At 38.7% G+C, this 72,089-nt stretch overlaps 2 protein-coding genes across 3 annotated transcripts in view; one reads left to right on the top strand and one right to left on the bottom strand.

Annotated features, from left to right (window-relative positions):
• The first annotated feature begins 41,613 nt into the window (after nt 1-41,613).
• LOC107790466 (casein kinase 1-like protein 1) lies at nt 41,614-59,594 on the top strand. 2 transcript variants are annotated; one of them, XM_075254628.1, is made up of 13 exons: nt 41,614-41,748; nt 41,843-41,883; nt 50,072-50,141; nt 50,235-50,383; nt 50,470-50,565; nt 50,659-50,729; nt 58,189-58,250; nt 58,344-58,407; nt 58,474-58,558; nt 58,636-58,762; nt 58,848-58,924; nt 58,996-59,059; nt 59,230-59,594. In XM_075254628.1, the coding sequence occupies exons 1-13, from the start codon at nt 41,673-41,675 to the stop codon at nt 59,262-59,264; spliced, it is 1,017 nt and encodes a 338-aa protein (XP_075110729.1). In that variant the 5' UTR covers nt 41,614-41,672; the 3' UTR covers nt 59,265-59,594. The 2 variants fall into 2 exon arrangements, with proteins under 2 accessions (XP_075110729.1, XP_016467877.1); XM_016612391.2 differs by lacking the exon at nt 41,843-41,883 and having other exon boundaries at nt 41,616-41,748.
• Nucleotides 59,595-71,312: 11,718 nt separating this feature from the next.
• LOC107790464 (uncharacterized) overlaps nt 71,313-72,089 on the bottom strand; it is a 2,492-nt gene continuing 1,715 nt past the window's right edge. The window contains exon 4 of the mRNA XM_016612390.2: nt 71,313-71,453. Within this exon, the coding sequence (XP_016467876.1) occupies nt 71,418-71,453 (36 nt within the window). The 3' untranslated portion in view covers nt 71,313-71,417. The remainder of the gene's footprint in view (nt 71,454-72,089) is intronic.

The raw sequence follows: 72,089 nt of genomic DNA, 5'->3' as shown, positions 1-72,089 counted from the left end.
TTATAGTAGACCTTTTTGGCTTGGCATGATAAGGATGCAATGTTGAGTTAAATACTTGGGAGGAGATTTTGTCGCTTTCATTGCTTGAGGAAAAGCAAAAGTTTAAGTTTGGGGGTTTGATAAATTGGTATTTTACCAACTTATCTTGTCTTTAAGCCTATATTTTTGCTATGTTTGAGTGATAAAATCACGTGTTTAATGCCATTTACTTCTATATTACAGGTTCTATGTGATTTAGAAGTGATGTTGAACAAACCAAGTGAAAGGAGTCAAAAAGAAGCTGAAAAGGAGAAAATCTGGAAAATTCCCTCAGTTGTCGCAAATGCGACACAAACCTGGGAAATGTGAAGCAAGCAGTGGTGGGAATTGCGAGTAATGCACGGCAATTGCGAAGAATGATTATACAAGTTATGTTCGCAAATGCGAAGAATACTTCGCAAATACGAAAGTCAACAAGGCAGTCAACCTTCACAAATGTGAAGTACTGATCGCAAATGCGAGAATAAATCGTGTAGTCCTAGTTCGCAAATGCGAAAATCATGCTTCAGTTCTGGGCAAGTCTGTAATTTCATATTTTTTGGCCCCAAACCATTTAATACCCGACTTTGCTCATTTGTAAAATATCTTTTAGTTTATTTTCAGTCTTAGGGCCAGAGAGAACAAGGTTGGAAGCTAGGGTTTATACACTTACACTTGGGTTTTGAATATTTGAAGATTGTGGTTAAGAATTTCTTACTTCTTTGTACTCATTTCTTCATTTCCTTGCTTTGTATTGATTATCTAAGTGTGTAATATTGTATCCAACACTTGAATCTTGTTTATGAAAATAATCATATTTAAAGTGTGGATTAAATACCTTGTTGTGCTTATGTATTGAATGATTTTTATTCTTTTATGAAGTGAGTTATTGTTACTTTAATTATTCTTGTTCTTTAATGTTTCCAAAGGGATTAGCTAAACCTATGACTCGCCCAATAACTCCGAATTAATTTTGGGAAAGATTATTTGGGGTTGGGAAAGATTAATTAACAAAAACTTGAAGCTTTAACCCTCATTTTATAGATTCTATGCAACGACCCGACCGGTCGTTTTAAGAATTTACGCCTCGATCCCCTATTAACTTCATTCACCGTGTTTGTTTCTGCTATTGTGAATTGCCCGAAAAGTTTATTTGGATTTTTGAGAGTTTTGGGACACTTAGTCCCTAAATGAGAGTTTAAGTTTTAGAATTTGAAATGTAGTCGGAGTAGTGTGAAGACGGCCTCGAAATGGAATCTCGTTGGTTCAGTTAGCTCCGTTGGGTGATTTCGGGCTTAGGGGTTTGTTCGGACTGTGTTTTGGAGGTCCGTATCTTATTTAAGCTTGAAATCCGAAAGTTGAATTTTTTAAGTTTCCGCTTCGATAGTGAGATTTTGATCTAAGGGTCTGAATGGAATTCCGGAAGTTGGAGTAGCTTCGTAGTGTTGAATGTGATGTGTGTGCAAAATTTTAGGTCATTCGGACGAGGTTTGACAGACTTTTTGATCGAAAGCGTAATTTGAGAGTTTTTTGGAGTTCTTAAGCTTGAATCCGTGGTTAATTTGATGTTTCGATGTTGTTTTAGGTGTTTTGAGGATTGGTATAAGTTTGGATAGTGGAATATGACTTGTTCGTGCTTTTGGTTGAGGTCCCGGGGGGCATCGGGATGATTTTGGATGGTTAACGGGAAGTTTGGAGTTGGGAATTTGCAGTTGAAGCTGCTGAGTTTGCTATCATAATTGTACTTGCGGCTTGGGGACCGCAGATGCGCTTGGAGGACCGCAGGTGCGGTCTAAGGCATTTGAGGATTGACCGCAGATGCAGCCCAGGCACCGCAGAAGTGGCACCGCATCTGCGCAAAGGAGATCACACGTGCAGAAGTTGTTGTTTAATGAATTGTCGCAGATGCAACTTTTATTCCGCAGGTGCGGGACCGCAGGTGCGGTCCTATGGCCATAGAAGCGGATTTGCTAGGCAGAACATATAAAAAGATTTCCTTCGCGAATTTGAGTTATTTTTCATCTCTTTTCAAAAGTGAAGAAGCTTTGGGGAGCATTTTCAAGGGAGATTTTCATAGGGATTCATTGAGGTAAGTTCTTTGTTCCTTAAGCTCGTTATTGTGGTGATTTTTATCATTGTAAGCATGAAATTTGAAGGGAAATTAGTGGTAAATTGAGGGTTAGGGCTTGGTTAATTGGAGAGCTTTGAGTGGTGATTTGAGGGACCATTTGAGGTCCAATTTTGGTGCTTTTGGTATGACTGAACTCGTGAGAGTGTGAGGATTCCGAATTTGTAAATTTTACCCGATTCTGAGATGTGAGTCCGGGGGACATTTTGGTCATTTTTCCTAATGTTGCGTATTAGCTTAGAACTAATTAGTGGAATCAGTTACTTGAAGTTATATTTACATTATGCAATTGATTTGAATATATTTGGTCCATTTGGAGTCGAGTAATCGTGGCAAGAGCATGGTTTCGGGTTGATTTTTAAGCCGGTTCGAGGTAAGTGGCTTGTCAAACCTTGTGGGGGGAACTCCCCCTTAGGATTTGGTATTGTTGATATTGAGATGCCTTGTACGTGAGGTGACGAGTGCGTACTTGTGCTAATTGTTGAAAATCCTGTTTTCATTAAGTAACTATAACTGTGTTTCCTTTCCTACTTAGACTACTTGCAATTTAAGCCTACTGTTAGCTTAGGGAAGCATGTTTAATTGACTTAATTGCTTACTTGCTCAAACTGCCTTATTTGGATTATGTGCAGCATGCTAGGTTAGAAATACCTATTTTATCTTGGAATGAAATTTGAATTGAATTGAGTATTCTTCATGTTGCTGCTGTGTGTTTACTTTGGGACTACGGGACGGTATCCCGGGAGATCCCCCTGCATGTTTACTTTGGAACTACAGATTTGTATTCCGGGAGATCCCCCTGCACTTTTAAATTGGAATTACGGGACTGCACCCGGTAGACTCCCCCAGTACTGGGTATTTACATTTGGGAATACGGATCGGTATCTCGGGAGATCCCCCTTCCTGTTTACTTTGGGACTACGGATTTGTATTCCGGGAGATCCACTGGATATTTATATTTAGGACTACAGGACGGTATCCTGGGAGATCCCCGGTTGTTATCTCTATGTTGAGTTGTATTCTTTCCGTGATTATTTTGTGTCTGTTGTAGTTGTTGTTCTTACTATCCTATGTTGTTTCTTACTGTTTGCACTTAATTATACTATCTTATTCTATATTGTTATACCTTGTTTTTCATCTAACCTCAGTAGGTCCCTGACTTTCCTTGTCACTACCCGACCGAGGTTAGGCTTGGCACTTACTGAGTACCGTTGTGGTGTACTCATGCGCTTTCTGTGCATGTTTTTCATGTGTAGATCCAGGTACTTTGACTTAGCCCTACTACTCTTGAGGCGAGGTGATTCTCCAGAGACTTCGAGGTATATCTGCCGCGTCCGCAGACTGAGGATTCCCTTTCCATTCTCTTTCATAGTATTAGCCGTTCAGTATTTACTTTTGTTTAGACATTCTGGAGTTAGATACTTGTAGTCATTCAAAAGCTTGTGATTTTATGAGATTCCGGGTTTTGGGAAATGTAGTTTCAGTTTGAGATCTTATATTAAAATATCCCGAGTGGCACCTTAAACGCTTATATTTTAGCTTATCTTCAGTTTTATTAGTTTTTTCGCATTTTGTTCTTTTTCCGCAATTGTTAGGCTTACCTAGTCATAGAGACTAGGTGTCGTCACGACAGTTCATGGAGGGCGAACTTGGGTCATGACAAGCTGGTATCAGAGCACTAGGTTCATAGGAGTCATGAATCACAAGCCGATTTATTAGAGTCTCGCGGATCGGTACGGAGATGTCAGTACTTATCTACGAGAGTCTATGTAACTGTTAGGAAAATTCCACTTCATTTGATATCCTTGTCGTGCGAGATTTTTGATATCACAATTCGAAACTTATGTCTTTTATTCTCTCACAGAAGGTGAGGACACGTGCTACCAGAGATGACCAGGCACCCGCACCCCCTACTAGAGCCGTCAGAGGTTGGGGCGGGGGTAGAGGCCGAGGATGTGCATGTGGTGCAGCTAGAACACCCGCGCGAGCTACCACTGAGGTGCCACCAATAGTTCCAGCCGGAGTCCAAGCACCTGATACGCCTACTGCTGCTACTACTCCAGCACTCCATGAGACTTTTGTGCAGTTCATGAGCATGTACACCACTCTAGCTTAGGCAGGGTTGCTTCCCCTTGCTGCAGCTACATCTCAGGCTGGGGGAGGAGCACAGACTCCCGCCGCCCGCACTCCTGAGCAATGAGTGCATATTGATCAGGTCCTAGAGATTATTCATGTACAACCTGCAGTCCCAGATTAGCCCGAGGATAAGGCAGCGGCTTCCGAGGATGAGTAGCGGAGGCTTGAGAGGTTTAAGAAGTACAAGCCTCCTGTATTCAGTGGTCTAGCACCTGATGATGCTCTAGGATTTCTAGATGAGTGCCACTGCATTCTCCATACCATGGGTATATCAGGATCGGGCGGGGGTTCCTTCACTACCTTCCAGCTTCGAGGAGCCGCCTATGAGTGGTGGCGTACTTATGAGTTAGACAATCCAGATGAGGCAACTTCCCTGACTTGGACTCAATTTTCAGATATATTCCTAAGAGAGTATATTCCTCAGAGCCTCAGGTATGCATGGCGCAGAGTTTGAGCATTTGCGCCAGGGTATTATGACTGTCCCAGAGTATGGTGTCTGTTACACTAGCTTGGCTAGACATGCACCGGCCTTGGCTTCTACTGTTCGCGAGAGGGTTCGCTGGTTTATTGAGGGGCTTATTCCCAGCATCAGGTCTAGCATGGCTTGTAAGTTGGAGATGGATATTTCTTATCATCGGGTGATGAGCATTGCTAGGAGAGTGGAGGGTATGCATGCTAGGGATGGAGAGGAGAGGGAGGCCAAGAGGTCTCGAGAGTCGGGCCATTATTCTGGTGCCCGTGCTCCAACTGCAGTTTGTCATGGTAGGGGTTATATGAGTCGCCCCGTTTATTCAGCTCTTCCAGCAGCCACTGGTATTCCAGCTCCTCCTAGGCCTCAGGAGCCTTATTATGCACCTCCAGTATCTAGTGCGCCTCTTGCGCGGGGTGCTTTTAGTGGTCAGTCCAACAAACTTGGACCGAGCCAGTCACATCCACCACGTCCTCCCAAAGCTTGTTTTGAGTGTGATGACACATGCCATATGGTGAGGGATTGCCCCAGACTTAGGAGGGGTGCACCTCCACAGACTTCTTAGCCACAACGTGCCCCGCAGAGTTCTTAGGCTATGGTGACAGCTCCAGTTGCTACCCCACCTGCTCAGCCAACTAGAGGTGGAGGTCGGGGAGGTAGAGGTCGCCTTAGAGGGGGAGGCCAGGCCAGATATTATGCCATTCCTGCCCGTATTGAGACTGTCACCTCTGATTCTATCATCATAGGTATTGTCTTGGTTTATCATAGAGATGCATCGATTTTATTCAATCCAGGTTCCACCTATTATTATGTGTCTTCTTAATTTGCCCCGCATTTGGGTGTATCTCGGGATTCTTTGAGTTCTCTGTTTATGTTTCTACTCTTGTGGGAGATTCTCTTATTGTGGATCGCGTTTATCGGTCATTTTGTGGTTGCTCTTAGTGGTTTGATACTAGAGCCGATTTATTATTGCTCAGCATAGTAGATTTTGATGTTATCTTAGGCATAGACAGGTTTTCGCCCCATTATGCTATTCTTGATTGTCATGCCAAAACCGTGATGTTGGCTATGCCAGATGTACCACGAGTAGAGTGGGAGGGTACCTTAGATCATACTTCCAGTTGAGTTATTTCATTCCTTAAGGCTCAGCGGATGGTTGAGAAGGGGTGTGATGCATATCTAGCTTATATGAGAGATGTCAGTATTGATACTCCTACAGTTGATTCAGTCCCAGTAGTACGGGATTTTCCTGATGTGTTTCTAGATGATCTTCCGGGCATACCGCCCGATAGAGATATTGATTTTGGCATTGATCTGTTGCCTGGAATTCAGCCTATTTCTATTCCTCTATATCGTATGGCTCCTTTGGAGTTGAAAGAGTTGAAGGATCAGTTATAGTAATTGCTTGATAAGGGTTATATTTGGCCCAGTGTATCACCTTGGGGTGCTCCTATCTTGTTTGTGAAGAAAAAAGATTGTTCTATGCGTATGTGCATTGATTTCGCTAGCTGAACAAAGTTACAGTGAAGAACCATTACCATTTGCCTCGTATTGATGACTTGTTTGACCAGCTTCAGGGTGCATGAGTGTTTTCTAAGATTGACTTGCGTTCAGGTTACCATCAGTTGAAGATTCGGGAGCCAGATATCCCGAAGACTACTTTTAGGACTTGGTATGGTCATTACGAGTTCCTTGTTATGTCATTTGGGCTGACCAATGCCCCAACAGTCTTCATGCATTTGATGCATAATGTGTTCCGGCCATATCTTGACTCGTTTGTCATTGTCTTTATTGATGTTATTCTGGTGTATTCCCGGAGTCGGGAGGATCATGAGCAGCACCTGAGGACAGTGCTTCTGACTTTGAGAGAAAAGAAGTTATATGCAAAGTTCTCAAAATATGAGTTTTGGTTGGATTCCGTGGTATTTTTAGGCCACGTGGTATCGAGTGAGGGTATTCAGGTGGATCTGAATAAAGTGGAGGTAGTACAGAGTTGGTCCAGACCATCCTCAGCTATAGAGATCCATAGTTTTCTTGGCTTGGGGGTTATTACCGTCGATTTTTTGGGGGGTTTTCATCTATTGCAGCACCTATGACCAGGCTGATCTAGAAGGGTGCTCCGTTCCAGCGGACAGAAGAGTGTGAGGCGAGCTTTCAGAAGCTCAAATAGCTTTGACTTCAGCCCTAGTTTTGATATTGCCTACAGATTTGGGGTCTTATATTGTCTATTGTGATGCCTCGAGGATTGGCCTTGGAGCAATATTGATGCAGGACTGTAGGGTGATTGCCTACGTGTCTAGATAGTTGAAGGTATATGAGAAGAATTATCCTATCCATGATCTCGAGTTAGCTACTATTGTTCACGCCTTGAAGATCTGGCGTCATTATTTGTATGGTATGCCTTGTGAGATTTATACTGATCACTGGAGTTTCCAGCCTCTGTTCAAGCAGAAGGATCTTAATTTGCGTCAGAGGAGGTGGTTAGAGCTGCTGAAGGACTATGATATCACTATCTTGTATCACCCGGGCAAGGCCAATGTGGTGGTTGATGCTTTGAGTCACCGGGCAGAGAGTTTGGAGAGTTTGGCTTATTTACCAGCAGCGGAGAGGCCCATGGCAACGGATGTTCAGGCCTTAGCCAACCAGTTTGTGAGATTGGATCTTTTGGAGCCTAGTCGGGTTCTAGCTTGCATGGTTTCTCGGTCTTCCTTGTTTGATCATATCCGAGAACGTTAGTTTGATACCTCATTTGCTTGTCCTCAAGGACAAGGTTCTGCACGGTGATGCTAGAGATGTGACTATCAGTGATGACGGGGTATTGAGGATGTAGAGTCGGGTATGTGTACCTAATGTTGATGGGCTTCGAGAGTTGATTCAAGATGAGGCCCACAGTTCGCGGTATTCCATCCATCCAGGTGCCGCAAAGATGTACCAGGATTTGAGGCAGCACTATTGGTGGAGGCGGATGAAGAAAGATATAGTTGGGTTTGTAGCTCGGTGCCTCAATTGTCAGCAGGTGAAGTATGAGCACCAGAGATCGAGTGGGTTGCTTCAGTAGATAGAGATTTTGGAGTGGAAGTAGGAGCGGATCACCATGTACTTCGTAGTTGGACTCCCACGGACTTTGAGAAAGTTCGATGCCATTTGGGTGATTGTGGATCGGCTGACCAACTCCGCATACTTTATCCCTATGTGTACTACCTATTCTTCAGAGCGATTGACGGAGATTTATATCCGGGAGATAGTTCGTCTACATGGTATTCTAGTTTCCATCATTTCAGATAAAGGTACTCAGTTCACATCACGGTTCTGGAGGGCCGTACAGCATGAGTTGGGTACTCGGGTGGAGTTGAGTACAGAATTTCACCCTCAGACGGATGGACAGTCCGAGCGAACTATTCAGATTCTTGAGGATATGCTCCATGCGTGTGTGATTGAGTTTGGAGGGTCTTGGGATTAGTTCTCGCCATTGGTGGAGTTTACCTACAACAATAGCTATCAGTCCAACATTCAGATGGCACCGTACGAGGCTTTATATGGTAGGCGGTGTAGATCCCCGGTGGGTTGGTTTGAGTTGGGTGAGGCTAGATTACTAGGCATAGACGTGGTTCAGAATGCTTTGGAGAAGGTTAAGGTAGTTCAGGATAGACTCCGTATAGCCTAGTCCAGACAGAAGAGTTACGCGGATCGGAAGGTTCGTGATATTTCATATATGGTTAGAGAGCGGGTTCTGCTTCGGGTTTCGCCTATGAAGGGCATTATGAGATTTGGGAAGAAAGAGTCCGAGGTTTATTGGTCCTTTTGAGATATTGCGGCATATTGGGGAGGTTGCTTATGAGCTTACCTTACCTCCCAGCTTGGCAGGAGTTCATCCGGTATTTCATGTTTCGATGCTCCGGAGGTATCACGGTGATCCGTCGCACGTGTTGGATCTCAGTTCAGTCCAGTTGGACAAGGATCTATCTTATATTGAGGAGCTAGTGGCGATAGTGGACATGCAAGTTCTAAAGCTGAGGTCAAAGAACATTGCATCAGTAAAGGTTCAGTTGCGGGGTCAGCCGGTCGAGGAGGCGACCCGGGAGACCGAGCAGGATATGTGCAACCGTTACGCTCATATTATCATCACTTCAGGTATGTCTCTATGCTCGTTCTAGGACGAATAAATGTTTAAGTGTAGGAGGATGTAACTACCCGGCCAGTCATTTTAAGAATTAACGCCCTAATCCTCTATTAACTGCATTCCTCGTGTTTGTTTCTACTATTATGAGTTGCCGGGAAAGTTTATTTGGAGTTTCGGAGAGTTTTGGGACACTTAGTCCCTAAATGAGAGTTTAAAGTTTTAGAATTTGGACCGTAGTCGGAGTAGTGTGAAGACGGCCTCGGAATGGAATCCCATTGGTTTCGTTAGCTCCGTTAAGTGATTTCGGGCTTAGGGGCATGTTTGGATTGTGTTTTGGAGGTACGTAGCTTATTTAGACTTGAAATGCTGAAAGTTGAATTTTTGAAGTTTCCAGTACGATAGTGATATTTTGATCTAAGGGTCGGAATGGAATTCCGGAAGTTGTAGTAGCTTCGTAGTGTTGAATGTGATGTGTGTGCAAAATTTCAGGTCATTCGGACGAGGTTTGGTAGACTTTTTGATCAAAAGCGTAATTTGAGAGTTTTTTGGAGTTCTTAAGCTTGAATCCGTGGCTAATTCGATGTTTCGATGTTGTTTTAGGTATTTTGAGGATTGGTATAAGTGGGATAGTAGCATATAACTTGTTCATGCTTTTGGTTGAGGTCCCAGGGGGGCTCGAGATGATTTCGGATGGTTAACAAGAAGTTTGGGGTTAGGAATTTGTAGCTGAAGCTACTGAGTTTGATGTCATAACCGAACCTACGACTTCGGGACCGCAGGTGCGAGCCCACAGATGCACTTGGAGGACCGTAGTTGCGGTCTTATGCATTTTAGGATTGACCGCAGATGCAACCCAGGCACCGCATCTGTGCAAAGGAGATCGCATGTGCGGAAGTTGTTGTTTTAAGATTTGTTGCAGATGCGACTTTAGTTCCACAGAAGCATGACCGCAGGTGCGGTCACATGGCCGCAGAAGCGGATTTGCTGGGCAGAACATATAAAAAGATTTCCTTCGCGAATTTGAGTTGTTTTTCATCTCTTTTCAAATGGGAAGAAGCTTTGGGGAGTATTTTCAAGTGAGATTTTCAGAGGGATTTATTGAGGTAAGGTCTTTGGTCCTTAAGCTCGTTATTGTGGTGATTTTTATCATTGTAAGCATGAAATTTGAAGGGAAATCAGTGGTAAATTGAGGGTTAGGGCTTGGTTAATTGGAGAGCTTTGAGTGGTGATTTGAGGGACCATTTGAGGTCCGATTTTGGTACTTTTGGTATGACTAAACTCGTGAGAGTGTGAGGATTCCGGATTTGTAAATTTTACCCGATTCTGAGACGTGAGTTCGGGGGACATTTTGGTCATTTTTCCTAAGTTCGCGTATTAGCTTAGAATTAATTAGTGGAATCAGTTACTTGAAGTTATATTTACATGATGCAATTAATTTGAATATATTTGGGCCATTTAAAGTCGAGTACTCGTGGCAAGAACATGGTTTCGGGTTGATATTTGAGCCGGTTTGAGGTAAGTGGCTTGTCTAACCTTGTGTGGGGGAACTCCTCTTAGGATTTGGTATTGTTGATATTGAGATGCCTTGTACGTGAGGTGACGAGTGCGTACTTGTGCTAATTGTTGAAAATCCTGTTTTCATTAAGTAACTATAACTGTGTTTCCTTTCCTACTTAGACTACTTGCAATTTAAGCCTACTGTTAGCTTAGGGAAGCATGTCTAATTGACTTAATTGCTTACTTTCTCAAACTGCCTTATTTGGATTATGTGCAGCATGCTAGGTTAGAAATACCTGTTTTATCTTGGTATGAAATTTGAATTGAATTGAGTATTCTTCGTGTTGCTGCTGTGTGTTTACTTTGGGACTACGGGACGGTATCCCGTGAGATCCCCCTGCCTGTTTACTTTGGGACTATGGATTTGTATTCCAGGAGAGCCCCCTACACTTTTAAATTGGAACTACGGGATTGCACCTGGTAGATTCCCCAGTACTGTCTATTTAAATTTAGGACTACGGATCGGTATCCCTGGAGATCCCCCTTCCTGTTTACTTTGGGACTACGGATTTATATTCCGGGAGATCCACTGGATATTTATATTTGGGACTACAGGATAGTATCCTGGGAGATCCCCGGTTGTTATCTCTATGTTAAGCTGTATTCCTTCTGTGATTATTTTGTTTCTGTTGTAGTTATTGTTGTTCTTACTATCCTATGTTGTTTCTTACTGTTTGCACTTAATTATACTATCTTATTCTATATTGTTATACCTTGTTTTTCATCTAACCTCAGTAGGTCCCTGACTTTCCTTGTCACTACCCGACCGAGGTTAGGCTTGGCACTTACTGAGTACCGTTGTGGTGTACTCATGCTATTTCTGCGCATGTTTTTCATGTGCAGATCCAGGTACTTCGACTCAGCCCTGCTACCCTTGAGGCGAGGCGATTCTCCAGAGACTTTGAGGTATATCTGCCGCGTCCACAGACCGAGGAGTCCCTTTCCCATTCTCTATCATAGTATTAGCCCTTCTGTATTTACTTTTGTTTAGATATTTAGAGTTAGACACTTGTAGTCATTCAAAAACTTGTGATTTTATGATATTCCAGGTTTTGGGAAATGTAGTTTTAGTTTGAGATCTTATATTAGAATATGTCGAGCGGAACCTTAAACGCTTCTATTTTTGCTTATCTTCAGTTTTATTAGTTTTTCCGCATTTTGTTCTTTTTCCACAATTGTTAGGCTTACCTAATCTTAGAGACTAGGTGCCGTCACGACAGTTCACGGAGGGCGAACTTGGATCGTGACAATTTGGTATCAGAGCTCTAAGTTCATAAGAGTCATGAATCACAAGCCGGTTTATTAAAGTCTCGTGGATCGGTACGGAGACATTAGTACTTATCTACGAGAGGCTATGTAACTATTAGGAAAATTCCGCTTCATTTGATTTCCTTGTCGTGCTAGATTTTTGATATCACAATTCTAAACTTTTGTCTTCTATTCTCTCGTAGATGGTGAGGACACATGCTACCAGAGATGATAAAGCACCCACGCCCCCTACTAGAGCCGTCAGAGGTCGGGGCCGGGGTAGAGGCCGAGGACGCGCATGTGGTGCAGCAAGAGCACCCGTACGAGTTGCCACCGAGGTGCCACCAGCAGTTCGAGTCAAAGTCCAGTCACCTGATATGCCTACTGCTACTACAACTCCAGCACTCCAAGAGACTCTTGCGCAGTTCATGAGCTTGTACACCACTCTGGCTTAGGCAGGGTTGTTTCCCCTTGCTGCAACTACATCTCAAGCCGGGGGAGGAGCACATACTCCCACCGCCCGCACTCCTGAGCAGCGAGTGCATGTTGATCAGGTCCCAGAGATTATTCATATACATTCTGCATTCCCAGATTATCCCGAGGACAGGGCAACTACTTCCGAGGATGAGCAGCAGAGGCTTGAGAGGTTCATGAAGTACAAGCCTCCTGTATTCAGTGGTTTAGCATCAGATGATGCTCTGGGATTTCTAGATTGGTGTCATCGCATTCTCGTTACCATGGGTATATCATGATCGAGCGGTGTTTCCTTCACCAACTTCCAACTTCGAGGAGCCGCCTATGAGTGTTGGCGTACTTATGAGTTAGACAGTCCGGATGAGGCAGCTTCCCCGACTTTGCTAATATTCCTGCCTATCCCTTTCTTATGAAAACATCAACAAGGCATTATTTCACATTTAGCTCTCCTTGCTTCATTCATCGGCCTTCGGTTTGCTCAACGTCCTTACTCTACTAGGGACGAGAGTCACACTAAGGTAATATTTATCCTTTCTAGGCTTTCAGTGCCTATCTTCGGAATATTTTTGTTCATGCTAGTATTAACGTTTCATTATAATATTCTAGAGTGCATCACCTGGGTGTCTCACCAAAATATCTATTAGCACATTTGTAATATTCTTCGGAAATGTCAACTAACACAAACAATCCATTCACCATCTTGGTTTACTCTAACCCCAGCCAGATCCTGATGTTCCGTCCTTTTTTTAAACTACACTTGTTAGCCCCCATAGGGCATAACTGAGATGGGTGCGGCCAATTGTACGTACCTCTGTTATTGATGTGGGTAACTCAAAATGCTCATATCTCTCTTCTTAAATTGTAGATAATGTTCATCTCTACTAATTAGGTGCCCCGTACCCTTCTTTCCCTTGCTTTTTTTTGTCGAAACTTGTATCTTCTGATCCTTTCATTGTTTTCTACCATAAGAGTGTGTAGATATTTTTGCCTTAGGGATCCTTATAAAGAAGCTTACGCCTTTCAGTATACATATGATCTACTTGTAAGGCCCCGAATTTTTTTTTTTCAAGTAACTTAAGATTTTGTCGTGCCAAGGTAGGCTAATTATTTTATTTTGTGTGCAAATGAGGATCTAGGATAGAATGGATATCAATTGGATATGTTAATAAGTGTATAAGTCATATTAGGAGTGAATTGGGGTCTAAGGAGAGGCCTAAGTCTAAGCCAAGTTGGAAAATTTCATAATAGACGAAAGTTGTAAATGAGTGCGCACAAGACCTCATTTTGGACGCTCATATCTCCCGTTATACAAGAAGTTGTGTGACTCACAACATATCAAATTAAATCCCTTTGAGTCTAGTTTCCAACGCAACAAACCGTTCATTATTTGGAGGTGTATACAGAAAGTTATGACCATTTTACTGGGCATGTGTCACTAGCGCGCCCAGATGCGCGCCTGCGCTAAAATATGCGCGGCCAAGACAGAACACTGGGCAAACTAGCGCGCCCAGATGCGCGGCCGTGCTAGTATCAGGTCTCTAAATACCCCAAGACCGGGTAAGAAGAGTCCCTAAGTCATTTTTGAGCAAGGGCTTGCTCTAACAAGGGGGAATCCGTCCCATACTTCATTCCTATGATCCAAGGTAAGGTTTTTGGAGTATTTTGAGTTGATTACTACTCCTAAACACTTATATTAACATGGATTGATCTTGAAAATCCATAGATTTCCATTAAAATCCTTGAATTTATCAAGAACACCACAAGTGAGGATTCTCAAGATTCTTACTACAAAAGGTATGTCTATCATCTCTAACTACTCTATGGTGATTATCCATGTAAGATATATACATTAGAACTCATGGGGTGGTGATTGGGAGCCATAGGTGCCTAACCTAGGTTGTGTTGGTATTGTAGAGATTGTGAGATGGGTCATTGAGGTATGATTCTTGGTATAATAGTATTATGTATACATGTATGTGCAAATTAGGATTGTGGGAAGATTGATGAACACAAATAGGTAAAGATTGGGTTGGGGAATGAAGGAAATCTTGTAAAAGAGAATTAAATATCAAGATGCTCAACTAGTGTTTGATAAAATGCTCCAATGAGCTGAAACCATGAATACCTTCCTAATTTGTGTTAATTTTGTTATGTCTCAAGTAGATTGGGATTGCTAAAATTTTCGAAACGTCGTAGTAACTTAAGGAAAGCTTAAACGAGGTATGTATGGCTAACTTTGACCTTTGTAAAGTCACTTTGTTTGGTGCACGAATATCTGGTATGTGATATCTACGTGAATTACTTGTGGAATTATTGTGTTTGGTATGATTTGATTGTTCGTGGTTAAGTCTCCCGATATAATGGTGTACGTAATTGGCAATAAATCATATGTGTGATTGTGAATGTGTTATGAGGTAAGAGTTGAGAAACAAATGATGGAAGAAAATTGTAAATGATTCAATTGGAACAATTGTGGTAATAACATATATGGCTTGTATTGGCAATTATCACGGTGACATAAAATGCATATGAGTTGTTGAACATGATGGAAATAGTATTGATGGTTGTGGAAATTCTTTGAGAAATTGTTGTTATTTTTCTTTGAGAAATTGTTGTTGTTGTTCTTTGTGAACTGTGGTTGTTGTTGTGTTGTTTGTGAATTGTGATTGTACGGTGGGATCGGGTTGCGTGCCGCAACATGAAGAAATAAGGTGTGGGTTGTGGTGATAAGGATGGCCGAGGTAATAAGGTTGGCTGAGGTAATAAGGATGGAAAGTGATCGAAATCACTATTGAAATGAAAATACGAGAAAATTGTGAAATCATTGATATGAAAATGTTGAAGGGGAAATGGAGAGTTTGTAACTTGTTTGGCTTGATTGTTTTCTTTCAGGTGTATTTGATTGGTGATTCCATTACTACTTGTTACTTGTGTTTTGTGCTTGGTTGAGTTTACTCAGGGCAAGTTTGTTCATACATAACAGTACAATTCAAATGTACTGACGTCCCTTTTTGCTGGGGGCGCTACATTCGTGTTATGATTGTAGGTGGATCCATAGCAGGTAATCCGGTCCACCGACCGTAGCTCTCCTTCACTTTTCGCCAGAAGCATTGGTGAGCCCTTTTCCTCTCGGGGCCTTGCGTGGCTCATGTTGCTTTTCTTCTCGGAGTCTTATTATGGTATTTGTGTAAGGTATAGCTGGAGCCTTGTTGCCGGCAAGTATCGTATCATCCTTTTTGTATTCTTAGAGGCTCCGTAGACAGTAAATGTGGGTTGCGAACTTATGTAAATATGTATTTTGTACATGGGGCGATGTAAGTTGTAAATTTCATTAAGTGACTATGTATGCTTTGTAAAAAGGGTGTTTTAATTACAAATGGCTATTTTCCTTGATTAATGGACAATGAAAATGCGGGGTAACACGTGGAATAGGAAGGGCACCCAGGTCCGCTTGGTCGGGGCTACCCGGTCGAGCGCCGATCGCGCTCCTCGGATTTCGGGGCGTGACAAACTTGGTATCAGAGCCTAAGGTTTTAAAGTGTCTTAGGATGTCTCGGAGCCGTGTCTAGTAGAGTCCTTCTTATCGGTGTGTTGTCGACCACATCTATAAGTTGGAGGCTACATGGACATTTAGGAATGTTACCCTTCTTCAACACTCCAGATCGTGCGATATAGCTTGACTATGAGATTGTCTTCTAACACGTGCTTTAAGATTCAAGATAAGTTCAAACGCTCTTTCGTCTATTCGAAGTAATGTTTTCATATGACATGACAAATGGGCAAAGGCCTGAATAATAAGGAGATGGAACATGTATCGTGTTGAACGAATGGTACGAATATATGAGATACGTACATAGTACCAGAAGCATACTTTATTCGAGAAAAGTGTAAAAAAAAGATTACCACCTCCAAAGAGACATTGACTTGATAAATGAGACGCGAGCTAATATAGCACATGTGGATAGTGTGAGAAGTATGTAAATGATCCTAAGGTGTAAAAGAAAAAAATTGGTTGTATAAGCATGTGATATATGTAAGGCATGACCAGGAGAGTAATGACAAACATGTAGGTCTCTCAAGGGAGACAAGAAGTCATGGAATGAGAGTCAATTGAACCCATAATGAGAAGACCCCTGTGCTATGAATGTTATAAGAATCTCATAAGTGTATGAAGATGTGTTACACTCCTAAAGGATATTGATATGAGGAATTGGAATCCTAAAGCCCGTGTAGCTGAATAAGAGTAGAGAATTGTGACTTCAATCTCCCTAATAGTTGAACATATATGCGAGGGATAGAGAAATGAGACATATGTCCATGAAGTTGCTAAATTCAAGACCTGTATCAAAAATCCGGGACATTCACCTCAAGTGGGGGAGGAAGGGCCATAGTGAGCCCACTTAAATATAATGAAACAAGAGTAAGACCATGTAGCTTTGATGTTTGAATATTTTGTTGAAGACATGCGTAGTCTAGAAAAGTGATAATGGATAATGTGATTATCTGAAAGGATATGCTAATGATAGACCACTAGTACCCCCAAAAAGGTGGAAGGTTAAGGAAGGTAAATTCTTCATACATGGCAATGTGAATGATAGGGTCAACGATCCTAGAAACTAAGAGTAGGTTTGTAAAGGGGTTCTATACTTGTTAGAGGTCTAGGGACAATGCATCCCAAGTAAGTACTATAGATCAAAGGTGAAAGTTTTGCGAGTTTTTAGAATGAGTTAATCATGGAATTGCGATTCAACCAAAGTTTCAAGATGTTAAGAAAGGCGAAACGAGTGGGAGAAATAAATGTGATGCTATAATAACCCATGAGAGTATTTGGGCTTGATGGAGGGCCTCTAAAGAATCTTACAAGCAAAGAAGTGTTAAGTGATATGCGGATGAACACACTTTCCCACGTATATCCTAACAAGAGTTAAGAGGTGAGCGGGATGAAATAACTAAGGGAAAAGACCACGTAACATGTGGAAGAATGCATGGCTATTCACTAGCTAGGAAGAATGAGGTGAGAAGAAATGGGGAGAAACCCTATAAATTGAGATGATCACGGGTATCATAAAATATCTTGTATCAGAATGGTGGACTCGCTTAGCGTATAAGTGTTAATGAAAGGTATAAAGGACTAACCGTAATGCAACCGACTTGGGTGACACTGAATATCAACTAAAGGATCTAGAGACAGTTCATGTCTATATACAATGGAAAGTGAGACTACTGGTGGTGAAGTTGTGGTATTATAAGCTCATTAAATCAGGCACAATGATATTACAAGTTCACGGGAGGTAGACAAGTGTGTGGCAAAATAAGGCTATTAATTATGCACTATGAGCAAAATAGAATGGGAATGAATATTCCAGTTAGAAAGAAAAGATGGTACCAACATATATTGTTCGGGTCAGTGGCGCTTTCTGAATTGAATGTGTATGAAGGATGTTGATATGCATTTTGGGTGGTGTTGAACAGTAAAGAGAGATCATGAGAATGTTCACAAGGGAAAGTGGAGTGGTTTCTTAAATTCTATAAGTCATGTAAGGAGGGAAAATGTTGTATAGGAAAGGTCTGAGCACAGTGTTACATTACATTTGATGCAATGTCATGCATGTCGATGATGTGAAGGTGTGTGCGAAGGCTAGAACATATGATTTCTTTGAAATAAAAGGTCATACAAGAAAACTCATCCAGTAATGTCTTTTGTTGAGAATTTGGAAGAGCAAGTTGCAAGTATTCATAGAAGATTGTAACCATATCAAGGAAATTATTGAAGAACTCAAAAATCCTAGGAGGTCATATGTAAGAGAAATGTGATAAAGATGTTTCACTAATGATGCAACATGTAAAGGTGATAGTTATGCCTCTAGGCAACTCAAGAATCATGGAAAGAACAATGCAGCACATGACTTAGAACTTGTGGCGGTAGTTTTTGTGTAAAGATTTGGTGACATTATGTGTATGGGGTCCACGTTGATGTATTTACGGACCACAAGCGCCTCAATATATTTTCAAGCAAAAGGAGTTGAATCTGAGACATAGAGGATGGCTCGAGTTAGTCAAAGACTATGACATTGAGATTCCCTATCACTCGAGAAAGGCCAATGTCATGGCAGATGCTCTTAGCCAAAAATCTATGGGTGGTTTAGCTCACTAGGCGATATGTCAAAGGTAGTTGGCCATGGAGGTTCACTAGTGGCTAGTTTGAAAGTTTGTCTTGTAAAGTCTAATGAAGGTAGGGAAAATGTGCAAAATAGGGCTGAATCGTTGCTTGTGGTGGAGCAGTATGCTCAACTGTATATCAAAGAAATAGACAGGTTGCATGGCACTCTAGCCTAAATCATTTCCGATCGAGAGGCTCAATTCACGACAAACTTTTGGAAGAAATTTCAGCAAGGTTTGGGTACTCAAGTAAATCTTAGTATAGCCTTTTATCCACAAACTGATGTGCGACTATTCAGATGCTCGAAGATATGTTGCGAGCTTGTGTTCTAGGTTTCAAAGGTAGTCGGGATGACCATTTGCCGCTTGTCGAGTTTGCTTACAATAACAACTTTCACGCTAGTGTTCAGATGGCCCCATTTGAGGCATTGTATGGAAGGAGGTGTAGATCTCCGATTGGATGGTTCGAGGTTGGTGAAGAAGAACTGTTAGGGCTAGATCTTGTGCATCAGGCTATGGAAAAAGTTAAAGTCATTCAGGAGAGGATGAAAACTGCTCAGAGTCGTCAGAAATCCTATGCAGACGTGCGTCAAAGAGAATTGGAATTCCAAGTAGATGATTGAGTGTTCTTGAAAGTATCTCCCATGAATGGAGTCATGCAATTTGGAGAGAAAGGGAAATTGAGCCCAAGGTATGTCAGGCCATATCGGATCGCTCAAAGGATAGGACAGGTGGCTTATAGGCTGGAATTGCCCCTTGAGATGTCATTAGTACATCCGGTATTCCATGTGTCTATGTTAAATAAAGTAGTGGGAAATCCATCCGTTATTGTGCCGGTTGAAACTATCGAGGTTAGTGAAGAGATGTTATATGAAGAAATCCCATTTGCCATTCTTGATAGGCAAGTCTGAAAATTTAGGAACAAGGGAATTGCTTCAGTTAAAGTATTGTGGCGAAGTCAACAAGTCGAGGAAGCCACATGGAAATCGGAAAAAGAAATGAAAGAGAAATATCCCCATCTGTTCGAACAAGTCTAATAGGGATCGTGCGAACGGTTGTCTTTAAGCAATTTGAGGTAGTGTTCAGATTTGTGCAAGGCACCCCATTTTCCCCAAATTGACTTATTGTTGTAACTTCTTAATGTGTGCCAAATTAGAAATGTTGATGCTATTAGGGTAATGTGCAACCCTTGAGGTAAATGATTAATTGAAGCGTTTTTGACATGTTAAAGTGATTGAATTGTATGGGGCTCGTTGAAGTAACCCAGTTTTGTGCAGTAAATGACATTGGTTGAACCATGTGCAATTTGCGATGTAAAGAGAATGAGCTAAGTGCAAGTTGTTTAAAGTGTATGAATATGTATAAGTTGTTGAGGTAATGAATTGTATACCAGTTGTAGGGATGACAGAAACTGTGTAATGGTACTTGGAAATATGTTTCGGGGGCTCTCTGACAGGTAGATAGGCCTAATTACAAAGGAAACTCTGGCGAAATTTTCGAAAATTTAGGGAGTTAGCCAAATGCGGGGCTGTTGATATATTTCATGATGCGAACAAGCTGGAGTTATATAAGGATGGATAATGAATGAACCTCGATCCTCATTCGAGGACGAATGATCCTAAGGGGGGGAGAATGTAAGGCCCCGGAATTATTTTTTTCAAGTAACTTAAGATTTCGTCGTGCCAAGGTAGGCTAATTATTTTATTTTGTGTGCAAATGATGATCTAGGATAGAATGGATATCAATTGGATATGTTAATAAGTGTATAAGTCATATTAGGAGTGAATTGGGGTCTAAGGAGAGGCCTAAGTCTAAGCCAAGTTGGAAAATTTCATAATAGACGAAAGTTGTAAATGAGTGCGCACAAGACCTCACTTTGGACGCTCATATCTCCCGTTATACAAGGAGTTGTGTGACTCACAACATATCAAATTAAATCCTTTTGAGTCTAGTTTCCAACGCAACAAACCGTTCATCATTTGGAGGTATATACAGAAAGTTATGACCATTTTAATGGGCATGTGTCACTAGCGCGCCCAGATGCGCGCCCGCGCTAAAATATGCGCGGCCAAGACAGAACACTGGGCAAACTAGCGCGCCCAGATGCGCGGCCGCGCTAGTATCAGGTCTCTAAATACCCCAAGACCAGGTAAGAAGAGTCTCTAAGTCATTTTTGAGCAAGGGCTTGCTCTAACAAGGGGGAATCCGTCCCATACTTCATTCATATGATCCAAGGTAAGGTTTTTGGAGTATTTTGAGTTGATTACTACTCCTAAACACTTATATTAACATGGATTGATCTTGAAATCCATAGATTTTCATTAAAATCCTTGAATTTATCAAGAACACCACAAGTGGGGATTCTCAAGATTCTTACTACAAGAGGTATGTCTATCATCTCTAACTACTCTATGGTGATTATCCATGTAAGATATATACATTAGAACTCATGGGGTGGTGATTGGGAGCCATAGGCGCCTAACCTAGGTTGTGTTGGTATTGTAGAGATTGTGAGATGGGTCATTGAGGTATGATTCTTGGTATAATAGTATTATGTATACATGTATGTGCAAATTAGGATTGTGGGAAGATTGATGAACACAAATAGGTAAATATTGGGTTGGGGAATGAAGGAAATCTTGTAAAAGAGAATTAAATATCAAGATGTTCAACTAGTATTTGATAAAATGCTCCAATGAGCTGAAACCATGAATACCTTCCTAATTTGTGTTAATTTTGTTATGTCTCAAGTAGATTGGGATTGCTAGAATTTTCGAAACGTCGTAGTAACTTAAGGAAAGCTTAAACGAGGTATGTATGGCTAACTTTGACCTTTGTAAAGTCACTTTGTTTGGTGCACGAATATCTGGTATGTGATATCTACGTGAATTACTTGTGGAATTATTGTGTTTGGTATGATTTGATTGTTCGTGGTTAAGTCTCCCGATATAATGGTGTACGTAATTGGCAATAAATCAAATGAGTGATTGTGAATGTGTTATGAGGTAAGAGTTGAGAAACAAATGATGGAAGAAAATTGTAAATGATTCAATTGGAACAATTGTGGTAATAACATATATGGCTTGTATTGGCAATTATCACGGTGACATAAAATGCATATGAGTTGTTGAACATGATGGAAATAGTATTGATGGTTGTGGAAATTCTTTGAGAAATTGTTGTTATTGTTCTTTGAGAAATTGTTGTTGTTGTTCTTTGTGAACTATGGTTGTTGTTGTGTTGTTTGTGAATTGTGATTGTACAGTGGGATCGGGTTGTGCGCCGCAACACGAAGAAATAAGGTGTGGGTTGTGGTGATAAGGGTGGCCGAGGTAATAAGGATGGAAAGTGATCGAAATCACTATTGAAATGAAAATATGAGAAAATTGTGAAATCATTGATATGAAAATGTTGAAGGAGAAATGGAGAGTTTGTAACTTGTTTGGCTTGATTGTTTTCTTTCGGGTGTATTTGATTGGTAATTCCATTACTACTTGTTACTTGTGTTTTGTGTTTGGTTGAGTTTACGCAGGGCAAGTTTGTTCATACATACCAGTACAATTCAAATGTACTGACGTCCCTTTTTGCCGGGGGCGCTACATTCGTGTTATGATTGTAGGTGGATCTATAGCAGGTAATCCGGTCCACCGACCGTAGCTCTCCTTCACTTTCCGCCAGAAGCATTGGTGAGCCCTTTTCCTCTCGGGGCCTTGCGTGGCTCATGCCGCTTTTCTTACCGGAGTATTATTATGGTATTTGTGTAAGGTATAGCTGGAGCCTTGTTGCCGGCAAGTATCGTATCATCCTTTTTGTATTCTTAGAGGCTCCGTAGACAGTAAATGTGGGTTGCGAACTTATGTAAATATGTATTTTGTACATGGGGCGATGTAAGTTATAAACTTCATTAAGTGACTATGTATGTTTTGTAAAAAGGGTGTTTTAATTACAAATGGCTATTTTCCTTGATTAATGGACAATGAAAATGCGAGGTAACACGTGGAATAGGAAGGGCACCCAGGTCCACTTGGCCGGGGCCACGGTCGAGTGCCGGTCGCGCTCCTCAGATTTCGGGGCATGACACTACTGAAGACCTCACATTTATTTATCATAAGCATGATACAAAGTCGAGTTCCTTTGACTCAACACTTCCATAGCAATATCTCTTACCAACCGCCTTTCGGGATGTAGGTATCACCTTATTACAAATGGAATAGGATCTAGGAGTTTGAACTCTTATAAATGAGTTCAACAACACGATCTAGAGTAAGAAGAAAAAGCGATAGTCCTAAATGCCCTGTAGCCTCCTACTTATAAGTGTGGTGAACGACACACCCATAAACAAGACTCTACTAGACACGGCTTGTAGACTCCCTAGGACAGAATTGCTCTGATACCACTTTTGTCACGCCCCGAACTTGGGAGTTGAGACCAGTACTTGGTGCCTTACCTATCCTTGCGTACCAACTTGCGACTAAGGGATTCTGAGCATATAATGTCATAATTTGACCATGGGCCACATTGCAAGATAATTGAGAATACTGACTAAATCTCAATATAAAGCTGGGCCGACAAGGCCGTCATAACTATTACAACTAACAAACCAACAAAATGTACATAAAAGGCATGCAAAACCAACATACTGCATTAACTGACAGGATATGTCTACAAGCCTCTACTGATGGATATACTATGATCGAAACATGGCCCCGACTTACTCATAACATATATACATATATACAAAGATGTACGTAAATCTCTAGACCCAGCAACTCCGAAGGGTATGGAGCTTACCGATCAAGCTAAACTCGGGCAACATCTAATGAGGATGTCTACCCGTCTGTCTGTCTGAACCTACACACATGAAATGCAGCACCCCCGGAAAAGGGAGGAGTGCCTAACACCTTCTCCTCGAGGTAATTTGAGCCCTTTCCCGATCTTTGGTGACACGAAGTGGTTAATCCAGAGTTATTTGCAAAATAGGTGCCCTAACGCTCCTTAATCCGTTAGGTGGCGACTCTCTCTTTTAATACCTCCTTTAAAAGAGTTGTCACATGTCGAGGTCCGTAGTAGGCTCGCTCATCGGCGCTCGTCCATACTAGGCTCTGTATCTCGTCCATGCTGGGCTCGCTCATAGGCGCTCGGCCACATTACCATCTTTGACTTATCATCTGATCAGAGGTTGCCCAATAGGGGCCTGCCCATCGATTATAGCTCGATGGTAATGAAAATACTATAATACTGTATATATAGACTCTCTGCTTTCTTGATTGGAAAAAGGAAATACTCAATTGAATATGAAGTTCCGATAAGGAGAATATTGTAACTTACAAGACTAGGAAAATATACGTAAATTCCAAGATATAAATTTTTCTTTATGCCTCGTTATCAAACTCGTGTAATTTCGAGATCATGCCAAAATGAAGGAAGGGCTTAGCCTTAACATACCTGGAGTAGGGAAAAATCCGTATGATATTTTTGAGAAGGATTGCAGCGTACTTCATTAAAATTGCAAAATCTCACGTTGCTTAAGATGTTTATGAAATCTCGGTTTGAATAATTGAATATCCGCACCTTACAATGTTGCTTCAGATTGCGTTGCTATTCTTTGATGTTGAAAGATAAGTATATGTTCACCTTATTTCCTTGGTCATGATATTACCAAGATATACATCTTCTAATGGTTCAAAGATATGTAACTTTTTTGGATTTAGATATCCTTATGTTGGAAGATAAGTATCCTTTGGTTGCCACCTAATCTAATATGAGTTAAAGTCATCTGTTTGGTTTAGTGGCTTGCTGAAATGTGGGGGTGGGGTGGAAATTTTAATCTTATCCTATAATCAATCAAAAAGGGGGAATTTGTTGGCCAAAGTAAAGGTTAGTTTTGAAGACTGACAAAGGAACTCAGGATGAACCAGGTCCATCACTCAGGTGCACAAAAACGGGCAGATTCGAGCATGTGGGTTGCACGTGAATGAGATAAGCTTAACTTGGTATATTTAATATCTCCTGATCGAAAAGGTTGCATAATTGATAAGGATAAGGAGTCCTTAATCAAAGAGAACACTATCCAAGATAGGGAAGGAGTTAGAAGTTCAAATCAACTAGAACTCTTCCACCAAGGAAGAGTTGCATCAGAACTCTAGTTATTTCTTCATCTACTAACTCTATAAATTGCAGGATGTTCTCACATTACAAGTGTTGCACAAAAACACAGAAGTTAAACGTGAATTGAGAGCAAAATGGCAAGGTTTTTTGCAAGCAGTTCGTGTGTGATTCAAGAGTGTAAACCTGAAGCTACATGAACCGGATTGAAGAACCAACTCCATAAAGAGTTTTATGTGTTTTTCTTTATTTTTAGTTCAATTGTAGTAGGTGTTTTCATATTGTACTTTTTAGCTTTATCTAGAAGCAATTGTAATAGGTACTTTGAGTATTCAAGTTAGAGTTAACTTGAAGTTGTCGCAACAGTTAGAGGCTGGTTGCTACAACGGGATTAGAGGTAATCCTTAGGTTTACAAAGAGTTTTGTAAATGCTGTTTTGGCTCAGTGATTTAGTGAAGTGTTGGGGAAAATCCTACTGAGTAGTAGGTCGTGGTTTTTTCACCTTTTGAGCCAGGTGTTTTCCACGTAAAAATCTTTGTGTTCTTTATTTTATGTACTTATTATTCCGCAAACAGTAGTAGTTAGAACACCTAGAAGAACCAGGTTCTTCTAGAGTGAAAATTGGGTACCACACAAATCACCCCCCTCTTGTGTGGTATTGACATTTAGAACATCAATTGGTATCAGAGCGGGTTATCCTTGAAGAGGCTAACACCTTAGGAACAGATTAAGATGAGTGCACCACCTGGAAACTAGGAAGGGCAATCTACTGATAGGCCTCCACTCTTTAATGGCCACTACTACTCTTGGTGGAAAAACAGGATGAGAGATCACATCATCGGAAAAGACTATCAGCTATGGGACATTGTCACTAATGGTCCCCTGGCTACCATAAAGAAGAATGTTGAAGGAGTAGATGTACCAAAAATAAGAGTTGACTGCAATGCTGAGGACTTGAGGAAATGGGAAAAGAATGTTAAGGCCAAGAAATGGCTTGTGTGTGGACTTGGTCCAGACGAGTACAGTAGAATTCAGAGTTGTACCACTGCTAAGGAAATCTGGGACACTTTGCAAGTGGCTCATGAAGGAACACCTCAAGTGAAGAGGTCCAGAGGAACACTACTGTATTCTCAATATGAGAATTTCATCATGAAGGAAGGAGAAACCATCCAAGAGATATATTCAAGGTTTACCACACTGACAAATGAACTTAAGTCTCTTGGAAGGGTTATTCTTGAAGAAAACAAAGTTGAGAAGATTTTGACGAGGGTTTTGCTAGTCTCTTGGGAAAGCAAAATCACTGCTATTTAGGAATCAAAGAACATTGTCACTCTTAAGTTGGATGAGCTAATTGGAAATCTTACTGCCTATGAACTTAGAAGGCAAACCATGAAGATGGATGCACCCAAGAAGGAAAGGAGTCTGGCATTCAGAATCACTGAAGGTGCTGATCTAGAGGAGGATGAAATGACCATGATCACAAAGGATTTCAAAAAGTACCTAATGAGAGGAAATGGTCCTTCAAGAAGTGGAAGCTACAACAAACTAAGGGTTCCTGAAAAACAAACCAGTGAGGGTTGTTACAAGTGTGGGAAGACTGATCACCACGTAAAAATCTGCCCTCAATGGGAAATTGAATGGAAGAAGGAAAGAGCTTAACGAAGGAACAGGAAGAAGGAACAGGTTCAACCCAAGAATAACAAAGGATCAACAAAGGCTATGGTTGCTACCTGGGAAGAAAGCTCAGATGAGGACTCAGAGGGTGAAGATGGAGATGAAAAAGCACTTATGGCAATTGGAGAATCCGATGAGGAATTTGAGGTAAGTATAATTCATCTCAAAGACAAGATTAAATTTTTGTCTAAAGAAAGGCTATCTGAGTTACTCCTGGATTTCATTAATGAATCTGAGGATCTAAACAATGAAAAGAAACAGTTGTCTATGGACTGTGTGATTTTGAAAGCTAAGTGCAAAAATCTGGAACTTAGGGCTAGTGAAAGTGAAAGTGAAAATTCTGAGTTAAAGAACCAGGTTCATGAACTTGACACCACTGTCCTAGAGCTTAGATCTGAAAATCTAAAATTAAAATTAGGAACTAGTAAAAAGAAAGTTGATCACATACAACTCACTTTAGAAGAAAATGTAGGAAAAATAAAAGATGAGTTGTACAAAAGAGATGAGCAGATAAGAGTCCTTAAGGAGGATCTAAACAAGGTTAAGCACGAGATAGACAGAACCTGTAAATGGAATAGGTCCTCCGATGCACTTTCATGGCTACACGAACACCATAGTAGCAACAAGAGAGGACTTGGCTATGGGACCCCTGCACCTAAGTGGGATCCCAAAAGCAAGTACCTCACACTTTCTCAGAGCAAAATTTGCATACACTGTGGTAAAACTGGTCACTATAAAAGTGAATGTATTGCAAAAGAAAAGGTTAGTCAAAAGAATAAAGAATTTGTTCAAGGAAAAATAGGTTGTCGGGTTGGGCTAAAAAGAATTTGATTTACCCTTTTGCCTATAGAAAAGGACCCAAACTAGTTTGGGTTCCTAAGACTAACCCCTGATTTTCTTTTGCGGGTCCAAGTGAAGGGGAGCAGCCTAATATGGTACATAGATAGTGGCTTCTCAAAGCATATGATAGTAAGCAAGAACCAGTTCCTTTCACTTGAGGACCTCAAAGGAGGTAATGTATCCTTTGGAAATAGGAAGAAAGGTGAGGTCATTGGGGTTGGAAAGGTAGGTAAGACTGATTCTCACTCTATTGAGAATGTCTACTTGATAGATGGCCTAAAGTACAGTCTAATCAGTGTATTACAATTATGTGATAAAGGTAACTTGGTAGCATTCACCTATACCAAAAGTTTTGTGATTAATCTTACCACTAATAAGATTATTTTGCAGGGAAAAGAGTAAACAATACATACATTGTAGATTTGTCCACACTTTCAGAAAATGAACTCACTTGCTTAAGTACGTTGGACAATGATCCCCTCCTTTGGCACAAGAGACTTGGACATGCAAGTCTAAGTCAACTCAACAAATTAGTCTCCAAGAATCTGGTGATAGGGTTGCCTAACATCAAGTTCAAGGAAGACAAATTTTGTGAGGCTTGTGCAAGGGGGAAGCAGGTAAGATCCTCTTTTAAATACAAGAAAGTAGTAAGCACCACCAGAACGATGAAACTGGTCCATATGGATCTCTGTGGTCCAATGAGAACATTAAGCAGATGTGGTAAAAGATATGTGATGTACTTGGACATTGTTTTTAACATCTAAAGATGAAGCACTTGACATGTTTACTTCTTTTGTTAGAAAAACTCAGAAACAACTAGGTAATCAACTTGCATCAATTAGGTCTGATCATGGAACTAAATTTGAAAATGCTAAATTTTTGCGTGCTACATCATAAATAGTTGCATGCCTAGACCTCTTGTTAAGAAGATTCCCTATGAGTCACTTAAAGGGAGAAAGCTAAATATATACCATCTTAGGGCATTTAGATGCAAGTGCTTTATGCACAATAATGGCAAAGACTCCCTAGGTAAGTATGATCCCAGAAGTGATGAGGGAGTATTCTTGGGATATTCTTCACACAGTAAAGCGTATAAGATATACAATAAAAGAACTATGTGTGTAGAAACAAGTGTATATGTTATTTTATTGAAAAACTAACATTCTTTCTAAGAGGCAGGAACAAGATAATGAAGAGATTGGGCTGATAAGAAACTCAAATGGTGAAACCACAGTCCATTCTGAATATGCATCACAGGAAGGAACAAGTGATGGAATAGGTCCTTCCACCCAGGGCAACATGACAGGGGGAACTGACTAGAGAGTAACTAATCCTCAAACCTCGAGGGAACCTGTCCAGGATCGTATTCCTCAGCAACAAAATCAGGAACATCCAAAGAAATTGACACTCATATTGCAACATCCACAAAATTGAACATAGATGAACCTGGTTCATCTGTTGACCAGAAGTTGTATAGGGGAATGATTGGTTATCTTTTGTATCTTACTGCTAGCAGACCTGACATTGTTTTCAGTATAGGTCTTTGTGCTCTATTTCAGGCAAATCCAAAGAAGTCCCACTTGACTGCTGTCAAGAGAATATTGAGACACTTGAAAGGCACCACTGACCTTTGCCTTTAGTATCCAAAAGGTAGTAATTTTAAGCCAGTGGGATATGCTGATGCTGATTATGCAGAGTTCCTTGTGGATAGGAATAGCACCTCAGGTATGGCACACTTCTTTGGTTCATGCCTTGTATTATGGGCTACAAAAAGGCAAAATTCAATGGCATTATCTACTGCTGAAGCTGAGTATGTTGCTGCTGCTTCATGATTGTGCTCAATTGTTGAGGATCAAGCAACAGTTGATGGATTTTGGTATTGAAGTTGGTGCATCCTTATTTTTTGTGATAACCCTAGTGCTATTAGTATGACTAAGAATCCGGTTCATCATAAGAAAACTAAGCACATAGATGTTAGACACTATTTTTTGAGGGACAACTATGAGAAAGGCTTGATCACTGTGGAGTTTTGTGCTACTGACAAGAGAATTGCTGACATCTTCACAAAAGGCTTAAGTAGAGATCACTTTGAGAAGAACATGTTGGAATTAGGGATGACTAAGATCACCTAAAAGGACCAGTTCAAGGTTAAACGAAAAAAATGAAAAAAAAATATATATTTGGTTAGAAAGTCTGTAAATTGTGTATAGTTAGATTAAATCTTGCTCAGTCTCATACTTTCCATAGTATACTCTTGTGCCATGTGTTAAAATGACTTATTAATCTCTAATGATATTTTCTCTATTTTGGCAAATTTAGACTTACACAAGAGAATTATCAGTGAAGAACCTGGTTCATCAAGATAACACAGTATGTTTTCTACACTCTGCATAATTTGGAATAACTATATTTGGATCATGAGCAGAGTCCTACCAAATACCAAAGTTCTTTTGAACTTATCTGTTACAAGTCAACTAGTTACGTTCAAGACTCCTGACCATATTAAACTACCTAGATTCTTTTAAGTCTGCTACTCAGGGGGAATAAAGTGGTTCTTCCGAAATTGAACAAGTATCTTCTGATTCTAAAATTTCTCCTGAGACAATTTCTAAAGTTTGCTGTAAATATGGAGAATAGATTTGTAGGATCTACAATAGGTGTTGAGACTATAGAATCTGGAGAAGTTGGTGGTAAAAATAAAAAAGAAAAAAGAAGATGAGCAAGGGTGCTAGGAGTACTGTGAGGGGAAAGGGGACAAGAGTGGCTGATTCTTCACCCACTCCTGTGAACCAAAGATGCATGTGTAATGGTTATTTGGGGAGATGAACCTGGTTCATCTGTAGAGGAAACCCTCGCAAGACCTGCAGGAGAAAGTGACTGAAAGCTATAATCCAACTTCTTGATAGAGTTATTAATGGCACCAAAACTCATATCATTCCCTATGGCTTCATTCTCACAACTGCGCTTGCACATTTCAGTGTACCTATGAATAAGTGGGAGGTTAGTACAAGCATGGATCATTTTTGGGTTAATACTCTGCTTGCTTGTGATTATGAAGTCAATGTCACTCCTAAAGAACTTAGTTCGTCCAAAAAGGTACCAGTGAATACCAAAGTCAGAGCCTTAGTGCAAGAAAGTTGAGCTAAGGATGCTTAGATTGAAAGGCTGAAGAAGAGGTTGGTTGAGGTGGAGATTGAGAGATATTCTCTCAGAACTGAGCTGGCAAGAGAAAAAGAGAATAATGATGGCATTCTTCAAGATATGCTGAAACTCCTCCAAGTCAAAAACCAAGCACCTAGTTCTTCCCAGCCTTAAGTCTTCCAGCTTAGTGTAGATCAACCAGTGACCCAGTTTGGGATGTTTTGTTTCTCTTGCTCATGTTTTCAGTATTTTTATTTCTTCTTATGCTTTGTGGTAGAATCTTATCAATCATCAATAAAATTCATTATTTTTGCTCTAACTGTTTGTTCATATTTCTTTGATGGTTAAAATTCTTAGCTTGATCTATGATGATTAATCCATGATTGCATTTGAAGTAGCCCCAATGACCATGAGTAAGTATTAAAATCTGGTTATCTCACATTTTTATGCAACTTTTCGATGATACCAAAAGGGGGAAGAGATATTGTGCTTTACACATTATTCTGAAATAAGTGATATTTATAACCTAATGTACCTGGTCCTTAATGATAAGTGATAAAAAGGAAAACTATTTATAACATTATGTTGATGTTGAGCTGAGTTGAAACAGGGCCTAAGCTTATGAAAAGCACAGAGTTTGTCATCATCAAAAAGGGGGAACTTGTTGGCCCAAGTAAAGGTTAGTTTTGAAGACTAACAAAGGAACTCAGGATGAACCAGGTCCATCACTCAGGTGCACAAAAAGGGGTAGATTCGAGCATGTGGGTTGCACGTGAATGAGATAAGCTTAACTTGGTGTATTTAATATCTCCTGATCGAAAATTTGCATAATTGATAAGGAGAAGGAGTCCTTAATCAAAGAGAACACTATCCAAGATAGGAAAGGAGTTAGAAGTTCAAATCAACTAGAACTCTTCCACCAAGGAAGAGTTGCATCAGAACTCTAGTTATTTCTTCATCTACTAACTCTATAAATTGCAAGATGTTCTCACATTACAAGTATTGCAGAAAAATGCAGAAGTTAAACGTGAATTGAGAGCAAAATAGCAAGGTTTTTTGCAAGCAGTTAGTGTGTGATTCAAGAGTGCAAACCTGAAGCTACATGAACCAGATTGAAGAACCAGCTCCATAAAGAGTTTTATGTGTCTTTCTTTATTTCTAGTTCAATTGTAGTAGGTGTTTTCATATTGTACCTTTTATCTTTATCTAGAAGCAATTGTAATAGGTATTTGAGTATTCAAGTTAGAGTTAACTTGAAGTTGTCGCAACAGTTAGAGGTTGGTTGCTACAACGGGATTAGAGGTAATCCTTAGTTTACAAAGAGTTTTGTAAATGCTGTTTTGGATCAGTGATTTAGTGATGTGTTGGGGAAAATCCTACTGAGTAGTAAGTCATGATTTTTTCACCTTTTGAGCCAGGTGTTTTTCACATAAAAATCTATGTGTTCTTTATTTTATGTACTTATTATTCCACAAACAGTAGTAGTTAGAACACCTAGAAGAACCAGGTTCTTCTAGAGCAAAAATTGGGTACCACACAAATCACCCCCTCCCTTTGTGTGGTATTGATGTTTAGAACATCATAGTTGCTATGTATATATTTCGGACGGATCTTCCCTGGGCTGGATTGGCCATACACAATACTGTGTTTTTAATACACTTTATACATCATACTATCATGGTCATATAATACGTTGTATGGTACTAGTCCATAAATATCGGATATTATTCATATGGTACCTTATTTGGTACTAGTCTATAAATATCGGATATTATCGCTCGGGCCGTATTTTATCCCAACATGTCAAACTTGGATGAAAATTCATTTTCTTTGACTTGCTTCCTCTCTCACCTTCACGAATTTACTTATCACTTATTTGAAATAGCATAATGCTTATAATCTCAAAATAATCTCATTCCCGAACTTACGTCGATTAACTTACGATGAAACTTTAACATACGAAAATGGGGTATGTAACAAAACTTTTCCTTTGTTTTATTGCTTGTGTTTACAAAGGTCAGGGTGCCTTAGCACAAAACAACTTAAGTTGTGTAAGTTTGAACAAACCTTGCATTTACACTATTCATTTTTAGGCATTTTGGGTTTGGTGTCACTGAGAACTTTCTCCCGAAATAAGTAACTCAATTTGCCGAGGGTTAGCCTTTATAACCGGTTACGAAAATTTTGAAGGCCTATTTTTATTACGGGCCTCGGACATCTCCGAGCCGCATTAATATGGTCGTGGCCTTTTAATTTCGGTTGTGTCCTAGTGGGCTTGCTTCCCCGAGTTATCCAGGCTTGCCTAAGATAACCGTCCCCGAGTGGAATGGCCATGGCCTTTAAAATTCGAGGGTTGCCTAATAGGTCTTGCATCCCCGATGTTTTAATAGCTCGATCTATTCGAGTTTGTTTCCGGATGGCAGTCCCCGAGTGAGGGAGTGACCATCCGAACTTTGGTTATAATCGGCCCTTGAGCTCGTTTCTTTAAGAAGTTGAAAATACGAAATTGTAAAGTGGAGATTTTTCTAAGACATAAAATAGTTGCAAGGAAAGTACTTCTCTTTATTCTTGTCAAAAATATTTATACATGCGTACATGTTTTATGCCAGGTCTCGAACAATCTATGTGGTCACAGTTTGTTCGACCGTTTGGCCCTTACAACAAATCCTACCTATCGAGGCCCTTCCATTACAAAATAGCTTCCATGCTAAAGCAATTTGATATCCAAGGGTAATCATTCCTAGTATTCGAGGTTGATTGTAAAGAGATCTCAGATAGTGTAAACACAGTCTTCGATATTGATTCGCGGTCAGCATTTGATTCTAAGTTAGCACGATCCATTGTTGCCTCATTAAAAACCTCGCCGGAAAACCCATTTTGGACAAAACCGGTCTAAGAAAAAAAGAGTACAACGCGTGCTTTCAAACCTAAAAACTTCATGTTGTTTCTTGTTGATCACCTGCAAGTGTCTGTCAAAAAATAAAAGAATATGAAAAATGGTCATGCCTTAGAAGTAGTATCATTTTAGGTGAGTTATATTCCAATTGCTCGGTAGTGGTTCCCTATTCAACATTCCGAGTTTATAGGATCCTTTCCCAGTGACCTCGAGGACTTGGTATTGTCCTTCCCAATTCGGACCTAACTTCCCTTTGTTCGGATTTCGGGGGTTGAGGGTGACTTCCCTTAGCACTAAGTCCCCGACATTAAATTATCGAAGATTGGCTCTTCGATTGATCCATTGTTTTTGGGCAGCCAGTCGGACGAGGGCGGTTTCACGCCTTTTATCCAATAATTCTACGCTCGTATTCATGGCCTCGTTATTTAATTCCTTTGCTGCATATCGGAACCTGACACTCGGCTCTCCGACTTCTACCGGTACTAGACCTTCGATACCATAAACCAACGAGAATGGGGTAGCCCCGGTACTAGAGTTTAAGGTTGTGCGGTATGCCCAAAGAACTTCGGGCAAACTTTCCTTCCACTTTCCCTTGGAGTTAGATAGCCTCTTCTTAAGATTTGGATGATGATTTTATTGGTTGATTCGGCTTGCCCGTTTCGGCTAGGATGATAAGGTGTTGATAGGATTCTTTTAATTTTTTGCTCTTCGAGAAATTTGGTTACTTTGTTGCCGATGAACTGTTTCCTGTTGTCATGCACAATTTCGGATGGCATCCCGAATCAACATATGATGTGGTCCTAAATGAAGTCGATGACCTCATTTTCTTTAACTTTCTCGAAGGCCTGTGCTTCAACCCACTTAGAAAAATCATCAGTCATAAATAAGATGAATTGAGCTTTACATGGTGCCCATCAGAGAGGGCCAATAATGTCCATTCCCTACTTCATGAACGACCATGTCAACAATACTGAATAGAGTAGTTTCTCGGGTTGGTGAATCATCGGTGCATGTCTTTGGCATTTGTCACATTTTCGAACGAACTCCTTCGCATCTTTTTCCATGTTTATCCTATAATAGCAGGGTCTGATTACCTTTTGAACCAATGATTCGGCATCAGAATGATTTCCGCAAGTGCCCTCATGAACTTCCCTCAGGACATACTCGGTATCACCCGGTCCTAAACATATCGATAATAGACAATCGAACATTCTCCTGAGCAAGGTTCCATCTTCGGACAAGGTGAATCGTGTTGCCTTTGCCTCGATTGTTTTTTATCTGAGGGAAGCTTTCTGGTCTTCAGATACTCTATGTATTTATTTCTACAGTCCTAGGCCAAGCTAGTACAATTTATCTCAACGTGGCCTTATTCGACAATTGACTTCATGAGTTGCACGACGACCCTACTATTCCGCTCGACCGACGATCCTAAGTTTCTGAGTGCATCAGCCTCATTATTCTGATCTCGAGGTACATATTGCAAAGGCTACTCCTTAAATCGATGCAAAGTTAGTTGTAACATATCTAAGTATCTTTGCATTTGCTCTTCTTTAACATCGAAGGTCCCGTTAACCTGATTCACCACGAGGAGGGAGTCGCATTTTGCTTCAATCACCTCTGCTCCCAAGCCTTTGGCTAGTTCAAGACCTGCAATCATGGCCTCATATTCAGCCTCATTGTTAGTCAATTTCGCAGTTCTAATAGATTGCCTAACCATGTTGCCTATGGGTGGTTTAGCACGATACAAAGTCCGGACCCTTTTACATTCGATGCACCGTCCGTAAAGAGGGTCAAGATGATGTACTCGAGCTTACCAACAACTCTCTTTCGACCTTGGGCACTAGGGCCAGAGTGAAGTCAGCCACAAAGTCTGCCAAAATTTGAGACTTAATGGTTGTTTGGGGTCGATATTCAATATCATACCCACTAATTTTTACGGCCCATTTGGCCAACCGCCCTGAAAGTTCGGGTTTGTGCATGATATTCCGAAGTGGATAAGTTGTTACAACACATATGGGGTGACATTGATATGGCTTTAGCTTCCTAGATGCGCTTATCAAAGTGAGCACCAACTTTTCTAGGTGGGGATATCTGGTCTTGGCCTCACCTAAGGTTTGACTAACATAATAAATAGGAAATTGTGTACCTTGTTCTTTCCGTACTAAGACTCCACTTACCGCTATCTCCAATACTACCAGATATAAGTACAACTGTCTATTTGCCCTCGGCGTATGAAGCAGCAACAGGCCTGATAGATATCGTTTAAGCTCTTCCAAGGCCTGTTGGCATTTCGGAGTCCATGTGAAGTTATTTTTATTATTCAGCAATGAGAAAAACCGATGGCTCTTATAGAAGGACCTCGAGATGAAATGCCCCAGGGTCGTTATGCACTCGGGTAACCTCCACACGACCTTTATGTTGTCTACTATCGTGATGTCCTCGATAGCTTTGATCTTGTTGGGGTTGATCTTGATCCCTCGGTTGGATACCACGAACCCGAGGAAGTTGCCTGATCTGACTCTGAATGCACATTTTTTCGGGTTCAGCTTCATGTCGTACTTCTTCAATATACTGAAGGTTTCCTGCAAATGCTTCAAATGGTCCCCTGCTCGCAGGAACTTAACTAACATATCATCAATGGAAACTTCCATTGATTCCCTATTTGTTCTTCGAACATCTGGTTTACTAGGCGTTGGTAAGCACCAATATTTTTTAACCCAAATGCCATTACATTATAACAGTAGGTACCATATTTAGTGATGAACGAGGTTTTTTCCTGGTCTTCCAAGTTCAACCGTATTTGGTTGTACCCGGATTAGGCATCGAGAAAACTAAGGATTTCGTGGTCGGCCATAGCATCGATCATGCGATCTATATTAGGCAAAGGAAAAGAATCCTTGGGGAATTATTTATTTAAGTCTTTGTAATCTACACACATTCTAAGTTTATTCCCTTTCTTAGGGAATATTACTACATTTGCAAACCATTCGGGGTACTTTACTTCCCGGATGGACCCTATTTTAAAAAGCTTAGTTACCTCGTCTTTGATTAAGGCATGCTTGACCTCAGACTGGGGTCTTCTTTTCTGCTTCACCGGATGAAACTGCGAGTCCAAGCTTAATTTATTGGTGGTGATTTCCGGTGGGTTACTTGTCATTTCGAGGTGGGACCAGGCAAAACAATCCATATTAGTTATAAGAAATTGAATAAGTTGTTTCCTAAGCTCGGGGATTAACCCATGACCAAGTATACTTTTTTATCAGGCTGATGCTCGATCAACGTGGCTTGCTCCAGCTCTTCGACTGTCAATTTGGTAGCATCGGAATTACCAAGGACTATAAAAGACCGAGGAACCCCCGTAATTATCGTCTTTATTAGTCCCCTGTTTGCCATGTTGGGTCGAGGCTGGCATCGATGATTGTTATTTGGGCTGTTGTTTTGCTGTCGAACCTGAGTCCTTTGTCGATAAGAATGTTGATATAGGAATTACTTCATCGATGGCAAATATCTCCTTTGTGGCGGGGTGTTCCCCGTAAACCATTATCGTCTCTTTTGGTGTTGGAAACTTTAATACCTGGTGAAGGGTCAAGGGCACGACCCTCATGTTGTGGATCCATGGTCTCCGATAACAGGGATCTCGATTACATAAAACACGGTCTCTTGAATGGTACCAACTATATTTACTGGCAACGTTATTTCTCCCTTAGTAGTTTTGTAAGCCATATTGAATCCATTTAGTACTCGGGCAGCAGGCATGATCCGATCCTGCAGACCGAGTTGTTCTACGACCCTTGATCGAATAATATTAGCCGAGGTACCTGGATCAATTAGCACATGTTTAACTCGAGTTTTATTCATGAGTACATATATTACCAGTGCATCATTATGGGGCTTGGTGATTCCTTCCACATCCTCGTCATTGAAAAACAAAGTCCCTTCTGGCACGTAATATCGCGTTCATTTTTCCCTCGTGATTGACACTTTGATGCGTTTAAACATTGGACCTTGAGGAACATCGACTCCTTCGATGATCATATGGATGACATTTTGGTGCTCGTCTTGTTCACTTTATTTGTTGGAGTCCTTGTTTTTGAAGTGATTCTTAGCTCGATCGCTTAAGAACTCCCGAAGATGCCTGTTGTTGAATAATCGGGCTACTTCTTCTCTTAATTGCCGACAATCTTCCGTTCTGTGGCCATGGGTGCCATGATATTTGCACCTTTGGTTGGGATCTTTTCGGGCCGGATCGGCCTGCAGAGGTCGACGCCATCTGGTATCCTTGATGCGTCCGATAGCTGATACGATATTTGCTGCGTCGACACTAAAGTTATATTCAGATAATTGAGGTGTTTCATTAGGTCTGATAGGCTTGTCGAAGCCGCTCTTACTCATAAGCCCTCAAGAGCTCTAACCTTGATCACTTCTTATTTCATTCCGTATAGGTTTTTGCCTAGCTCCGTTATTCCTACGATCTGTACTATATGGCTAGTATCGATCTCTGTTCGATCTTGGTTCTCGATCAATATCCCTTTTAACTCGGTCGACGGGTCTGATAGGATAAACGGACCCAGAAGGGGCCCCAAGTTGATAGTCCTCGACCCTGATCTTTGAGTGATAACGATTATGCACATCGGCCTAAGCGACAGCTGGGTATTCTATCAAATTTTGCTTCAACTGTTGTGAAGCCATTGAACTTCGAACGTTGAGACCTTGAGTTAAGGCTTGAACGGCCCAATCGTTGGCGACCGGTGGAAAGTCCATCCGTTCCATTTGGAATCAAGGCACGAACTCTCTGAGCATATCATTGTCCTTTTGCCTTACCTTGAAAAGGTCTGACTTTATAGTTTCGACCTTGATGATGCATGCGCCTTTACAAAAGAATCTGCAAGCATATCAAACAATTCAATAGAATTCGGTGGTAAATTATGGTACCATATCATAACACCTTTCGATAGGGCCTCTCCGAATTTCTTTAGCAGGACAGATTCAATTTCGTCATCCTTTAGGTCATTTCCTTTGATAGAGCACGTATAAGAAGTGACATGCTCGTTCGGATCGGTCGTCCCATTATACTTAGGAATCTCGGGCATGCAGAACTTTTTGGGGATTGGCTCCGGAGCCGCACTCAGTGGAAAAGTTTTTTGTACGATTTTTTAGGAATCCAGTCCCTTCAATATTGGTGGTGCTCCTGGGATTTGATCGACCTTGGAGTTATAAGTTTCCACTTTCTTGTCATTTTCCTCGATCTTCTTTTCCCCTGACTTTGTTCTCTTTATCAGTTTCGAGCATCTTTATGATAGCAGGATTGGTCTCCGATTCCTTCTCGCTCGATCTCCTTGAAACTAATTCGACCCTGTGACAACTTCATAGGAAGGCTCGAGCTCGACCCTGCTCGGGGTGTGATTCTGATTTTGGAGCTGCTCTATCGCTGCCTATTGGGCCTGCAATATTTCGAAGATCACTTGTAGGTTGACCTTGCAATCCTCGCCGCCGTGTGCGTTTTGAGTGGCTGATCGGTTGTCCCCGCGGACGCTTCCCTCAGGGTCGACTGCCAAATTAGTGTTGAGGCCTATATTCTAGCTGACATCGATTGGATCTACAACTGGAACTCCATCGAGGCCAACCGGGGGTACGTCGTTTCGTGGTGCTATCACTGCCTGATGGCCAGAACCGTTGCTGACGTTAAGGAGTGCTGAGTGAGAGTTCGACATTCTGATCTTGGAATCAAAGATACTTCAAAGAACAAGTGAAAAATAGTGTGTGTTATGAAAGTTCATACCGAGTAACCACTATTATCCTTATCCCCACAGTGGGTGCCAAACTGTTCACCCTAAAATCGGATAACAATTAAATTTATATGTGGTTTTAAGGATACGTGGTATAACTTAGCACAAATTAAGAAGATAGATAATAATATCGAAATTGACTGTAAAAGAAATAAATACAAACCAAACGAATTGAACAACCTTGGCCCTCGAGTTCGATCAACCTTGAACTGAGTGAAGTTTCAGTTGATATAAGAGCAGAGTTACAAGATAATGAAAACTAGAGAAAAGCAGTATATTTCTTTGTATTGCATGAATATGATCCCCTTTACAAATGACCAGACCCTCTCTATATAGTAGGGGAGTCCTACTCTTGATGCAATTCTAAATACAGTAATAAATCCCATGATAGATAATTAACTGGCCTCTTCTTGATACGTGCCGAGATTTCCGCAGTGATCCTCGCCCGATTGCGGATATTTTGGCTTTCCGTTATTTGGCTTGGTAAGCTTCCCTCCATCTTGCTTGACCTCTATCCTGCTCGGTCTCGATCTTGGATGTTCTCGATATCGATCGGACTCTGAGTCACGAGCCCGACAATCTAACTTCGCATCATGGTCTGCTATAACATGAGGTCGAGCTTTGGCCTGCCACGTTCCAGTCTCGATTAGTCATACAAAAAAGGCAAATCCTATTTTGATCGTATACAGTATGATAATTCACATTTTGGTCTCTTCAAAGGCAGAATCAAATTGCAACATTATCGACCTTTGGTATTTTTGAGAATAATTAATAGCGGGGTAAAATTGAAAAGTATGACTAATTATTTATTTATCTTTGTAAAACGAAAAGTATTTTGAAATATCTATTTATGAAAAATATGATAATTAAATAAGAACAGAGGAAATATTTATTAGTTGGGTTGATGAACCCTAAAATGCATAATTGGTGGTCTCGAATTTAAATGTCGGTTCCGTAGTGTTAAACACAAATAATAACTTAATTATAGTACTTGTATAATATTTGTAAGGCCAACGAATATGTAAGGCCAACGATGAATCCATATATCACATTTTCTGGGAATGCCCCATAGCTAAGGCTTTATGGCAAAATCTAGGGGTGCCCATAAATAATTACGGAACCATCAATGAATGGCTGGAATCTTTACAAAAAAACATCTCCAAAAATTTCAATGGGTTACGTAGCTTGGAAAAAGGTTCTACCTTTCTCTCTTTGGGGCATTTGGAATAATAGAAACCATAATAATATCAACAACCAAACCTCTCACATAAATGTAAAAAAAAAAATTTAACCACGCAACTGAATACTCTTTACTAACAACCAAGAAGATTTTTCATAACAAGGTCATAAAGTTAAATGTCAAATGGGAGCGACCACTAAAGGGATGGCTCAAGGTCAACATAGATGGAGCATTCAATAGCAACAATCTGGAAGGGGGCATCAGTGGAGTAGTTCGTGATTCCAAGGGGAGGTGGAAGACATGTTTTTTAAAGAAAATCCAAGCAACCTCACCGTTACAAACGAAACTGCAAGCTCTTTTGCATGCACTACAATTAATTATCAAGGAAAATATATTCCCAGTAGACATGGAAACTGACGCCACAGAGGTCATTAACATTATTAATAAAGATCACCCTACTAACAATGTTTTAATTCACAAATACAGATTGTTGGTGGAGGAGGCATCCAGGCAGGGGCCAATATCATTCAGGCATAGACATCAGACACCGAATATATCTCCAGCTAAGACATATACTACTCTTATCTGTTACCTGCTCTCTGCATGAGGCTAATTCTTGCCTCCATATTTGCATGAGGCTAATCCTTGCCTCCATATTTGCATGAGGTTAATCCTTGCCTTCGTATTTGCATGAGGCTAATCCTTGCCTCCATATTTGCATGAGGCTAATCCTTGCCTCCGTATTTGCATGAGACTAATCCCTGCCTCCATATTTGCATGAGGCTAATCCTTGTCTCCGTATTTGCATGAGGCTAATCCCTGACTCCACATGTGCATGAGGCTAATCCTTGTCTCCCTATCTACAAGAGGCTAATCCCTGCCTCCCTATTTGCATGAGACTAATCCCTACCTTCACATCTGCATGAGCCTAATCCCTACCTTTCTGGGAAGGAAATATGGTGGCTCATGTTTTGGCAAAAGCAACGTTAATGAACTTTTGTTTTACCACCTGAACTTGCTCTAGATGTATATGGCAAGGATCAGGATGGGTATGTTTATGCTAGGAACTGTTCTAGTGAACAATGTGAACGTTTGGTTGCTTTAGGGAATGATAGTGCCTTGCAAGGCATATTGGTAGGTTATCAAGGAATATGTACTAATGACAATATTAATGGGCTCTCTGTCACGTCTTTAGTCTTAAACTAAGCGCACGTGCGACACTTGGCAACTCGCTCACGATCTTGCACAACTTGCTCACGTTCTTGCTATGCCAAGTCAGCCTTACTACACTCAAGATCGCTAAGAGGATGGAAGAAAGAACACAAGAGAATTGTTAAATGAAGTTTTGTATTAGAAAGAACTTGAATTGTTTGTTTGGTTAATGTAGCGGGTCATGACATCCAGCCCTATTTTGTTATATATATAATATAAGTATGCTTTTCCAGTTCAAAATAAATAAATTTGTAAGATGGGCTTGGTGGGTCCCATGTAAAACCCAAGCAAAACGTCAGCGAAACTAACATTTTAAATTTATAAAAGTACTCTCAATTGGTTATATTTACAGAACTACCCAAAAACATTCACAGGTATAAAATGCAAAATGAGGGGCAAAAGGTGAATTGTAGGATGACGAATGTCGTTTATTAATACTTAATAGTTGTTATAAATACCTATTTGTTGTAGACAGAAATTAAAAAAGAAGACCCTTCTGTGTAGAATTAGGGTTTTCTTGAAGTTTGGAATGGAGACTCGTGTGGTTAACGGGTATCGGCTTGATCGCAAAATTGGCAGTGGATCGTTCAGCGAGATCTATCATGGTGATTTTCTTTCTTTCTCCCCGGAGAAATTCTCTCAATTTATTAGTGTTCCTTGTTGTGGCGTGGAGGAGTTGATGTTATCTTGGTGGTGTAGGTACTAATATACGGACTAATGAGAAGGTCGCAATTAAGCTGGTCAGTTTTTTTTTTTTTTTTTTGTGTCTGTGTGTGGGTGTGTCTAGTAGCGTTAGTAATTTAGTTAGTTCTGTTTCTTAGATTATTTTCATTGCAGTTCTTTTTTATAATTGTGTTGTTGGTGATTAGATTGCTGTATTACCTTTGGTATATGTTTTTTCTGGAAACTTAGATATCAATTGAGGCAATTGATCTTTGACATAGTAATGTAGTTGAAGTACTATTGCCATACTCATCTGAACTATTAAGTGCACGTTTTGCTCCTGTGATATAGTAACTCTTTTCACTGTAGATGGCGTTTGGTAGTCTAATAAGGTCAAACTGTTAACATAACCTCATTCTAGTGAGATTTCTTATGGAGTCTGTTTGTATTTTTCGTTTACTTGGTGAACTGATAGGTTTTAATTTATTGTTGATGTTTCACCCTAATTGATAGGATCCCTGTTATATTGATCATAGTTTTTTTGGCAGAGTGATGTTAATTGGAATTAAATCTTGTTTTCTGTTTTCATTTCAAAAGCTTAAGATGAATGAACCCTAGGATTACTTCAAATATAATTTATAATTTTTGTTGGATAAATTATTATTTTGTTTAACATTGATTTTGCACAATAGATTGTACAACTTTTAATGCATAAAAGAGTAGTTAGTGTTTGATTTAAAGACTTAAAGATTTTGTTCTAAAAAAATATATTTATAGACTTAAAACTATGGCACAAGTATAATTTTCAATGTTCTAAAGAAAACCTTTATCAAGCTCTTCTCATTTGTATATTAAGAATAACAAACAAAATACTAAAGCCAGTGTTACAATATTAGTTACATGGAAGTGAACTATATAACTTTCCTATACTTTAAGATGGTTATTGTTTTAGTATTCTTTTTGCCGTAAGGTTAGAAGGGCTCAGAGTGTTAAAGGTCGAGATATCTGAATTTTAGTGTAGAATTCAGATATGGATTTTTTAATTTTCTTAACAATAAATATACATATTTAGGCATTGCTCTAATAAGTGCTATACATCACTATGTTTTCTAATTGAAAGTGCCTACAAGATATTTCAAGAGATCACAATCGAAGAAAAACTATTTGACTCTTTAGACCATTTCTTTGTGAATGCCATGCTTTGCTCTTTGTCGCGCTACTTCTGCTAGCAACTGGTTTCGGAATCTTTTTAAGGCACTGTGTTGAGTAAGGAATTGAAGTAAACTCTATTGTGGGGTTCAATATTGATGGACTCTACTCCTCTCCTGGAGGAGGGGTGATAGTGCCTTTTGTTTAGCTCCTTTAAGTTGATATTGAACAATATATAGGCGGATATTGATCATCTTTTGATGTTAGTGTTGTCATCGGCGAAAAGCGTTAAAAAGCGCTCCAAGTCTATCTATGCTTTAAGCAAAAAACACAATAAAAGTGTGGGCTTTAGTTAAAAAAGCCGCAACGTAGAAAAAAATAAATATATATGTAATGCACAAAATAAGTAACAATTTCATTCATATGATTCCCTTAACATAATATATTCTTTGCCAATTATATTTATTGTTTTCTACTGCTCTATTCAAGCTACAACTTGTGGAGTTATGGGAAAATAAGCGCACACCTTATCGCCTACACTAAAGCGCGGCCTAAGTGACGCGAAGCGCACACCCTTAGCTTTTTTGAGCTTCAGGGCTTGAGCACGCCTTAAATGGATCTTTGATAGCACTGTTTGATGTTGTTAAACATAAATTTTCCAACTGATTGGTAAAATCCATGTTATGAGTTTTCAATTACTATGGGAAACAACAACAACAACAACAACAACATACCTAGTATTATCCCACACTATGGGGTCTGAAGATGGTAGTGTGTATGCAGACCTTACCCCTACCTTGTGAGGATAGAGATGTTGTTTCCAATAGATCCTCGGTTGAGGAAAACATAAGCACCATATTAATGAAAATATAGACAAGAATGGACTGTACCAAAAATTCATATAAAAGCATAATAAAAACAGCTAGATAGTAAGGTGATCAACAATGAAAGAAAATAACGGTTAGTCATAAAAACCTATTACCAACAGAAAGCGAGATTGCGTGCCAATACTACAGTTATGAACACTCTGGACTACATACTCTACTACCCTAATCCTCGATCTCCATATCTTCCTATCAAGAGCCATGTCCTCGGCCAGCTGAAGTTGCGGCATGTCTTGCCTAATCACCTCTCCCCACCTCTTCTTTGGCCTACCTCTACCTCTCGGTAGGCCCTCCAATGTCAACCTCTCGGTAGGCCCTCCAATGTCAACCTCTCACACCTTCTCACTGGGGCGTCTGTGCTTCTCCTCCTCATATGACTAAACCACCTAAGCCGCGCCTCCTGCATCTTGTCCTCAATAGAGGCCACACCCACTTTTAATCTCATTTCTGATCCTATCTAAAGCCCACACATCTATCTCAACATCCTCATTTCTGTTGCCTTCATCTTCTGGACATGAGCGATCTTGACTGGCCCAGTGTTTTTGAAAGTGAGAAGCGCAAAAAAGCTACAGGGGCTCGCGTCGCTTCAAAAGCGAAGCGAACGCTTCATCGAAGTGAAGCGCAATTCTTAAAAAACATAATGTAAACCTTTCAAAGACATAGTATAAATAATCAAAAAGTTCAATTTAAAAACTTAAAAATAGGTACCACCAAATCCTCCATAAAACCATAGGACAAGCAAAATCAAAGCTACTAATAGCCTGTTTGGCCAATTTTCTTTTTGGCCAAAAGCACTTTTGGCCAAAAATTGAGGTGTTTGGCCAAGCTTTTGGAAGGAAAAAAAGTGCTTTTGAGGACAAGCAGAAGCAGTTTTGGAGAAGCAGAAAAAAGTAGTTTCTCTCCAAAAACATTTTTTTGAGAAACACTTTTGAGAAAAATGCACTTAGAAGCAGTTTTTTAGAGTTTGGTCAAACACCAATTGCTGCTCAGAAGTGCTTTTCAAACTAATTAGCCAAACACAAACTGCTTCTCACCAAAAGTACTTTTGAGAAAAGCACTTTTGAAAAAAAACACTTCTCAAAATAAGCTGATTTTTGCAGCTTGGCCAAACGGGCTATAAGTAAAGATTGTTATTAACTTCTTCCTATCACACAGTGAAATACCAAAAGCAATCTTTTTGGCAGAGAAAAAGAAGAAAGAAGAAGCTAGTAGCAATCTAGATTCATCCCCCATCAACCACCACGGCACAACCAAAATAAACAGTTGAAGCCTGAAAGTGAGTAAATTCGGAGAATTATACAAACACTGGACGAGAAAAACTAAAAAGAGAAGAGAAACGGAGAAGTTCAAGAAGAAGAAAGAGAAGTTGGAGGAGGAGGAGGAGGGGGAGGGAGGAGGGGGAGGGGAGGGGGAGGGGAGGGGGAGGGAGGAGGGAGGAGGGAGGAGGGAGGAGGGAGGAGGGAGGAGGGAGGAGGAGGAGGAGGAGCTTTTCACTTTGGGTCTATTTTGTATAATAAAACAAAGACCCCTCAAACTTTTTTTTTTTCAAAATGACTCCTATGAACAGAAGCGAGCGCTTTTGCGCTTCTCGCTTCTGGGTCGCTTCTTACTTTCTTGGCTGAAGCGATCGCTTCTGCTGGTCGCGTCGCCTCAGTTAGGAAAAAGCGGCGGTTTCTCGCTTCGCCTCGCTTAAAGCGACGAAGCGCTTGCTTTTCAAAACACTGGACTGGCCAATACTCAACCCCATACAACATCGTTGGTCTGACTTCCACTCTGTAGAATTTACCCTTAAGTTTCGGTGACACCTTCTTGTCACACAAAACACCGGAAGCGAGTCCTATTTCATCCATCCCGCCCCAATACGATGTGTGACATCTTCATTATTCTCCCCATCCCCCGGAATAATAAACAAAAGGTACTTAAAACTATCTCTCCTAGGGATGACCTGCGAGTCCAGCCTCACCTTCCTTTCACCTCCACGAGTCTCGCCACTGAATTAGATTCCAAGGTCTGCCTAACCTCTAATTGCGTATTCACAGCGTCTCGCGTCTCGTCAATCAACATAATATCATCTGCAAAATAGTATGCACCACGGCACCTCCCCTTGGATGTGGCACGTCAATACATCCATTGCCAGAGCAAACAAAAAAGGACCGAGTGCCGACCCCTGATGCAACCCCATCATAATCGGAAAATGGTCACAGTCCGAACGAACGTTCTCATTCGAGTCTTTACTCCATCATACATGTCCTTAATCAATCTAACGTAGGCAATATACCTCTAGCCTCTAAACATCTCCACAAATCTCCCTTGGAACTTTATCGTACGCTTTTTCTAAGTCGATAAACACTATATGCAAGTCCTTCTTTCTCTCCCTATATTTCTCTAATCTCCTAACAAGGTGGATGGCTTCTGTTGTCGAACGCTCCAGCATAAACCCAAACTGGTTCTCGGAAATAGACACACTCCTCCTCACCCTTAGCTCTACCACTCTCTCCCAGACTTTCATAGTATGGCTAAGCAGCTTGATACGCCGATAGTTATTGCAATTTTGGATATCATCCTTGTTCTTGTATACAGGAACCATCGTGCTCCACCTCCACTCTTCGGGCATCTTCTTCGTTTTAAATTGACATTAAATAATCTAGTGAGCCAATCCAAGCCTTCCTTGCCCGCACTTTTCCAAAACTCCACTGGGATTTTATCCGGCCCAGTCACTTTGCCCCTGCTCATCTTACGCATAGCCCCCTCAACTTCACCAACTCTAATCCGCCTACAATACCCAAAGTCACAACGACTCTTGGAGAGTTCCAAATCACTCAGTACAATGCTCCTGTCCCTTTCTTCGTTCAAGAGACTATGAAAGTAGGTCTGCCATCTCCGACGGATAAGCCCCTCATCCAACAAAACTCTACCTTCTTCGTCCTTGATGCACTTCACTTGGTCCACGTCACGCGCCTTCCTTTCTCGCGCCTTGGCTAACCTGAACAACCTCTTATACTCACCTCGACCCTCGGGTTCCACATACAAACAATTAAAAGTTGCAGTCTTGGCCACCGTAACTGCTAGCTTTGCCTCTTTCTTAGCCAACTTATAATGCTCCCTATTCGCCCTCTTCGCTTACACTTTCCACTAGATTTAGATATGCTTCTTTCTTGGTTTCCACTTTTCTTTGCATCTCTCCATTCCACAATCAGTCTCTTTTGTGACCACTAGAGTAACCCTTTGAGACCCCTAATACCTTTCTCGTGGCTTCCCTAATGCACTGCACAGTCGTGGTCCACATAGCGCTTGCGTCTCCACTACTCCTCAAGCCCCCATAATCACCAGCTTGACCCCCAACTCCTGCGCTTTAGCTTCCGTCAAGGCTCCCCACTTGATCCTATGTTGGCTATACATCGCCCTCTTCCTCCTCTTCCTCGTGATCTCAAGGTCCATGACCAGGAGCCTATGAAGGGTCGAGAGGTTCTCATTCAGGATGACCTTGCAATCCGTGCGAAGACCTCTATTAGACTTCCTGTAGAGTAAATAATCAATCTGAGTCTCAGCCACCGAACTCCGGAAGGTGACCAAGTGCTCCCTCTTCTTCGGGAAACTCGAGTTTGCTATCACCAAATCAAATGCTCTAGCAAAGTCCAGTAGAGACATTCCTCCTCCGTTTCTATCTCCAAAACCAAAGCCACCATGCACATCATCATATCCCCAGACATCACTCCAATGTGGCTGTTGAAATCTCCTCATATGAAAAGCTTCTCGGTATGCGGGATACCATGCACCATCTCATTCAAATCCTCCCATAAACGCCTCTTGATTTTCTCATTTTAGCCTGCTTGGGGTTTGTACGCGCTGACCTCCAACAACTAGCTTAATAGTCATTAGCCTATCATTCACCGTCCTACCCTCCACCACTAGTTCACAGAGGTCCTTATCAACCAAGATACCTACCCTGTTCCTGTCCCCCACCCTCCCAGAATACCAAAGTTTGAAACTGCCCACATCCCGCGCCTTATCTCCTACCCACCTAGTCTCCTGTACACAAGCTATATTAATCTTCCTTTTCTCGAGAATCTTCGCTAACTCTACAGATTTTTCAGTCAAAGTTCCTATGTTCCAAGACCCCACTCTCAGCCTTGTAGCTCCCTTAGCCCTCTTACCCTCGTTACCCCCCGCACCCCTCCCCCGCAGCTCCCTTAGCCCTCTTACCCCTTACCCCCTCCCCCGTGCTGACACCCCCGAGGACAAGACCTTACCCTACCATCGTTCACCAAGGCCACTATAATCTGTGAGTCACTACACAAGCACTATCCCGAAAACAAGCGGCAAAAATAAAATGAATAACGAAATATAATCTACCACTAAAGGTTGCAAAACAGGTGAAAAAATAAAATAAAGGAACTAACATACTGTTAGTAATAATAACTATAATCTATAACTAAAGGTCAGAAAAACAGGTGAAGAATAAAACAGAGGAACTGAAGGAACTATAATCTACAACTAAAGGATAGAAAAATAGGTGAAGAAATACAATACAAGAGCTATATGGGGCTATAATCTACAATTAAAGGTCACAAAGAAAATGTGCAAAACTGGAACAGAATTACTGGGGGATATTTGAAATAAAGATTCAAAATAAAAATGTAAACAGGTAGATAATAATATAAACAAGTAGACAAAGCTATCACTAATATAATTAATTTGACAATGCTAGGGCAAATATTAACTAAAGATTCAAGAACGAAATAGGCTGGCAAGGAGATACAATTACACTAAACTATTAAACTATTAAAATATCAAGACAAGAGAGGAACAATAAAACCTAGATTGCAGCCCTTGAAGTTAACGGAAATCTGGCCGGCGGTGATGGATTGCGACGAGCTTCAAATATTTTTGTATTTTCTCTGGAATTTAGACCAACCAAGAAATCTTTTTCTCTAGGTTTCAAGAACGAAATAGGCAGGCAAGGAGATACAATTACGCTAAAATATCAAGACAAGAGAGGAACAATAAAACCTAGATTGCTGCCCTTCAAGTTAACGGAAATCTGGCCGGCGGTGATGGATTGCGACGAGCTTCAAATATTTTTGTGTTCTCTCTGGAATTTATACCAACCAAGAAATCTTTTTCTCTAATTTAATACGCTTCGCCGGAAAATCAAGATGAAGGCCACCATGGGGAACACATAATGGAGGTTCAGAAGCAAATGTTCAGTTGACAGAAAAATCGAAGCGAAGAAGCAAAAGAAAACGGCGAAAGATGACGGAAGGAACAAGGTTGTATCTAATTAAGAATCGAAATTGATTAATGGAAAATCTATGACTAGCAAGGAATCCAACTTTCCTCTTTTTTTCTATTTTTTCTTTGCTCTTAGAGTGAATAGTCCTCTCTACTAAGAAAACAGTATCCTCCTTGTGAAAACCATCAAGCAGCTATAACAAAGCTATTGAACGGAGCTACAGAAAATAGTATTCCAAGAACCCAAAAGAAACACAAGCGCCTGAATTCACCAATTCGGCAATTCACCAATCCCAAAATGCAGATAAAGAAGCGAATCCAATATAAAGCCCCCAAAGAATTACAAACAAAAAAGGGCCTCTTTAAAGGTAGCTATAATAAATGACGAACAAAGCGAAACTGAAGAATACGCGGTTGTGCCAAATAGAAAATTGTAGAAGTTGGAGGCTTAATCTCAAAGTAAAGGAAAATGCTATAATAAACAAATAACAGAAAGATGAGATGGATCGAAAAAGAAAGAAAATTTCACCCTTTAATGTTTAATACAGCAGCGATCGTGCAAGCGACATCTAAACTTTCAAATAGATCTGTCTCCCAATTACTGTGGGAAAGAAACTTAAAAATATTATCTCCTATTTATTGGTTGCTTTGGTCCCCAACATTGACTACATGAAATGAAATAGAAACTGCTTGCTTATTAGCTGTGGACATTATAATACTATTATGTAGCCGTGCATTGGTCTTAGCTCTGAAGCGTATTCCACGCCAGCAACATCTAAGATTTTTACATATCTCTTGCTTTTTGAATTAACATTGGTAAGATGAATCTCATATGTAGAATGATCCTATATACAAGTATCTGCAAAATGTTAGGTTGCCGAGGTGCTTCATTTGCTTTTGCTTTTGAGTCTTGGATTGGAATGTCTTGTCTTTTCTGACATTATAACTGGCTATTCCTTCTATTATTTTTTTATGTTACAATATCTTAAATATTTTGCAGGAAAATGTCGAGACAAAGCATCCTCAACTGCTATATGAGTCAAAGTTGTATAGAGTTCTTCAGGGAGGAAGTAATTGGCTTATCCTGTTTCTATTCCTAATCTTTGTTCCCAATTCTCTAGTTTGTTCTGGTTAGCATTATAATTGTAATACTTTTCATGTAGCTGGAATTCCAAATGCGAGGTGGTTTGGCGTGGAGGGAGATTACAATGTTCTGGTCATGGATTTGCTTGGACCCAATCTTGAAGTTTTATTAAATTTTTGCAGTAGGAAGCTTTCCCTGAAGACAGTTTTGATGCTTGCAGATCAAATGGTTAATTTTAATTTAATGCTTCAAATTTTAGCATTAGTATACCTTAAAATGTGTTGGTTATATGGCTATTCTGGTATGTACTGCAGATAAATTGTGTCGAATTTATTCATTGTAAATCATTTTTGCACCGAGATATCAAGCCAGACAATTTTCTAATGGGCTTCGGAAAGCGTGTAAAACAGGTCCCATATTCTTATTACTGTCTCGTTACTTTTGTTACCATGATTTTGCAGGATTTGTGTTTCTTTAATATTTTGTTATGGCTTAAAGTGCAGGCCTACATTATTGACTTTGGTCTAGCCAAGAGGTACAGAAACACTTCAAGTCACCAACACATTCCTTACAGGTAAGGTTATTATGAGTTGCTCATTTGGTAGGATATTAAGTGTTTACAGCACCTTTCTTTCTTTCCACTTTTAAATCTTGAAAATGCTCTAGCGGAGGATGTAGTGAATTCTCACTTGCCCCTTATGTTCTTTTCCCTTGTTTATAAAAGCTTTGAGTTTGCTTTAGCATTGGAAGCAAGCTAATGCGTACTCCATGTAAAATTCCCTTCCAATGAGGACATCACGACATAATATGCTTATCCTAAAAGAGGACATCAAAATGAAGAATCTATATCTCTATCTATATAATATTAAAAGGAAAGGAAAAAGCCTCCACGTTAAGCCAAGTGGTAGCCTCACAATAGGTCACTTGGCAATTTAGGAAAAAGTTTGTTAGGTTAGGTAATAATTAGTTTCTCTTTGAATTTAATTTTAAAAAAAATTAAATTATACATTATGTGTTTTTTATTTGAATTTTAACATACTTAACTATTTTTTTCCGAAACAATAGTTTTTATATATTGAAAATTATTTATTTTGAAACTTGTTCTATTTTAAATTGGGAAGTTGCCAGAACATACTATAACTTCATATATTATATTAAAAGAATGATAGTGAAGCATGAGGTAAAGCCAAGTATCATATAGAGAAAATACTACTTCGCACTTTAAAGGCAAAATTTAACTTGATTTTACGACAAAAATCTAATATAAATCTATATTATAGAATTGTATAGACAATTTGTAATGCTTGTTGACATGTGATTTTGTCCCTCCCCAAATTTTTCACATTTTAGCACATAAATATTTAATTTAGCCTTAATGTAGCTATTTCAGCTTATTTTGACTCTTTTACTTTATTTTCGTCACAAAAATGAAAATTACAAAAAATATATATAAATTTTAGTTTATTTATTTCTCATAAACTTTAAAAAATATAAAAATAGTACTTTATATTTTTATCTTTATATATATAAAACGAAAATTGTAAAAAATAGTTTAATTAATGTGTTGTAGCTTTTTTTAAAAAAAAAACTTGGAAAAATATAAAAATAGTTTCGTTTTAATTGTCAGTCTTATTTTTATAGTTATTTTGCTTATGTAGGATTAATTAAATAAATTCATGTTTTCATTCTCGGTTTCGCGCAAAGAATAATATTCGGGTTCAAACGACCCATTTTTAGGCCTAATTTTCGAACCTAGCCCGTAACAATCCGAGCCCACCACACGTGGGGGACAAAGACAAACACAAGAACATGGGCACATGGACAAAGTAACATGGGAAGGCTTTTAAAATTGGACCACTTAGATTTAAAAGAAAAAAAGAGAAAAAGCATATAAAAACACCCTACATTTACATATACACGGATGAGCACATGAAAGGGGGGACTTAGACATTTTTTTTTTTTGAAAAAAAGAAAGGGAAGACCACTACTGTTGGTCTTCTTCTCCATTTTTGGAGAAGAAAAAAAAACCACCACGACCATAACTCCACCTCCTTCACGTCTCAAAACCACCACTGCCCGTCACCGGAAAAATCGTCCAGCGACCACCCTTCCACCTCCAGCAACCACCGTCGCCCCAGCTTCCTCTCCGTCTCACGACCACCATCAACAGCCCACCATCCCTCACGAACCAGCAGCAACGTCGTCAACCAAACAGTCCGTCGACCACCCTATCCTCCAGCGAGCTCCAGCTCCACCAAAACAGCCATCGCTGTTGCGCCATCACCTTCCTCACGTCTAAACGACTACCCCCTTTACGTCATCACCTTCCTCACGTTCAAACGACTACCCCCTTTACGTCATCACCTTTCTCACGTCCAAACGACCACCCCCTTTACGTCATCACCTTTCTCACGTCCAAACGACCACCCTCTCACATCTGCTGCTATCGTGACTGGTCGAGAAATACAGCAGAAGCGTGAGAAACTTCCAATTCGAGTTTGCCAAGGTTGATTCCAGTTTGAAGTCGAGTTGACGACGAGGTTTGTTGATGTATCCGGCGTCGGTTACGGTCATTGTGCGCGTCAAATAATTGACGTTGTAAAAGTCTGCCAACGGATCATTTTATTAAAGAAAGAAGGTCCATTCCTTTATTTCATCTATTGTTTCAATGTCTTTTACATTCTTGTTTCAGTTTGGATTTTTGTTTTTTGCCAGCTATTCTTATTCTTGATTTGCTTGTGCTGTGTGAAAAGCCTTTTTCACTTATCTTAAGCTTAGGTCTTTATTTTTAGAAGATAGAGATTATGTTCCCTTAAAGTTAAATCCTTTGTCATGCTAGCTGGTGTTTATCCACAGGTTTGTTTATAAATTGAGTTTTATTTGATTATGTTAATCCCGTATTCACTTTTAAATTGGTTCCTTCATTGCTAATTGTGTCGCACATTATTTTATTTGGCTGTATTTGGTATCTTTAATTGTTATAGTAATAGGAATTCCTTCTGCTCTAGTTGATTTCATTAGAATAAGTATGAGTAATTCATTCCCTCAAAAACAAATGACGTGTAGTAGTAATTTGTTTCTCCACAATAATTTCCATAATCAATGGTCTTACAATAATGTTAAATTAGTTTTTTTAAAAAAAATAATAGTTATGAATATCCGTGGTTTGTTTTAGTGGAGTAAAGCCCTTTTGGAATAATTTGAGGCGTGCTGTGCCAAACAAAAGGCTTAAACGCACGACCCTCATCTGGTTAATCTTGTTTTGTCCTTAGAATTCGGGATGGGCCGTTTAGCGAATTTCACGGTCTTCCCCAAAGATAATAATGCGTTAGACTCTGTAGGCACGATTTTAATAAAATTACATTCTTAAACTCGGGTGCGCATTGATGCGACCCAAATCCAAATCTCAACGAAGTCGGAATGTGTCGATAATCATGAGTACATTGATTGTGACGTGGTGATGCATTTCCACGACATTGCAATTCTTTTAAAGATAATGAATGAGACGAGCCTCGACAAACAAAAATACAAAAGCTATGGGGCCCTCTATACGTGTTTGTAAAGTTACTTAGAATTCGGATGGGCCAATTAGCAAAATTGCACGGCCTTTCCCAAAAATAATAACTCCCTTTTTGCTTTAACTTTTGCTTTAATTTTAACTTTTGCTTTATCTTTAACTTTTGCTTTAATTTCAACTTTTGCTTTAACTTTAACTTTTACTTTAACTTTTGCTTTTTGCTTTAACTTTGGCTTTTGCTTTCCCTTTAAGCTTTAGCTTTAACTTTCGCTTTCGGCTTTAACTTTAGTTTAAACATAAGTTATAACATGTATAAAAATCAGATATTTAGCCATTACAATAGTTTAATCGACCGTGCTAGAACCACGGGATTCGGGGGTGCTTAACACCTTTCCTCGGGTCAACAGAATTCCTTACTTAGAATTTGTGGTTCGCGGACTTCATTTGGAAAGTCGAATATTTTCCTCGAATTGGGATTCAAGATAAACCGGTGACTTGGGACACCAAAAGCCAAACCTTTCCCAAGTGGCGACTCTGAATTAAATAAATAATCCCATTTCGAATATTGTCACTTAAATTGGAAAAACTCCCTCACGCATTTATCCTTCGGAGTAGGCGCGCAAAAATGAGGTATGACAATGCTAAGAGTGTATTTGAAATTGAAAGATAAAATACACAATCTTTAATATTCTAATTAGATTATATCATTGTATATATTTGAATTGATGTACAAAAATATTTGGATTGAGATAAAGCTTCTAAATTTGAATAGATAGACAAAAATATTTGAATTAATTTAAAAAATAAAATACATTCTTCTCTATTCCCCTATTTATATTGGTCTCGTGGGTCATTATCTATCGCACAAAATAAAAGATATATAATAATGAAACAATTAGAAGAAACATAGTAAAAAAAATGTAAAAATCAAAACTTAATATTGAAAACAAAATAAAAGAAAAGACTAATTGCTTATCCCATATAATGTAAAAAAAATATTAAGAATATTGATACATTTTATATAAAATTATAGAAGAACATATATATGGACGAAGAATACAGTTTGTATAAAATTATAGAAGAACATATATATGGACGAAGGAAAAAATCAAAACTAGTATTAACTATGAAACTATTTCAGGCATTAATTATAGATAAAATACTAAATTTAATAAATAAAAGAAAGTAATAAATAATACTCCATATATTATTGATAAATTTAGACAATTGAAGAATTAAGCAAGCTTGAAAGTGAAGCCAAGTGGTATTCAAGCTAGATATGAAGATAACATATTAAATGTTGTCTAAATTATATTAAAAGGATTATAGTCAACCTTGATTGAAGCCAAGTGGCATACTAAAAAAAAAGTAATTTTATTGAACAATGATATTGAACAATGAAAGAATTTCAAGTAACGAATAAATAAACTTACAACAAAAACAATAATTTTATTATAAAATTATAGATATAAAAATTATCTGAATTTGAGACGAGAAAGTATCTTTTGAATAGTGATGAGAAAATTCATACAATAATAAAGGGAAAAGGTCTAAAATTACCCCTCTACTATGGTATATAGTTTAAGTTTGTTCACCGTTATACTTTTCGTTCAGATCCACCCCTACCGTTAACAAACTTTCTAGAATTGCTCTTAACACTAACGTCCCTCCACTGTGGCACTCAATCCCTCTATTAATTTGTCCATGTCAGCTGCCATATCAGCAGGTCCCACACACTAAAAGTCACAGAAAAATGTTGTTTACTCTTTCTTTTCTTTCTTTCACTTTTTTTCCCTCTTATTCTATTTCTTCACGTTTTCATGCTCTTCTCCGGCGTCCAAAATTCTCAAAGTAAAGCCATTTCTTTCCCTACTTTCTCAAAACCCAGATTTGATTTCAAGGTAAACAATAAGACAAAGAACCGACCAAATCTATACACCGAGATCGATGGAATCACATGCACAAAACTATAGAAAATACTAAAAAATTTCAAAAATCTGATCTAAATTTTGTTTTAAGTTTGTCTTTCAAGTTAAATATGGCCATATGCGTTTTTCTTTCTACCCAAATAAATCTGATCCATTAGATTTAATAGTGGAGATTTAAAAGGTGTCTGATCCATAGAATTTATTTTTTTTGAAATTTAAGAAGTCTCATCTCCATTTTAGCATATGCTTTAACTTTACGTTTTTCTTTGTGCTGCTAAAATCTTAAGCTCTCTAACTCTACTGGGTAGTTGATTTTATGTCATTTTCACCGAAATCTGGTATCACAAAGAGTTACTTGTAGATTCTAATTTGGAAGGGTATGAGAAATTTGACCACGTTTGTGTTTGCACATAAAAAGATGCATGGAGTTAGCATCAGTGATGTTGTCAGGTTCTTTACGTGTATGATGGGGCTGGTATGTCTGTCGGGCTTAGCAATGGTGGGAATTGGGAATTTTGAAGAGATGAAAGAAGACGATGAGGATGGGTGTGGGTCCCATATTGCCATGTGTTTGGTTGTAGAATTTAATAAGTTCCGGGGAAAATTGGGTCCTGGTTATGGGGTAAAATCAGGTTCGGTTTTAATTCGAACCGGGTATTAAAATTGGGATTGGGTTTAGTGTGTGGGACCTGCTGATATGGCAGCTGACGTGGACAAATTAATAGAGGGATTGGGTCCCACGGTGGAGGGACGTTAGGGGCAATTCTAGAAAATTTGTCAACGGTATTGGGTGGATCTGAACGAAAAGTATAATGGGGGACAAACATAAACTATATACCATAGTAGAGGGACAATTTTGGACCTTTTCCCAATAATAAAACATAACTAAAAGCATAATAGATAAAGCCAAAAATAAGGATATAATAGAACAATGAATGAATTTCAAGTAAAAGAGTAATAAATTAACAACTTTCTCAAGAGTAAGAAATATGTATTATCTATGTTATATTAAAGGAGGTAATAAGCAAGGACATTAAATCTAAAATCAAACTAAACACGTTATAGTGCAATTATACTGAGTAACAAATACAACAATAATGATAATCGAGGAATAAAAGGAGGAAACATGGTATAAAATATGAAATAATAAGATTTATTGGAATTTCAAATTAGTAAGCGTTTTTGAGTTATAATGATAAAAATCACATATATGTAAAATATCATGTAACTTAAATCTTAATATATAAAGTCAAAAACCAAAAACATTAGGCAATGGAAGAATACCAAGCAATAAAGCATAATTTTAAAAGATAGTTGACTTTAATAATTAAACTTTTAAAAATCAAAAAGAGTAAAAGGAGCAGAAAAACTTAATTTCTAGGCTTATAATACAAAAATACCAATTATTAAAAAAACTGGTAGATTTATAACTAATATAGAAAAAATAATTTATATTTTGGACGAATTCAAATGAAGATGGGCAATGGAAAAAAGATTTTCAAGAAAAAGTTTTAGGAGTAAGAAAAATATATATCTATATCTATATTATATTAAAAGAGAGAATTAATAAAAATATTACGTCAAGTAACAAGCTAATAAAACTTCATAATTGCAAATGAAATAATACTAAATATAGTAGATTATGTAATAAAGAAAAGTGAGGAACTGAAAAGTTATTCGATGACTATATGAATCTTTTTCTAATTTCATAAGATTTTATTATTGGGCATGTTTCACTAGATAAAAATTAAAATTTAATTCAAGCAATAATATATAAGATGGTCAAACCAATTAGATCACACAACATGATTTATAATCTCCACACTCGCGCGGGTGCTATACTAGTGTTTATTAAAATTTCCCTTTGAGCAATCAAAATACTTTAATTTCAAACAAAAAAAAATATTTATTAAATTTTTAAATAAACACTGCAGATAGTCCTGTTTGCTTTTGGATAGATTATTGGGGGGTTTCTTCTTTTTGGCTAACTTTTAGATGTTGTAATCACAGAACTATTGCTGCTTTTGACATTAGTAATTCTTACCTTCTCTAAAAAATGATATAGTCATGTTGGCGTCAGTTGAGCGCAACGCAAAGTTACAGATAGGGTTGTTTTTAGATTTTAATATGATGGTGCAATATTCCTATTTGTCTATAATGATGCTATAATGCAAAATATACTGCTTTTAATGAATGCATGTATTCCTACCAAAAACACTTACATTACATTATGTTTGGGTTAAAAGGATTTGGAAGGAATGGAAACAAGAGGAGACTAATGGTTGTACTTGAACTTTTGAAAGATACTCCACCACTCCCTTGAGGAGACTAATGATTATACTTAACTTTGAAAAATACTCTACCACTCCCTCTCCATCCCCTAAAGAAAACATTGTGGTGTGAATATCTGTATATTCCAGCTTAGAATTGTAGGTACAACAGAGGGCTACTCTCTTCTTAAATTCAGTGTGTCCTAGGATATTATATTATTTTGTGCCCATGCATTAACGTATCTGCATTTGTGAATCTTATTATGTCATTTAGCTAATTAGCTTACATGGTATATTGTATGGTATTTGGCCCTGCAGAGAGAACAAAAACTTTACAGGCTCTCCAAGATATGCTAGCATGAACACTCACCTTGGTATCGGTAAGTATTGTTATTCTTTAGACTTGGGTTTCACTTTTCTGATAGATGAACTTTGCTGTCTTTTGACTTGATGTACTATTTTGGTAATTATAGAACAAAGCAGGAGGGATGATTTGGAATCTCTTGGATATGTTCTTATGTACTTACTCCGAGGAAGGTGATTTTTGCTGCAATCTGTCCTCCTCTTGTTTTTGCCTGCATTGTTTGGCATCTATTATTGCAGTCTTCCTAGGCAAGGGTTCAAAGCAAGCACTAAGGAGCAGAAGTATGAGAAAATTAGAGAAAAGAAGGTTTCAACATCCATTGAGGTAATTTATTCGCAAATATGGTGATTGGACTCCTTTTTACGTACATGGAATTTAACTGCTGATCTGTGTTTCTGCAGGACTTATGTCGGGGTTATCCTACTGAATTTGCATTATATTTCCAGTATTGTCGTTCTCTCCAGTTTGAGGAGGAACCAGATTATGCTTACCTGAAGAAAATATTCCGTGACCTCTTCATCCGTGAAGGTCTTAATAAGCTTGGGAGATGCTTTTTAGCTTTGTCTGTTAATGTATGGTCTTGCTTTACGTTACAGTTCTCTTTCCTTTGCAGGCTTTCAATTTGACTATGTTTTTGATTGGGTATTGAGGTCCCAGCAAACTCAAATTGCAACTCCTTTCCAACCTCTTGTAAGTGGTATTACATCTCTGTTTTCTTCATATAAGCTTCACTTATATCTGACAATGGTTGCTTTATTTAGGGCCCTTGTGCTGGACCCAGCTCAGATATTCCTCCAGCCATTCCCGATGCAGAAAGACATTCAGGTTATTTTCTGGCATGCCTCTATGTGTTCTCTTATTTCTGAACTTGAGCACGTTGACACTATATCCTCGGTGTAATTGGCTTTTGTAACTACACTAAAATACTGGTCAATTCTCCTTGTCCCTTTTTTTAAAGGGAATTTCATTTTCATCTGCTCTCCTAAATTTTGCAGGTGAAGAAGGAAGACAATCAGCAGATCCTTTTTGAAGTAGTAGTTCTTGGACATTCATAAATGCTGGAAATTTACCCGGGCAAAGGAGTCCTATTGCAAATGCTTCCACGAACAGGGATGCTGTATAACAAGAGAACCTGATGCCTTCCATAATCAAGACTTTCGAAGCTGTTACAGTTAACGTGTCTTGGTCTAAGTCTTTCCATTACTGCAGATAATTTTTCCTTGAGATGGGATTATCTTGGCTAAAGATGTGTAGTTCTATATTAACTTTAGCTTGGCTCGTAGGAAAAGGAAATAGTAATGATCAGTTGTTTTTGTGGTTTCAAAGTTATCAAGATTGAAATTTAGTCTGCTATACGAGTCAACGCTTTCCTCCTAGTGGATCTCTGAGGCGAGGTTTAGTCTCGGGAGCCATGAAACATTCACAATGGGAAATGATTCTGATTCTCGCGCACGCCTGAAGCAAGTCCAAGGACCATACAGAATATATCAGGTGGACATAGTAACTCTCCACTCGGTGGATCATCTGATCCTAAATGTGCCTCATCTGGCTAGAATACTTTTGGCACAATGAACTACGGCTGGCATGTGTCAGGCCCAGGCTCAGGCCCGCGAGCCCATATGGGTAGTGGGACTAAACAGGTCTAACTGTTTAAGGCCGGGACCAAGGGAGGTGGGCCTGCTAAGTGGGCTGGTTCTGTTATGAAGCCCGTTAGGACCGGACCTGTTATATTCCGCATTTTCGTACGTTAAAATTTCGTTGTAAGTTAATCGACGTAATTCCAAGGAAAAGATTATTTGGAGATTATAAGAATTATGCTATGTCAAACAAGTAGCAAGTAAATTCGTAAACGTGAAAGGGAAAGCAAGTAAAAGAAAATGAATTTTCGTCCAAGTTTGGCATGTTGGGATAAAATACGGTTCGAGCTAAAATACCCAGTATTTATGGACTAGTGTCATACAAGATACTACATGGCCATGATAGTAAGGTGTATAGGGTATGTGGAAAGTGAGTAACATTTTAAGTAATTTGTGATAATTTTTAAATTATACGGATAATAGATTAATTACCGGATAACGAAATATTATCCGGTTAACTAATAAGTGGATAATTTTTTTGGATAAACACAAAGCCAAAAACGTGGCAACCCCTACATGAGTCATTATGTGACTCTGGCATAACTTTGCAATGTGTCAACCCTTAAAGAGATTATTACGGAAAGACTCTCAAAATTGTTGCATCAGTAAGTACCTTATAAAGTTGAGATAAATTCACAACTACTAGTGTTATTCCTACGATTACTTACAACTTGAAAAATCACATATAAAAATCATCATACAACTTCCAATCTTCAAGAACTTCAAGATTCCTTCCCCTGAAGTTTATTCAATTTCAATTTTGGAGTATTAGTAAACTCATAGCACCAGAAAAGAAGAATCTTAACAGCACCATATTTTGTACGCCGTGAATAAAGTAGGGAATGAAATTCATTCAATTTCGCATACGAAATTTATTACCAAAATTTCATACGAGATTTTATAAGATAATAGCAACGGGATTTTGCGATTCGGAGAGACCACAGTGCAATCTTTTCCAAGAATATCATACGTATTTTTTCCTACTCCAGGTATGTTAAGGCTATCCCTTCTTTCTTTTGGCATGATCCATACGATATGAACGAAACATGCAAATGCAAAAATTCCATAAGTGACTCTACTCATAGAAGTAATAGAAATATCTATGTTCTTTAATTTCCATGTGTCATAATATTTTATCATCTGTTCATGGGTCTAAAAAAATACGAAAGTTGAAAAGATATTACTTTATGATATTACTCAGAGGCAAAATGGTCTTATGACATTCCGAATAATTTTATTGACGTACTTTTTATGCACTGCATTCATGTGCACTGACCCATGACCAGATGGCGTTATATACGCGTATATATGTAAATATATGTATATGGGATATGGGAAAAGGTTATGGCGTTATATACGCACCACCACCTGATCAGCTGGTATATGATGATGATGTTGCCCACAGTGGCTGAAATATGATTCAAACGGCGTTATATACGCATATATGGGTATGTATTCAAATGGCGTTATATACGCATATATATGTATGTATTCAAACGGCGTTATATACGCGTATATATGTATGTATATGGGATATGGGAAAGGTTATGCCGTTATATACGCACCACCACCTGATCAGCTGGTATACGATGATGATTTTGCCCACAGTGACCGATATGATATGATGGGATGCCCTCAGAGGCTGATGATGTTATGAAACATATACCTATGCACGGCATGACATTCATACGCATATGCATGACGCTGAAAGTAATTTATGATTTACAAAGTTATTCAGACTTACGGGTTGAGTCATATACTCCATATGTCTTCCATGTCTCCTATGTATTTATTTATGTGCCTTACATACTCGGTACATTATTCGTACTGACGTCCCTTTTGCCTGGGGACGCTGCGTTTCATGCCCGCAGGTCCTGATAGACAGGTCGAGAGCCCTCCAAGTAGGCTATCAGCTCAGCGGAAGATTTTGGTGCGCTCCATTTGCTTCGGAGTTGCGTATTTGGTTAGTATGATTTAGACGTTTATTGTTTGGTATGGCGGGACTCTGTCCCGACCTTTGTGACACTTATGTACTCTTAGAGGCTTGTAGACATATGTCGTGTACGTGAAAGATTGTACGACCCTGTCGGCCTATGTTTGATTTTATAAATGATTATGTTAGCCTATTAGGCCCATATGTCACATGTATATAATGATGTAATAAGAAAGGTACATTACGTTGGTACTCGGTCAAGTAAGGTACTGGGTGCCTGTTGCGGCTCATCGATTTGGGTCGTGACAAAAGTGGTATCAGAGCAGTTCAGTCCTAGGGAGTCTACAAGCCATGTCTAGTAGAGTCTTGTTTATGGGTGTGTCGTGCACCACACTTATAAGCAGGAGGCTACAGGGCATTTAGGACTGTCACTCTTTTTTCTTACTCTAGATCCTGTCGTAGAGCTCACTTATAAGAATTCAAGTCCCGAGCTTCTATTTTTATTCGTAATAAGACGATGTCTACGCTCAGAAAGATGATCGATAAGAGATATAGCTGTGGAAGTGTTGAATTAGAGGAACTCAACTTTGTATTATGCTTATGATAAGTAAATGTGAGGTCTTTAGCAGATTATGGGTGTACTGAAAGGTATAAGGTTCTTGATAAGAAGCCTTAAGGCAAGAATGTCTATCCATATTAATGGTAAAGGACAATGAGAGATAAAGAAGATAAGTACAAGTTTCAGCAAGTAAAATGAGTAATGTGAAAAAGGGTATGGGGTACCCAGTTAATGAAGGTTAACAACATTATAATTGAGGTAGAGGAACATGAGCTTTTTGAGTTATATTCAATAGTAACAAAGGTATATACAATTGGCCGCACCCATTTTAGATATGCTCTATAGGGGTTAACAGAAGTAGTGTAAGAAGATATGATGGATGAATTATTTGCGTCAGTTGATTTTCGAAGGATATTACAAATGTTCTACTAGATCTCTTTATGAGACACCCAAATGGTACACTATAAAATAGTGCAACCAGATATGAGTACTATAAAGACATGCACTATAAGCCTTGAAGGGATAAATATTACCTTAATATGGTTCGCGTCCCTAGTAAAGCGAGAATGTTAAGCAACTTGAAGAGCTACTGGATGGAGCAAAGGAAAGCTAAAAGCGAAAGAATATCGTATTGAAGTTTTCACAAGAAAAGGGATATGCAAAAATATTAGCAGAGTAATGAGAAGAGAGATAACAAAGAATTATGAATAAGGTATGACACGTGGATGAAAACGGTAGAGTGTTACAGAACCTATGGTCAAATGAAGGAAGATATGAGAGGTGATGGGCCTTAAGACAACAAAAGAGTATAGTCCATAAGGTTATATCCTCATTTCGAGAAATAAGTTCGTAACTCCAACGCGACTACTAGAGGAAAAGTTAGACCCCAGAGTAATAGAACCAGAATGGATTGGTGAACAAGATAAACTAAATATGAATTTGGGACTGAGTGATTTGATAATAGTCAGCATCATGAGAATTTCAGATCACGTTCCAGCAATAATAGGACGGACAACAGAAGAAGATTCATGAGAAATTCAGAGAATGGTCATCTAGGGAGACGCTTCCCTACAACAAGCAATGTGAGCAACATTCAGCTTAAGGGACTGTATGTGCCAGTTATACTAAGTTTCACCTTCGTGAGTAAGGAATTTTGCTATCCTTGGTGCGAAAATATTACCGCAAGGCGAGTAAGGGTCATCGATGATGTGAAATGATGCCAAAGATGAAAAGGTGAAACATCTATAGGAAGGTCGTCGTAGCTTCAAATCTTAGTACTCCCCTAAAGGGGGGAATACGGAATGATAAAAGGAAGAATGCGATAAAAAGGAGAAAGGGATGAGATTGCACTTACCCAAGTGCTACAGATATGCTATGATTCCAAAACATTATGCAAGCGCGACGTCACAGAAAAGAAGTAAGGGTTCTTGCCCGATATGTTATTGACAATTAAGGAGCCAGTGCGAGATGTAAGTTAAGACCAAGGAAATAACACAAGAAAGATTCCGCAGAATATTGACATGAGAATGGGCCAAAGAGTAGTTAGTAGTTGATTCGGGAAAAGCCTAGTCATGTCTAGCCAAGAGGATACAGATAAGACAGCAGGTCGTGCAAGATAAAGATAGTAAAACCCAATATAGTGAATTTAACCCCGCAGTTATGACATTGTAATACTTGAGAAATATTCAAATAGGAGTTGGGGTAGTTAAATGTACCGTATGAGTATTACGGAAATAAAAGGTAGTTCCACTGGGAAGACAGTCAAAACTTCAGTTCAGAAGCAGCCCTACGAGCAGATGAGTGTGGAGGTAAGTAACTAAGGATAATTAGAAATGAGCACGAACATCAAGAATTCTATCGGTAATACAATATAATAAGCTCGCATCTTTACAAAAGTCAAAGGATCCTCCCTAAGTACTACAATGAAGGACTAGCTGAGGAAATGAGGAAGAAGGTTTCAACCTAAGCACATGACGTAAAGAGGAAATGGTCGTGTAACAACAGTTTCACAACAACATTGTTCGTCCTCCAAAAGAAAGAGGAATCTACCGTGGCTAGTGAACGTGAAGTAAAAATCAAAAGAAATATTCGAAGATCATATGAGTTGTACGGAAATTCCGGCATGAGGAGGAGCTAAGATAAGCTAAGTATGCACACAACAAGAGTAAGAAAGATCAAGAAAGATAATAGCTTACGTTAAAATAAAGCCGAGAAGGAACGAAAGAAATTATTCGATTAATGATCCAGAGTTGGTTACGTTATGAACTCACTTAAGGGTTCAGAGTTTTATACATACAACATATACAACCATAGAAGATTCTGGTATACGTTAAAAGAAAAGAATTGAGCCCAGGTCATAAAAGAAGGATTAAATTGTTAAAGGATTGTATCATGCATATTCCTCAGCGCCCATGAAAGGCACCATGAACCACAGATCAGAAGATAGCTTAAGTCTACGTAAAGGCTGATCAGAAAGAAGAGGAAACTAAAGAATTACATCACCCAAGTAAATCAGGAGTCTGATTGTTGGACCTAGAAAAATTATAGAAGTTGTGCTTGAGAACATGATAGAATCACCCTTAATATCAGATGTTCAAGAGAAATAACACAACAACCATAATCTATAATGGCTCTACAAGGAAGCCAATTAGAAGAAGTACCAGCCTCATAAGAAGTCAGTACGAAGCTCCCACCTGATTTTGTATGTACCAGAGGTGCGAGTATTATAATAGAGCTTTAAGTTATGGACGTGAATTACCCCTAGGTGGAAGAGAGGTTATGAAAGAGATAGAAGATAAGATACGATATTTTAAGGTAAGTAAGGTAAAGGTGAACAACGTACGAGATACTCAAAGGCAGAATATGTGAATAGTCCATACTTTAGATAGAAGTTTAGAAGTGCTGAGATCCAATAATCGGGAATGATAGCGGCATCGTCAGCGGCATATCTTCCAACCTATGGTTTCTAAGTACTGAGAGGTATAGTTAAGAGAATAGAGAAGAGTTAGAGACGATGTGATATCTCGCTTGATGTGCTAGAGTGATATAAGGAAACCTATGATACAAGCAAGTTGAAGAAAAGTTTATAAGTGGATATGTATAGGTTGCAAGCTAAAGTATGGTTGAGCGATAAAGTTTTAAGGAAACATGAGTAAGGATGAGGAAAGGCAAGTGAAAAGGTGATGAGAATGGATAAGTCTTTAGGATTAAGCCCATGAAAAGAAGAAGAGCAGGCAGTTTCTCTGTGTTATACAAAGCTCACTATAGCTTTAATGAACTCAAGGGAATCTAAGATTAATAGCATTTAGAAGGAATGAAATGCTGACCTGGTAATAAAATGAGGGTATAATTACGATAGATACAGGATGACGTTTGGGCCTTCGTTTGAATAATGATTTGAAAAAAAAAGGAAATAGAAGAAGAGAAGGAGAAAAGATTTCACTGGCGGCACAAAATTAGGGTACCCCCTAAGGTGAATCACATCGAGACACTATGAAATATGATTATGGAAATCACTTCAAATATTCCTCAATACAACGTAAGCCTTAGCGGTAATGTATTACGTAAGAAGTTTCAAGTCTTCAAGTAAAGGATTATAGATCAACATTGAGGCGAATCAACAATGGTCAGATATAAGTTACAAAGTATGACATGAGATTAGGCCATGATTTTTAAGACGAACGGTAATGAAGGGGCATTAAAGGACTGAGATTTATACCTAAAGGGTAGGCAACAAAGTAACTAAGAACTTGGTAAGCATACCTCAGTAAAGGTAGATTGAAGCAAAAAAATTATGGTATAGTATAACCCATGTAAATGTAATAAAGTCATGTGAATGGATAACCAGATCTATGAAATAAGATATGGCCATATTCGCAAGTTCTACAAAGTATCGCGCAAAGGACTTCAGTATACCTATAGAGGCCTAGAGAGGTATCCTATTAAGCCTTGTATATACAAAGTAAGACCTAGAGATTGACGAAAAGATAAAAGGAAAAAGAAAAGATGAATCACATAAGTACACCTATAAAGCCAGGGTCATACAGGCTGCATGACAAGAGGTAACAGAAGTTACAAGATTAGAAAGATCGACCACAGGTCATGATATGAGCAAAAACACTAAAGGGAATAATACTCTAGACTTTGGATTTATTCAAAGAATAGTTGCCTATATGGCTAGAAGAGTATTAAAGTGTTCGAAAGAACTATGGGTTACAAGAATAATAAGTGCATTAGTCAACATTCGAGGACGAATGTTCCAAAGGGGGGAATGATGTTATATTCCGCATTTTCGTACGTTAAAATTTCGTCGTAAGTTAATCGACGTAATTCCAAGGAAAAGATTATTTGGAGATTATAAGAATTATGTTATGTCAAACAAGTAGCAAGTAAATTCGTAAAAGTGAAAGAGAAATCAAGTAAAAGAAAATGAATTTTCGTCCAAGTTTGACATGTTGGGATAAAATACGGTCCGAGCTAAAATAGCTAGTATTTATGGACTAGTGCCATACAAGATACTACATGGCCATGATAGTAAGGTGTATAGGGTATGTGGAAAGTGAGTAACATTTTAAGTAATTTGTGATAATTTTTAAATTATACGGATAATAGATTAATTACCGGATAACGAAATATTATCCGGTTAACTAATAAGTGGATAATTTTTTTGGATAAACACAAAGCCAAAAACGTGGCAACCCCTACATGAGTCATCATGTGACTCTAGCATAACTTTGCAATGTGTCAACCCTTAAAGAGATTATTAAGGAAAGACTCTCAAAATTGTTGCATCAGTAAGTACCTTACAAAGTTGAGATAAATTCACAACTACTAGTGTTATTTCTACGATTACTTACAACTTGAAAAATCACATATAAAAATCATCATACAACTTCCAATCTTCAAGAACTTCAAGATTCCTTCCCCTGAAGTTTATTCAATTTCAATTTTGGAGTATTAGTAAGCTCATAGCACCAGAAAAGAAGAATCTTAACGACACCATATTTTGTACGCCGTGAATAAAGTAGGGAATGAAATTCATTCAATTTCGCATACGAAATTTATTACCAAAATTTCATACGAGATTTCATAAGATAATAGCAACGGGATTTTGCGATTCGGAGAGACCACGGTGCAATCTTTTCCAAGAATAATAGTTATGAGCAATTAAGGTATGTTAAGGCTATCCCTTCTTTCTTTGGCATGATCCATACGATATGAACGAAACGTGCAAATGCACAAATTCCATAAGTGACTCTACTCATAGAAGTAATAGAAATATCTATGTTCTTTAATTTCCATGTGTCATAATATTTTATCATCTGTTCATGGGTCTCAGAAAAATACGAAAGTTGAAAAGATGTTACTTTATGATATTGCTCTAGAGACAAAATGGTCTTATGACATTGCGAATGATTTTATTGACGTACTTTTCATGCATTGCATTCATGTGCATTGACCCATGACCAGATGACATTATATACGCGTATATATGTATGTATATATATGTATATGGGATATGGGAAAGGTTATGGCATTATATACGCATCACCACCTGATCAGCTGGTATATGATGACGATGTTGCCCACAATGGCTGAAATATGATTCAAACAGCGTTATATACACATATATGGGTATGTATTCAAATGGCGTTATATACGCATATATATATGTATGTATTCAAACGGCGTTATATACGCGTATATATATATGTACGTATATATATGTATATGGGAAAGGTTATGGCGTTATATACGCACCACCACCTGATCAGCTGGTATACGATGATGATTTTGCCCACAGTGGCCGATATGATATGATGGGATGCCCTCAGAGGCTGATGATGTTATGAAATATATACCTATGCACGACATGACATTCATACGCATATGCATGACGCTGAAAGTAATTTATGATTTACAAAGTTATTCAGACTTACGGGTTGAGTCATGTACTCCATATGTCTTCCATGTCTCCTATGTATTTATTTATGTGTCTTACATACTCGGTACATTATTTGTACTAACGTCCCTTTTGCCTGGGGACACTGCGTTTCATGCCCGCATGTCCTGATAGACAGGTCGAGAGCCCTCCAAGTAGGCTATCAACTCAGCAGAAGATGTTGGTGCGCTCCATTTGCTTCGGAGTTGCGTATTTGGTTAGTATGATTTAGACGTCTATTGTTTGGTATGGCGGGACTTTGTCCCGACCTTTGTGACACTTATGTACTCTTAGAGGCTTGTAGACATATGTCGTGTACGTGAAAGATTGTACGGCCTTGTCGGCCTATGTTTGATTTTATAAATGATTATGTTAGCCTATTAGGCCCATATGTCACATGTATATAATGATGTAATAAGAAAGGTACATTACGTTGGTACTCGGTCAAGTAAGGTACTGGGTGCCCGTTGCGGCTCATCGGTTTGGGTCGTGACATGACCGTTTGGGCCTGGGACCGGGTGCTAGCAGAATGAACTATAAATCCACACTCGAAAGGAGTTCGAGATTAAATTATTATGAAGAGTGGCCTCATTAATTGAAAAACCCTTTCACTTTCTTGAAATTTTTGACGTGTGTGATAGACAGTAAGATAGAATTAGAGCCCAGAAAGTTTCTTTGTGTCTGAAATTGTGGGTTGGCAATAGACACCGAGCGGTTGTTATTTGGGCTGGCAAAGATCTATAGCTAATAAGGTGAGGTGCTGTTGATACAGATTCCAAAGTGGTACATGGATCCTTATAAATTAGTGCCATACAATGCAGTATTATCTATAATCTTTTAATTCTATCCAAATGTTGTGGAGTAGTAAAATTGTTCATTGGCCATTGTAATATTCAAATTCATGTGCTTCTAGTAATGTATGCGTACCCAAACGCAGATTTAGAATTTCTAGTATATGGGCGCACTACTAAAAAAAGAAAAAATATATTAAGTGAGCATTGATCTCTATTCCCTTAGGTAAATAACACAATTTTAAACTAAATGCACCATTTAGCCTTCTTGGAATATGGATACCAACAATTAATATTATACCAAATTTAGAAATAATTAATTTTGCAGAGAGATCATGAGACTTCCCCTATAAATTCGCCCCTGATCTCAAGAAATCAATAAGGCGGATTAACTGCTGTGACTGAAGCAGTTTCAATTTCACAGCGTTTGTGCTTCATTAACGGTTCATAGAAAAGAAAAAAAAAACACTCTTTAAGCTAATCTCGTTTTTGAGACTGGAGTACTACAGAACTTTGCTCGACAGTTTTTGCTAATCTCATCTGTAATTTCTTCCCCTGTAATTGGTTTGATCGTAATAAACATACACTCGTGCGAATAGTATATTCTGCTTATTTGGTGTTTGTTGGAAGATAGAATGAATGTTGCTACAAGTGTAAAATATTAACTCAACAAATTGAAATAATCAAAATCAAAAATTTCTCACTAAGAAAACAAGAGATGGAAATTGAGTTTTCACCGATTACTGTAAACATACAATACATACTTATACACACACATGTACATATTGAGGAGGAGTATAATACACTATTAAAAATATAATACAAAAGATTAACATTAATTAATGATTAACAAATATGGCAGTAAAATATTTATATATATAGCAGATTTAATTCAATTCAAATCAGCAAGAATCAGGTTGTTTAAAAAGGCAGTCCTAGCATTTAATATATTTTCCTATTTTTTCTCTCCATTCCATACCATGTTTTATATTTTTTATAGAAACCAATCCATTCCATAACAGATTTTTCCTTTTCATACATGGACCTTTTTATATAATGTAATGTAGCGAATTATACATCTTTATATTCTAACAAAATAAAAAGCATATATTTACGAAAAAATTATAATGTATGTTTGTGGTGTATAAACATTATAAATCATATATTTTTTTTAGGAAAATTCATATATATATATATGCATATGTTGTTTATATATGTCTTTATATTTATCGATCCATTCCATAATAATTTTTTTCCTTTTTACACATGGACCTTTTTATTCAACTTAATCCTAGCAAAATTATATATTTGTATATTCCAATGGAATAAAATACATATATTTCGTGAAAAAAATATAATGTATGTTTATGGTATATTATAAATCATGTATTTTTTTAGGAGAAATTATGTATATATGCATATGTTATTTATACACTTATTTATATTAAAGAGATATTATAAATATGCCATTTATATTTTGCACTAATATAACATGCATATTTGTACAAATTATCCGTATATAAATAGTATATGTGACATATTTTTTTTTCTTCTATATACATATTAGTGGCATACTAATATTTTAGATTAAATTTTATGTAAGGTATATGCTAGCAATATACTTTGAATAATATCAATATAATAATGCAGTATAATGTATATATATATTGATGGAATATTTACATTGTAAATTATCACAATATAATATACTTGAAATATGTTAAATGTATATTTTTAGTTAAAATAAAATTGTACAGAAAAAGTTTAAAACTCAAAAAAGAAAGAAATACTAAAATTCTCATTGTGTAGAGAGAATTATTTTTGAGATATTCTTCTTTCAGAATCTTTGATATATTTGGGTAAGTGTTATTTATGGAAAAGAAAAAAGAAGTTATAGAAGAGTGAGGGAAAAGAAAATGCAGTAAAAAGTGTATTAATGTAGAGGGATCCCTTATTTAATAGAGTTATCAAAATGAAAGTGCTAAAAAAGTAAAAAAAAAATGCTGTTTTTGGAATAAACAAAGTCTACTATTATTTATGATAATAATTTTTAAAAAGGGACCAAGCATGTAAAAATCTCTATAAAGTAGGAAGAGAATTAGGAATTAGATATCATGAGAATAACGAAAAAACCCGAACTCTGAGCTTAAGAATCTCTCTTTACGCTACCATAATAAACCAGTGCCACAACTCATTAATGTTTAGATGACTAGATCATACCTAAGAGCTATCTGATACTTCTATAACTAATATAATAAGGTCACATCAAAGTTAACCAATTTAATTACAGTTGAATACCAAAATTATCCTTCAAGTGCCTCTTCATTCAGCTTCCAAATCAGCCATCTTACTGCAAACCTTCACAGAAACAAAACCAAGGTAAAATTAGCTATCAAGAACAAGTCCACAGATCTTTGCAGAAAGAGAGGAGCCTACAATTATCATTTCCAGGTTGATTTCTTTCTACTACTATCTATCATAGAATCGATGCCCGCCCAAAACTCAACCTTGTATGAGCTATGAGTATGCAAGACAACAATATATTTTTCATTTTTATCTATCAATATGAGGACGAAGTAATTTAGTCTGAATTTAATACATCAACAAGATACTTCTACTCTAGGCACTTCATGCAACCAAACGAAAAAGTGAAGACGGAATCAGAAATACTCGCTGCTGGTATCATATTTAATCATGGTTTTTTTTTTTGCCAGACAAGAAAGTTCAGCAACAGCATCTTCTTGTTATATATCATGTCTCTTCTGTCAGAATATATCATGTTTCAAGATCAAGATGTTCAGCAATAGTAACAACAACAACAACAAACCCAGTGTATTCCCACAAGTAAGGTCTTCGGAGAGTAGTGTGTACGTAGACCTTACCCCTATCTCTAAAAAGGTAGAGAGGCTATTTCCGGGACTCTCGGTTCAGGAAAGATAAAAGGGAAGGGGCAATGGCAAGCAAGCCAATCATAAAACCAAGCGAAAACACAAA

Source organism: Nicotiana tabacum, chromosome 6 (genome assembly GCF_000715075.1).
Source record: "Nicotiana tabacum cultivar K326 chromosome 6, ASM71507v2, whole genome shotgun sequence".
Classification (NCBI taxonomy): Eukaryota; Viridiplantae; Streptophyta; class Magnoliopsida; order Solanales; family Solanaceae; genus Nicotiana; species Nicotiana tabacum.
Note: the sequence above shows the minus strand (reverse complement) of the source record. Positions and strands in the feature narration are given on the sequence as shown.

What these genes read in the sequence shown, in the direction of transcription:
- LOC107790466 (XM_075254628.1), top strand. Translation starts at nt 41,673, where the DNA reads ATGGAGACTCGTGTGGTTAACGGGTATCGGCTTGATCGCAAAATTGGC. An exon ending in TGATGCTTGCAGATCAAATG is followed by an intron (nt 50,384 to 50,469) that starts GTTAATTTTAAT and finishes TATGTACTGCAG; the next exon opens with ATAAATTGTGTCGAATTTAT. An exon ending in GAACACTCACCTTGGTATCG is followed by an intron (nt 58,251 to 58,343) that starts GTAAGTATTGTT and finishes TGGTAATTATAG; the next exon opens with AACAAAGCAGGAGGGATGAT.